Below are 72089 nucleotides of genomic sequence, written 5' to 3' on the forward strand. Positions count from 1 at the left end.
TCTCTTTTTTGTTTCAAGGACAGCTTTTTTCCATCTACGTAACATTGCAAAAATCAGAACATTTCTGTCCAAAAAATGATGCAGAAAAATGTATCCATGCTTTTGTTACTTCTAGGTTAGACTACTGCAATGCTCTACTTTCCGGCTACCCGGATAAAGCATTAAATAAACTTCAGTTAGTGCTAAATACGGCTGGACTACCTGGCATGGTGACTCCTTGCTGTCCTCAGTCCACCTGGCCATGCTGCTGCTCCTTTTTCAACGGTTCTGCCTGTCATTGTTATTGTTTGACCATGCTTTTCATTTATGAACATTTGAACATCTTGGCCATGTTCTGTTATAATTTCCTCTTCTGGCTGTGCCGGGTGGACTGGCCACCCCTCATAGCCTGGTTCCTCTCTAGGTTTCTTCCTAGGTTTTGGCCTTTCTAGGGAGTTTTTCCTAGCCACCGTGCTTCTACTCCTGCATTGCTTGCTGTTTGGTGTTTTAGGCTGGGTTTCTGTACAGCACTTTGAGACATCAGCTGATGTACGAAGGGCTATATAAATAAATTTGATTTGAAAGGGGGTGAGCGTAACCGGTTTGAAATTGCTAGCTAGTTAGCAGTGTGTACTAGTAGTGTAAAAATTGGTGACAAGCCTTGCTCTGAGTACTTGAAGCAAGTGCCATGTCTAACGATGCTTTGTGGGAGGCAGTTGTTGGTGTGTTCAGCGGGTCCCTGACTTCAAGTCAAGGTTGGGGTGGGGAGAGGGATGGAAGCTATATACTGTTACACAAATACACACAAAGATAGAAACAGTAAAGCCCAAGTTTTAAAAGATTACCTTGCTAATAGGTGTTTTTGCACTCTGTGAAGGCCTTGGACAATGTTTTCACATGCTGAGCTTAAATTTCACATGTGAAATCATATATTGAAATCATAATATAAGTATTTCTTATTTCTTAGCCATCCACTCCATTATGTAGTCATCCATGGTGTTGCATTGATATGCATGTATACTTAGTGCTACCACTCGGGAGATTGTTACTACTGCAGACGCTCAACCTTCTCTTTTTCATATGTTGGTCAGCGAACCGTTGGAAAAAGCTCAGTGAAAAGAGCAGAGAAGTTATATCTCTGTGTCTCCATATATTATATCCTGTTTTTTCTCTCTCCCGTTAACCCTTGTTTGGTCTTAACATTCTGCATACACCCTTGTCCCAAGGGTATAAAAATTACCCGCCTTCACTAAATATCTGTGTTTTTCCACTTTACAATGCAGAAAGACTGCATTTAATCAGTGGACACCACTCATTTTTATTACAACACACCTGTCATCATTGTTTTATTTACTAAAGTAGAGGTTTATAATTATTATTATTATTGCTAAAGGTACTGTATAAGTGTAAACATATATTTTTGCAAGAGATAGCACTTGTATAGCCTAAGAAAGTAGCAGAAATGTGCAGAAAGTAGTTTTGAACTTTTTTATTGAAGAGAAACAATAACAGTCTTGATTTTTTTTGGCAACATAGTGATATGTTCCTATATACTGTACAATGAGGAATTCAACTACAAAATATTTGTTTTTACACATTTTTTAAACCATTTGTCACGTTCTGACCTTAGTTCTTAGTTCTGTCATTGTTTTAGTATGGTCAGGGCGTGAGTTGGCTGGGTTGTCTATGTTCCCTTTTCTATGTTGTGTTTTGCTTTTGGCCTGGTATGGTTCTCAGAGAGCAGGTTTCGTTAGTTGTCTCTGATTGAGAATCATACTTAGGTAGCCTTTTCCCACTTGTGTTTCGTGGGTGATTCTTTTCTGTTATGTGTATGTCACCTTTCAGAACTGTTTCGTTTCGTTTCTCCTTTGTTATTTTGTTTAGTGGTCTCTGTTTAATAAATATATGATGAACACTTACCACACTGCGCTTTGGTCCTCACCTCATTCCAACGACGACCGTCACGCCTATCAACCAAGGACCAAGCAGCTTGGTAATGGGCAGCGACGAAATTGCAAGACTCCTGGACATGGGAGGAGATTTTGGATGGCAAGGGACCCTGGGCACAGGCTGGGGAATATCGCCGCCCCAAGGCAGAGCTGGAGGCAGCTAAAGCTGAGCGGCGGTGGTATGAGGAGGCAGCGCGGCTGGGACGAGAGGCAGACCCAAAAACTTATTGGGGGTGAGGCACATGGGGAGTGTGGCTAAGTCAGGAAGGAGACCTGCGCCAACTCCCCGTGCTTACAGTGGAGAGAGGTGGACCAGGCAGGCACAGTGTTATGCCGTGAGGTGCACGGTCGCCCCGGTGCGCAGGCATAGCCCGGTGCGCTTCATAGCAGCGTCTCGCATTGGTCGGGCTAGAGCCGCCATCGAGCCAGGTGCCATGAAACCGGCTCAGTGCATCTGGTCTCCAGTGCGTCTCCTCGGGCCAGGGTATATGGCACCAGCCCTGCGCATGGTGTCCCCGGTTCACCAGCACAGCCCAGTGCGGTCTATTCCACCTCGCCGCACTGGACTGGCTACGGTGAGCATCCAGCCAGGTAGGGTTGTACAGGCTCGGTGCTCGAGACCTCCTGTGCGCCTCCATGGTCCGGTCTATCCGGTGCCTTCTCCACGCACCAGGCCTCCGGTGGCAGCCCCCCGCACCAGGCTGTCTCTCCATCTCCTCCCTACAGGTGCTCCCGCCTGCTCAGCGCTGCCAGAGTCTCCCGTCTGTCCTGAGCTGCCAGTCTCCCTCCTGTGCAGCGCTGCCAGAGTCTCCCTCCTGTGCAGCGCTGCCAGAGTCTCCCTCCTGTGCAGCGCTGCCAGAGTCTCCCTCCTGTGCAGCGCTGCCAGAGTCTCCCTCCTGTGCAGCGCTGCCAGAGTCTCCCTAATGTGCAGCGCTGCCAGAGTCTCCCGTCTGTCCAGAGCTGCCAGAGCCACCCATCTGTCCAGATCTGCCAGATCCGCCCGTCTGTCCTGAGCTGCCAGAGTCTCCCACCTGTCCAGCACTGCCAGAATCTCCCTCCTGTCCAGCGCTGCCAGAACCGCCCGTCTGTCCTGAGCTGCGGAGCTGCCGGAGTCTCCCGCCTGTCCGTTGCTGCTGGAATCTCCCGTACTTTCAGGACCCGTGGCTAGGTTCCCTAGTCCGAAGTCGGCGGCGAGGGTCGCCGCTCAAAAGAGGCCACGGAGGCAGGTAAGGAGGCGGACAAAGACTATGGTGGTGTGGGGTCCACGTCCCGCGCCAGAGCCTCCACCGCGAACAGAAACCTACCCAGACCCTCCCCCATAGGTTCAGGTTTTGCGGCCGGAGTCCGCACCTTTGGGGGAGAGGGGGTACTGTCACGTTCTGACCTTAGTTCTTTTTGTTATGTCTTTGTTTTAGTATGGTCAGGGCGTGAGTTGGGTGGGTTGTCTATGTTCCTTTTCCAATGTTGTGTTTTGCGTTTGGCCTGGTATGGTATGGTTCTCAATCAGAGGCAGGTGTCGTGAGTTGTCTCTGATTGAGAATCATACTTAGGTAGCCTTTTCCCACTTGTGTTTCGTGGGTGATTCTTTTCTGTTATGTGTATGTCACCTTTCAGAACTGTTTCATTTCGTTTCTCCTTTGTTATTTTGTTTAGTGTTCTCGGTTCAATAAATATATGATGAACCCTTACCACACTGTGCTTTGGTACGCACCTCATTCCAATGACGACCGTCACACCATTACCTCCACTCACAAGGTGTATAAACAATAAATAACAATAAAAGAAAATAATAGATTTGTTTTAAACGTGAAGTACTTAAATCAACTCTAATTAGCACATGTAGGACAGAATGCGTGTTTGTTACGGATACCAGTATGCTGTGTGTGTGGGGGGGGAGTACATCCTATGCTGCCAGTGAAAGGTGTGACCTTTATAATGGGTAACGATATTGCCGGAGGAAAGGTAGTACCCGTATTGGAAGTATTGGATAAAAGTGACCACTCTCTCTCAAATGAGCTGGCACAGAGTTATCCACATGTGTTCCCCGCTTGTGCTGTCACTCGTGCTCAGGCACGACAAGAGGGTGACGTGATAGATTTGTCGAACACTGTTCTGTTCAAAGAGGTTGATCAAGAGGATGGATTGTGTGATACCTCTGAGAAGCTGATCACCTCTGACAAACAGCCCAGGAAAGAATCAAAGAACGTTGAACTTATTGCTGATGCAATACAGTTACCAGTCACTCGTGAGCAGCTGATTGCTAACCAAAAGGTTGACAACAAGCTTGCTAAATGTTTTTCTAGTGTTGTCTCATTGGAAGATGTAAAGAAGAAGAACGTGGCTTACTTCATTGATGGTAAATGGAAATCTCATGTTGATGTGTGTGGAGATTGGAATGCTGCAAAAAGTGATTCCAAAAGCCTTTCGACAAAATGTATTATCCCTTGCTCATGATCACCAGTGGTCTGGTCATTTAGGAATCACAAACACTTATGATCGGATCCTTCGACATTTCTTTTGGCCGGGTTCAAAACAAGATGTGGCTCAGTTCTGTCGGACATGCCACACATGTCAGATAACAGGAAAACCAAATCAGGTTATTCCTCCCGCTCCTCTTTGTCCCATACCTGTCATAGGTGAACCATTCGAGCATGTGGTGGTAGATTGTGTCGGACCGTTACCGAAGAAAAAAAAAATTCAAGTAACCAGTTTTTGTTAACGATAATGTGTATGGCTACAAGATACCCCGAGGCCATTCCTCTGCGAAGGATTATAGCCCCGGTAGTGAGTAAAAGCCTTAATAAAATTCTTCATGACATTCGGGTTACCTAAGGTGGTACAAAGCGATCAAGGTACCAATTTCCTATTCAAGCAGGTGTTAAAATCCTTGTCAATTACGCACCGTGTGTCAAGCGCCCATCACACAGAGTCTCAGGGTGCGATTGAAAGATAGCATTAGACACTAAAGTCTATGCTACGTAAATATTGTTTGGAATCTGAGAAAGACTGGGATGAGGGAGTTCCTCTAGTTTTGTTTGCTGCTCGTGAAACTGTGCAGGAGTCCCTAGGTTTCAGCCCGGCTGAACTAGTGTTTGGTCACACAGTGAGAGGACCAATGAAAGTCCTTAATTAATAGAGTTTACCGTCATTTTTTAATGGGTGAATGCTTGTTAGTAACTGGAATAAGCAATTTCATAAACGTGTCAAGTGCAGCATCATTACACACCACAGACCAACAAATATTCTTTACATCAACAACATAGGAATCGCTACAAAATGTATTGTATGACCTATTATACACTGTATTAGGCCCAGCCTTTGGAACTTTGGTTTTTCTAGATATGGCTACTTTATTGTGATCACTACATCCGATGGATATATATATAGTGCTTTCAATCAAATTTCTGTAAAGGTTAGGGTGCATTATTTCTACTTTTTGATAAAAAGCGTGCAAAATTTCAACTTCCTGCTACTCATGCCAGGAATATAGTATATGCATATGATTAGTATGTGTGGATAGAAAATAGCTTCCAAAACTGTTTCAATCATGTCTGTGACTATAGCAGAACTTGTGTAGCAGGCAAAACCCCAAGGAAAAACTGTTCAGGAAAAAAAATATTGTCTTTGTCAAGGGAAATTTACAGTTTACAGTTCCTACAACTTCCACAGGATGTCACCAGTATTTAGAATTGGGTTGAAGATAATCTTTGGTGAAATGAAGAAGAGGCACATCCTGGAACAATGTTACACTGTTGAGAGTTACGCAAGAGGGAAAATGGTGCATGTTTTGTTTACTTGCTCTATCGAATACAGATTCCCCCGTCTACAATTTGATCGATTATTAGCATTTAAAAATACCTAAAGTTGTATTACAAAAGTAGTTTGACATATTTTGGCAACGTTTATAGGCAACTTTTGAAATGTTTTGTAGTGACATTGTGTTTTGGAAAGCTGTTTTTTTCCGGATCAAACCTTCTTTATAAATGGACATTTTGGGTATACATGGACGGAATTAATTGAAAAAAAGGACCAATTGTGATGTTTATGGGACATATTGGAGTGCCAACAAAGAAGCTCGTCAAAGGTAATGCATGTTTCACATTTTATTTCAGCGTTTTGTGTAGCGCCTAATGCTACACTAACGCTAGTTCTTTGGTTTACAACTGGTTCAGCTGGTTCAGGGGGGTGCATGCTATCAGATAATAACTTCTCATGCTTTCGCCGAAAAGCATTTTTAAAATCTGACATGCTGACTAGATTCACAACGAGTGTAGCTTTAATTGAGTACCCTGCATGTGTGATTTAATGAAAGTTTGAGTTTTATCTCGTTTTATTTCAATTTGGCGCTATTGGCCACTTGAGACGCAAGCGTCTCACTATCCCCAAGAGGTTTTAACCTCTCTGGGATATGTGGGACGCTAGCGTCCCACCTGGCCAAAAGCCTTGGAAAATGCAGAGCGCCAAATTCAAATAAATTACTATACAATTCAAAAGGCACTCACACATCTGAGCAATCTAATTTGCAGGTGCATGGCAACAATTGAACAAGGTGAAGGAAAAAGGAAACCGCACACTGCTCTTGATAGTATCACTGATATTTAATAAGCTCACGTATCGGCCTCACGGCCTCGTCAGAGCTTTTTGGAATTTTGGAAATTTGCACCCTTATGTAGACCTAGCCCCTCCCACATCCATTCTACACATCGAATGGGGTTGAAGGCAAGTTCGTACAGTTCGTACTGTCAAGGCTCAGGAGAAGACCCAGATGCAGACAGTTTTGAAGTAACAAAATGTTACTGCAAAAACTGGGGGGAAGGCAAATGACAATTCAAGGGCAGGCAGAGGTCAGTAATCCAGAGCAGATTCCGAAAGGCACAGAATGGCAGGTAGGCAGGAGGGGTAGTGGTCAGTAATCTAGGGTGGAGTGACAAGGCACAGAACGGCAGGCAGGCAGAATGGTCAAAACAAGGAAAACTAGAAAAGAGGAACTTGAGAAAGACGGGGGCACGGGAAAAACTCAAGTAGGCTTGACAAAACAAAAGGCACTGGCAACAGACAAATAGAGAAAACAGGTATACATACACTGGGGATAATGGGGAAGATGGGAGACACCTGGAGGGAGGCACAGAGACCGGTGAAAGAGATCAGAGTGTGACACAGAATGTGAATGCCATCTGTTACTAGTAAATTATACATGCATACAACAGCTGAGGGATCAGCAAAGGCATTAAGGTCAGTAAGAGGGACATACACTAAGTTACTTATATTGTGTCTTCCAATGCCCCTGGGATAATGTACATTTGCTGAAGCATTATGAGAACTCAGTGAAACAATGGTAGGGATTAAATGAGCTGGGCGTGGGTCATTGATAAGTAATTGTCTCAACGCAGCCTTATACTTCTGTCAAAGAATCCAGGAACCCAAATGAATTGGGTGGATCCCATCCTCCTTATAATACCAGGTTTGTTTTTGAGCTTTGTATCAAAATTGTCAATAAATGTTACACCCACAGTGCTGCACTAGTCTCGTAGCCAGTTATGGAAGGCTAAAAGTTTGCTGAATGTTCAATGCCACGATTTAGGATGGGCAGAGGCCAGATATTATGGGGCGTTGGTTGGTTGGTGTCAAGTGTCCATGTCAAGACACTGGTGAGCATGCAGATGAGCTTCCTGAGATTTCCCTGAGAAATTCTTTGGTTGTGCATACCCAGTTTCATCAACTGTCAGGGTGGCTGTTCTCAGATGCTCCTGCAGGTGAAGAAGCTTGATGTGAAGGTGCTGGGCTGGCGTGGTTACACGAGGTCTGCTGTATTGAGACCGGTTAGACGTTCTGTCAAATTATCTAAAACGACATTGGAGGCAGCTTATGGTAGAGAAATCAACATTTAATTCTCTGGCAACAGCTCTGGTGGAGTAATCACTGTTCTGATGTCCAGAAGCTTTTTTCGGCCATAAGAGACGGTAGCGAAAATGCGAAAAAACAAACAAATAGTTGGTTAAGAGCCCATTAAAACAGCAGCCATCCCCTCCGGCGCCATTATCAAGCAAACAAATCATGCGATTAACTCGATTACATATTTTTACTCTTGACAGCCCTATTTTGAATTGAACAGTCAATTGTTTGACATTAAGATTAATTGATAATAAATACACATTGGAGTATAAACACCATGGCCGTTATACCACTCAGGAATGAGACGCGTTCTGTCTCCTAGAGATGAATGTACTTTGTTGCGAAAAGTGCAAATCAATCCCAGAACAACAGCAAAGGACCTTGTGAAGATGCTGCATGAAACAGGTACAAAAGTATCTCCAGTATTTCCACAGTAAAAGGAGTCCTATATGGACATAACCTGAAAGGTCGCTCAACAAGGAAGAACAACAGTCTCAAATAGGCTATTTCATGTGGGGTGGGGTGGAGCGGCAGGCACACGCATCTCAGCCATGCGCCCTCTAATCCACAATATGTATATATATATATACACACACAAACATAGGCTATGGGTCATACACATACAGTACATACAAACATACCCCCACCCACAATGTATAGCCAACGTGTACTTTACACATTTCATTACATTTTTATATATTGCTACTAAAATTGTTATATTATTGATTTCAAACAACGGCATTAGCATGAGAAGAACTTACCAGTCCAAAACGATGTCTTCTCCGTTCAAAAAATATTCCTCCATTTGGGAATCGCTAAATGAATCGTCCTCCATCAATCTCTGTCTCACTTTCCAAATCAATTTCTTTGAAAATTGTTTGTACATCTGTATATCTAGACTTAGATTTTGCTTTCCCTGACTTAGTCGCCATACTGATTGATATATAAACAGCTGAATATGCGCTTTACCAAAATAATGCTGTGCGTAACATGCGTGGCTCCTTCCAGTATGAATCTTCGATGGCGAATGAACCTCTTTATGCCGGAGTTTACTACATGGGTTGGTCTTCCAATACATAAACATTACATATTGCCGTTTACCTCAGCTCATTGGCTATCTACCCAGCTAGATTTCAAGACGATCAGTGGTCATTGGGTTAAAATACAGTCAATCAACGAAACAGTGGTCATATCATTGGTGCACAATGATGTCTTTACTTGTTGTCAACAAATCGAGTTCTTTCAGTCAATATGTCCCGTGAAATGACCCATCACATTTGGTTGTGTTACAAACAAACCAGTTGATTGTAATGAAACCAAACATGACTGGATAAAGTCACGTTTAGTGTGTGTATTTACATCGAACGTGTCGTCAAAAATGGAATGAGACGGAATTCACGACACGAGGTTCACAAAATGTTTCGTGTTAGGCTATAAAAATAGATTTTATCAAACAAAAGACCATTCATTGTGTAACAATGAGCATTGGGATTGCAAACAGAGGAAGATCGTCAAATAAACTATATAATTTAATGCAATTTGTGATGTTGTTACGCCTGTGCTGGTTGAAATAGTTTTTTTAATGGGGCTTTGTTCTCAGATAATCGCAATTGTATTCTTTCGCAGTAGATCCTTTTTTAAATCTGACAACGCAGTTAGATCAGCAAGATTCTAGACACTTGTATTTTCATGAATGTTTAATATGACTATGTAGCGATCAATGTATGTTGTCGAATTTAATCCCGCTAACGGGTTCGGTGTGCAGAGAGGTTAAATACATGTCAAAACGTGAATATCTGTGTGAATCGTCACACTTGTCCGAAAATCACAACAACAAAAAATGTGTTTGTGACATTATTTAGATGTAATTTCTTCAAACGTCTGTTCATAAATGTGTCTGAAAACCACATTTATTGTTTCCACATGATTTTTTAAACGCATGTTTTTTGTGTTTGCGTTTAAGATTGTGTTTATAAGTGATTTTGAGGTGTCAATCATTATGTGCTGGAAAAGTCCCACGGGTCCAAAGCATCTGAGCAGTTACAGGGAATGAAGATGCAATTCTCGCTCTCTTTCTGTCTCTCCTCTCTCTTCCTTTCTCTCTCTTTCTGCCTCTCTCTCCCTCCCTCCCTCTCGCTCTCTCCCTCCATCTCTCGCTCTCTTTCTCTCTGCTTTCCCTTTACTCTGTCGCCTGAAGGCACAGTACACGCCACTGCAAACGATCAATAAGCCAGCACACTAAAACTTTCATTCCGAGGTAAATACCATCCCCCTCCCACCCCTCCTGTGTGATTTTGGCGCAGGCTGCGTATATTATGAGTGGAGCTGTATTGAGATCGTTCCACAGCCATCAGAGGGGGCAATGAGTGAGGCGGTGACATGGTATGGAAGTGTATAGAGAGGGTATGGATTTTTCCTCCATGGTGGTAGGAAGGGGCTGGCTCAAAGCCCTGGGTCCTCTCCTAGTCTGTTGCTGATCATGTGTGACATGATTTAAGCCCTACGCCCACGGCAGCAGGCAGACTCCACAAGTAAAACCAAAAATTGAACCTTTTTTGTGCCTCTGCTGAGCTGTCTGTCTTAACTCAAAACCACTCAACCAAAACGTTCTCTTTTTCTCTCTTTTCCTTTCACCTTCATTCTCTGTCACTCATCTGCACTTCTGTCCATGGAAAAAACATATTTATTTCTCTTTGGCAAGGATACCTGGAAGGGTGTTTTTTTTAAACGATGGTGGTGATTCTCTCAAGCTGTGGCTATGATCACCAAATCACAGCTAGAATCTGTGGTCAGAAAACATGAACATTGCACAAATGTAGTTCACAACAACATGAAGAAATGGTCTACCAAATGTATGCAGGGTAGGGGAGAAATATCATTGAATATCCTGGTGGTCATTGTCCCAGCCAGACAAGCAGGCAGACAGGCAGCACAGAGAGAGCAGTGGCATTATTGTAACAGTTATTGTCACAGGCAGTCAGTTAGTGGTTGTGGATGTGGTTGAGTCATCATTCAGGGACTTTAGCTGTACAGGAAGCAACGCAGCGACCAACCCCAGGAATCACATGATGGATGGCTTACTCACTCTGTCCATGAAGAGTGTATGTGTGTGGAGGGGGGGGGGCTCCTCTTCCTTTAGCTCCAATCACTACCGGGGAAAACCCCTCGTTAGGGCTCACCTGACCCTCCTACATACCACTCCGCCCTTACACCCCAATCCCTCCCTTCTTCAACCTACACACAGATAGAGTGAGGAGGGAGACCGTTTTGAAGGTCACCCACGATCTTGCTATTCACCCTGTCTCCTCTGACTGTTCTGCTGCTCTTTTCATGATTCCTTTACTTTCTTCTCTCTCTTCATTATTTATTACTCTCTTTTCTCAGCCCTCATTTGCCGCCCTCTGCCTCTTGACTCCCTACACTCGATCTTTAGATGTATCTTTCTTCACCTTCTCTATTATTGTCTCGTCTCCTTTGTCACTCCTCACCATTTTCCCTCTCATCCCACTTTCCCTATTCTCTCTTTAACTTCTTCCACTATAAAAAAAACAATAATAATTTAGGCCTGTGGCCTCATTATTTACCTCTCCACATTCCACTTTAAGCCTGCTGATATAAAAAAATAGAAGGATGAAAAAACACAAAAACAGAATAAAAAAATTCCAAGGGACCACAAATGCTGTCTACTGAACTCCTAGGGAACATCCCCCCCACTGAGCGATGCCCCAGAACAAGCAGATCAAACGCCTCTCTCCCTAACTTTCTTTTCTCCCTTTCTCTCTTTTTTCTCCACCCATCCCTCTATTTTGGTGTTCCTCTTTCATGTTAGGGAATAGTGGCTTAAGTGGCTATATTGGTTTCTGACGGGCCTCTCAAATGAAGCCTGTGTGAGTTGGCTGAGAGGGGAAGTAAATTGGTTGGTTCTGGGGGCTGTGGCCCTGGTGAAGACCAATGCTGTGAACTCTTTGATCTGCACCGTTGCAGGATGAGACAGCTAGACAGCCACACACACGCATGCAGGTACACATGCACGCACACACACACACACCCATACCAACACACACACACATAAAGTGGAGGGGTCATGGGTGGGGAGGGAGATTGAATTGGATGGATGAGTCACACTATTTTCATTCTTGGAACAAGCCTGTTTCGTTACAGTATATTCTGGTTATTGCCTATCATGACATGGGGATTGAGCGAGTGCCCTGAATTATTGATTTTCACATTGAAGGCAAGATTATGAAGGAGAAGATATGTGAAGCTACACCCCCATCTTGTGGCGGCCATGCAATATGGCACCACAGGTTTGACAGGCTTTTATTGAGAGGTGTGTCCTTAAACTGAAGCAGAAGTCAGTTGACTGTCTACTACCAACAACAGCTCAACCATGTCACAATCATGGAGCTGTTTATCCTTTTATTTATCATCTTCTCAGATCTTCGTGGACTATAATCAGCCTTGTCTCAGGGTAGTAAGTTGGTGGTCTGTTGATATTCTCTCAGTGGTGTGGGGGCTGTGTTTTGGCAAAGTGGGTGGGGTTATATCCTGCCTGGTTGGCCCTGTCCGGGGGTACCCACAGTGTCTGAGGCCTACCTGGCCTGATGATTCCTGGCTGTCCCCGGTCGACCTGGTTGTGCTGCTGCTCCAGTTTCAACTGTTCTGCCTGCGGCTATGGAACCCTGACCTGTTCACTGGACCTGCTGTTTGTGTCTCTCTCTCTCTTTCTCTCTCTCTCTCCTGCACCTGCTACCCCGACCTCTGAATGCTCGGCTATGAAAAGCCAACTGACATTTACTCCTGAGGTTCTGACCTGTTGCACACTCTACAACCACTGTGATTAAAATTTTACCCTGCTGGTCATCTATGAACATTTGAACATCTTGAAGAGCAATCGAGCCTTAACGGCCATGTACTCTTATCTCCACCCGGAACAGCCAGAAGAGGACTGGCCACCCCTCAGAGCCTGGTTCCTCTTCCTAGGTTTCTGCCTTTCTACTCACTGTGCTTCTACATCTGCATTGTATTTTTTTTGTACCATCATCTTTGAAATGCAAGAGAAAGGCCATAATGTATTATTCCAGCACAGGTGCAATATAGATTTTGGCCACTAGATGGCATCAGTGTATGTGCAAAGTTTTAGACTGATCCATTTCTGTTCAAAATGTTGTATCAAGACTACCCAAATGCCTAATTTAAAAACCTAATACCTACCTTAAATACCTAATACCTACCTAATTTGTTTATTAACTTTTCATGTTCAAAATTGTGCACTCTCCTCAAACAATAGCATGGTATTCTTTCACTGTAACAGTTACTGTAAATTGGACAGTGCAGTTAGATGAACAACAATTTAAGCTCTCTGCCAATATCAGATATGTCTATGTCTTGGGAAATTTTCTTGTTCTTTACAACCTCGTGCTAATCGCATTAGCCTACGTTAGGTCAACTGTCCCGCGAAAGGGACTCCGATCCCGAATACGCTTTTAAGACTGGGTTTCTGTTTAGCACTTTGTGACATCTACTGATGTAAAAAGTGCTTCATAAATACATTTGATTTGATTTTGTCAAAGTCCACCACTATGTCCTCTGTGGGTATGCCCTTATAGGAGGAAGTATGTGGCTATATTCCAATTATCTACCCTTGTCCCAAACTGGGTGAAGCCAGGGTAGAGAATCTGGAAGAAGCCAGTGTCTTGATTAATGTAGGAAGATGTCTGATGCCTATGATAAAAAACAAGTTCCTCAAATGATCTATATATTCACAGTGTGGGATTAAGTTGTGGCAATATTTTTAGGACATGTCATTATGTCTTTGTTTATCATAACATATTTATATATTTTATAATTATGAATTGCGTGTTCAATAAACTCAACCATTATTGTGTTGTTGATGCCATGACCCTGATGTTGGTTTGCAGGTAAATGGAGCTGTTTCCTTGAGCATATATTTGGCAGATTTACTCAATTGTACCTGTCAAACAAGCCGGCCTACAGTATAGGCTCGCCCACAAAAATTCAAACATTTATATTCCTAATCTGCGCACAACATACTTCCCACTCTCTATTCACTATCTCGCATCCAGTGAAAAGCGCTTGTTTATGACAGTGCAAAAACTGTTTATGCCAGGGTTTCGGGTAGCGACCAAGGGCGAAACCGGTGTTTGGTTGGACGCTGTTGTATCAGGAAGTGTCAAACATCCAATGACAAGCGGATTCTTGTTTCCACTGCGCTGATCCACTTTCACTTTTGCAGATTTTAAACATTCAAAATAGACTATTATTCACCAGAAATGACTCACAGACTATGAAGTGAGAACTTTATTGGTAGGTGAGGGTAAGCACATAGCTGCATAGAAGTTAGTAGCCTACTCTCCCCTTCTCCAGGACAAATTGAGCGCACAAGGTGCCTCTGTTCTCGAACTCACTCTCTCCCGGACCTGACAGTTTGAAGAACTCGGTCAAAGTAAAATGGACTGGCTGTACCCACGATTTCACAAGGAGTCCCTAGCTCAAATTCTCTGTCGTTTGGGATTGTTCGTGATCTGTATGGTAAGTTAATTATTTTGTTGAATAAAATGATTTGTATCCAGCAGGTGGCAAATTATTTTCGCGCTGGATGCAGTTTTGTAGTAATAAGTAACACATTCGCTATATAAAATCAGTTAAATTATATGGGGCAACCCTCACCAAATAGGCCTAGTCACATATTTATTTAATTAGCCTACGTGAAATGCGTATGTTTAATTAGAAAACATTTTGGCGGATGTTTTGGACGGGGAGGGTGAGCACTTTCATATTGATTTAAATGCCAATCATTCCATCTCATACCATGCCGCTTGCAATGAAGCAGGGACAGGAGCTGCAGAGAGAGAGAGAGAGGATTATAAATTGGCCGCTGTCTGTTCCAACTAACCATTCGGTTGTGACAGTGCAATGATAAGAGGAGGACAGAGAGAGTCACCAATCTGTATCCCGGATACAGCATTCCAGCATTCTGAGAGGACAGTTATATGGATAATACCTGGCTTTGTTCGCTACCAATGAATGACCGTCAGGGTCAGGACCGTGTCCTAACTCCTTTCACCGCTTGTCCTGATGTGACCTCAACTCAGAGATGTGATATGTGACATATGTCCCTATAAACACTGATGCAGGGTTAGGTTTTGTTCAGCTCACTAATGGTTAGGATTAGGAGTTGCGGCGGTAGGGTACTGTATCTAATACGAGATCTGTGACTAAGGGCAACATGGTTCTCCCTTTGGGAAAAAGGTATTCTGAGTAAATAAATGTTAAATAAAAAATATGGAAAAGTATTATGTTTGTTATGTCATCATCATTACTACCACCTCAAGGTGCACTGTAAAACATTTCCTGTAATTTTTCAAGGAAATTACGGGCAGTACAGTAGCCAGAAGGTTGCTGTAAATGTACAGTAAATAACTGTACAGTAAATTACCATAGATTTACAGGACTTTTACTGTAACACAAATTTACAGCATAGTACTGGAACACCTGACTACAGTAACATGCTGTATTTCAAGAATTTACAGTACATTAATGGAAGCAGAGTGGTTAGTAAACTGTTGCAGATTTACAGTGCAGGTAGCTCATGCCAACGACAGGCAGTATTTCTGTTACATGTATTTGAAATAGGTATTTCAATACTTCCAATACTTATTTTGTCATTTTGTATGTCACTGGCCTAAAATCCATTTTGGTCATTTAGCAGACACTCTTGTCCAGGGCAACTTCCAGTCAGTGCATTCATCTAAGGGTGCTAAAGAAAACGCATGTCACAGTCATAGCAAGTAAAACAAATCTGTATCCGTTACTGGGAATGTTGTTTTAGTTAAGGATACATTGGTCTTCAAAATATCCTGCATTTGTAATAACATACCTTTTGGATGTATCTTTGCCCATCTCTGGCTAGTGCAAAGTACGTTACTGTAATATTCACATGAACTTGCCACCAGCTTCCTGTAGGTAACTGTAAAATGCAGAGCAATGACTGACATAGTACAAAACTGTGAAATGAGCCTACTATAATGTAAGGAAATAAATGCTACTGTAATCATGTTGGTATTTTACGGTAATCACATGGGATGAGTGCAAGCAGATTGGCTGCTAGGTATTTGTATATTACAGCATATTTACGAATATTTGGTGTTTAATAACTTTAAGTTAATAACTAAACAAAGGCTTCCAAACTGGCAGTGATTACAAGGCAAAACAAATCAAAAGGACACTGCTTAACCTTCCCTCTGTGTTCCGGTCGAATTGGACCAATTTACAAGTTTTCTCTCTGAAAAATGTAGTTAATTTAATCTGATTGTCATAAGGTTCCATGTCTTTGTCCACACAGGTCATCTGAACACACAAAATACATTCCGATGCTTTTCATAAGATTTTGGGTGTTTTATTTAACTTTTGTACACCTGTAACTTTTGTACACACACACACACACACACACACCTCACTCCCCTTCTTGGCTTCCATGGCAACCCCAACAGGAACCTTTCCCCAATATAATCTTTCCCCTACGGGAACCACACCTGTTGACATTCTCACAAACAATTGCAACATTGTTTCAATAATATATATAACTTTTCTCGCAACTCTGATATGTACAGTTTTTTTGAGGCCTTGCTCACAATTCATTCTGTGGCAGCACATGACCAAACGATATACTGAATGTGAGGTTCTTGATCATATCTTTGATCGTGACACTGGTAAGGAAGAGAGAGCCCTTGTTAAACTTTGACACAAAGTAGTCTGTGATAAATAGCACAATATGTTTCATTTGTTCAAGTCAAAATAATCCATACATTATGCTTTTTTTAAACTCAAAAACTAGTTGTATGAGCTCAGGTCAATGAGGCCTACAGGCCATAAACTGCAAATAGAAATTCAGAACTTGTAATGTTCACAAGAACATAAGTTGATAAAAAGATCTAACACAACATTAGGTGATAATATATGTATTATTATGGATTTATAATCCGCTATAAGGGGGCGGTCATTTTGGACCGGGAACACAGAATTAATGAACATGAAACGGAACACAACAGGAGGGTTAATATTCAACCATTATAGGTTTAAGACCCACTGTCACTGTGATCTTTACCCAATATACTGTACTTTAAATCAGTTCAATTGGTACAGAATTCTCACTAACGGGTGCAACAAACATAGCCACTTAAAATATGTTAATGAGCCAGCTATTCTTTCCTCTCCCACAACATTTTTCCACAATGCTCCATCCTTTACGAAACACTGCAGTAAATATATAGCAAAACATTATTACAGTACTTTATTGTTAAATTGTATTGTAATACAATTACAGCAATTGCTAACAGTGAATATGTAATTGTATATTACAGTATACCAATTAATATTTACTGTTATATATCGCTTGTACTTGTAGAGGCCTTAACAAAAGTTTCTAAACTGGCACTGACTACAGGGCAAAATAGATAATTCTCGCTAATGGGTGCAACAAATATAGCCCCTTTCAAGGCAATCCTCAAAATATGATAATGAGCCTGAGATTATTTCGCCCCACAACATTTTCCCACAATGCACCATAATTCACAGTATGCTGCTGTAATTCTAAATCAGTGTAGCGGAACAGCACGGGTACTGTAATTTTAGAATTACAGTGCCTCACAGTGAAATTTTGCTGTAAATTGACAGGAATTTGTTAGTGTGGGTGACATCTTGCGATTGTATTAAAGTGAATTGTATTGCTGTTCTCCTTTCCATCCTCTTCTCCAGGGAATGGTGTTGACCATGTCCATGTATCCCATGCTGAAGGCCCTGTGTGTCCAGCTCCATTCTGCCTTCACGGGGAGCTACATACCTGGACACCACTCGGTCCTCCTCATCAACTGCCCCAATGAACAGGCAGCCAAGGACATAGGCAGGTAGGCTACCGAACAGCCAGCCTGGTCTCATAGACGAGACATAATATAGTAAATGTAAAAGCAAGGTACTCAAATTAGTATGATATGTTACATTTGGTATGGTTACATAAGACAGATGGTTACTTAAACTCTTTAACCTATCTCTGAAACTTAACCCTAACCCCTAGCCTAGCTAACGTTAGCAAGCTAGCTAACATTAGCACCCACATAGCAATCGTAACATATCCTACGTTTTGCATATTCTTTACATATTGTAAATTTTCACATTCGTAACATATAATACAAATTGTAATTTGTAGCACATCTTACGAAATGGGTGATGGACATCCACATATTAATACATACCATACCAATCGTAACACATCATACTAAACTAAGTTTCTCGGATTTAGATACAGAATTATACAAAATGCTCTGAGACCAGGTTGGGACAGCATACCATTACCACAACAGAATACTACTCTCCAGTGTTGTTGTACTCAAGACCAGTCTCGGTATAGAGCCCAGAGTTTTTCCTGGTGAGGACACTTGGCCAGGAAAAACTCCTGGCCCTATTGTGATATATCTAACCACTAACTAGAATATATGCTCGGTAATTAGTATTTCCACAATGCGTCAGTTCTCTCCTATTTGTAGATGACTCATAATTTTTTTTTTTTTTTTTAAATAATAATAAATAAATACTTATTTGGAGCATTCCGGAATACTGAGTGATGTTACGTTCACTTCAGACCTAAGCTCTTATTATTGCTTTCTCTTTCTGCATTTATAGGAAATAAGTGAGTAAGCTGTGAAAGCCATAAGCCAGTGGAGTACTACTGTGAGTGCAGCTTCCTCTCTCCCTGCGTCTGTGGTGCATGTAGATGAGCTATTCTCTGTTTACCGTGTGCCTGCCTGGAGAGAACACTGAGTAGCTTTCAAACAAGCCACAATCTTCTGCCAAAATGTAAATGGCCATCCTCCCTCCTGTCTTCACAGGTTAGAGCAGTCAAATCAAGTAAAAAAAAATAAAAAAAAATTGTCATATGCTTCGGCAAACAACTGGTGTAGACTAACAGCGAAAAGCATATTTATACAAGCCCTTCTAACAATGCAGAGAGAAAAAAATTATAACACAAGGAATAAATATACAATAAGTAAAAATAACTTGGCTATATACATGGGGTAACAGCCGAGTCGATTTACAGGGGTATGAGGTAATTGAGGTAGATATGTACATATACAGTGCCTTGTAAAAGTATTCATCCCCCTTGGCATTTTTCCTATTTTGTTGCATTACAACCTGTAATTTAAACTGATTTTTATTTGGATTTCATGTAATGGACATACACTAAATAGTCCAAATTGGTGAAGTGAAAAAAATGACTTGCTTCAGAAAATCTTTAAAAAAAAATGAAAAATGGGAAAGTGGTGCATGCATATGTCTTCATCCCCTTTGCTATGAAGCCCCTAAATACGATCTGGTGCAGCCAATTACCTTCAGAAGTCACATAATTAGTTTAAAAAAGTCCACCTGTGTGCAATCTAAGTGGCACATGATCTGTCACATGATCTCAGTATATATACACCTGTCCTGAAAGGCCCCAGTGCCTGCAACACCTCTAAACAAGGGGCAACACCAAGCAAGCGGCACCATGAAGACCAAGGAGCTCTCCAAACAGGTCAGGGACAAAGTTGTGGAGAAGTACAGATCAGGGTTGGGTTATAAAAAAATATCAGAAACTTTGAACATCCCACGGAGCACCATTAAATCCATTATTAAAAACCTGAAAGAATATGGCACCACAACAAACCTGCTAAGAAAGGGCCGCCCACCAAAACTCACAGACCAGGCGAGGAATGCATCAATCAGAGAGGCAACAAAGAGCAAAGATAACCCTGAAGGAGCTGCAAACCTCCACAGCGGAGATTGGAGTATCTGTCCATAGGACCACTGTAAGCCGTACATTCTACAGAGCTGGGCTTTACGGAAGTGTGGCCAGACAAAAATAAGCAAACATGTTTGGTGTTCACCAAAAGACTGCCCAAGCATATGGAAGAAAGTACTCTGGTCAGATGAGACTCAAATTGATTTTTTTGGCCATCAAGGAAAACAGTATGTCTGGCGCAAACCCAACACCCTTCATCACCCTGAGAACACCATCCCAGGGACTGGGAAACTGGACAGCATTTAAGGAATGATGGATGGCACTAAATACAGGGATATCCTTGAGGGAAACCTGTTTCAGTCTTCCAGAGATTTGAGACTGGGACGGAGGTTCACCTTCCAGACAATGACCCTAAGCATACTGCTAAAGCAACACTCGAGTGGTTTACGCCTTGGAATGGCCTTGTCTTGAATGGCCTCGTCAAAGCCTGGACCTCAATCCAATTCTGAATCTGTGGTATGACTTAAATATTGCTTTACACCAGTGGAACCCATCCAACTTGAGCTGGAGAAGTTTTGCCTTGAAGAATGGGCAAAAATCCCAGTGGCTAGATGTGCCAAGCTTATAGAGACATACCCCAAGAGACTTGCAGCTGTAATTGCTGCAAAAGGTGGCTCTACAAAGTATTGACTTTGGGGGGGGGGGGGGTCAAGATTCCCTCAATTTGCATTTTCAGCCAGTGAAGGTGCCCTCAATGGTGCAGCTGTAGAACTTTTTGAGAATCTGAGAGCCCATGCCGAATCATTTTAGGATCCTGAGGGGGAAGAGGCGTTGTCGTTCCTTCTTCACGACTGTGTTGGTGTGTGTGGTCCATGATAATTCCTTAGTAGACACCGAGGAACTTGAATCTCTCGATCTGCTCCACTGCTGCCATGTCGAAGTGGATGGAGGCATGCTCTGCCCTCCATTTCCTGGAGTCCACGATCAGCTACTTTGTCATACTGACATTGAGGGAGAGGTTGTTCTCCTGGCACCACACTGCCAGGTGACTGACCTCCACCCTATAGGCTATCTCAATGTCGTCGGTGATCAGGCCAACCACTGTTGTGTCATTTGCAAACTTAATGATGCTGTTGGAGTTGTGCGTGGCCATGCAGTCATGGGTGAACAGGGAGTACAGGATGGGACTAAACACGCACCCCTGAGGGACCACCGTGTTGATGGTCAGTGTGACGGATGTGTTGTTGCTTACCCTTACCATCTGGGGGTGGCCAATCAGGAAGTTCAGGATTCAGCTGCAGATGGCAGTGTTCAGTCCCAGGGTCCTGAGCTTAATGATGAGCTTGGAGGGCACTATGGAGTTGTCCAGGTGGGAGAGGGCAGTGTGGAGCAGACCTGGGATAACTATAGTTTTAAATATGCTTTGTGGAAAGTAACTATTTTTTTTGGCAGAACAAATAGTTACATTGGAGGTGACAACTATTTAAATACAGATCTGAAAAAATGTATATGTTTAACTATTTAAATACAGATCTCAGAAAGTGACTACTTTTCAGATTTGCTGCCTTCAACTAATGTCAGGGCTGCAACTGGGGCTGCATGTTCCAGATAGAAATATAATGACTAGAGCACACACAATGTCCTATAATATTTCAATCTATCGGACAGCAGATCATATTTTATCTAAATCAAATCAAGCTTTATTTATAAATCACATTTCAGACATGGAATGCAATGCAATGTGCTTTACAGGGGGAAAAAAACAACAAATAAAAAACAATGAAAATAATGCTGAAATATTTACTACACAACATACAATATATATATACCACAGTAAGTGGACACCCCTTCAAATGAGTGGATTCAGCTATGTCAGCCACACCCGTTGCTGTTAGTTGTTTAAAATTGAGCACACAGCCATGCAATATCCATAGAGAAACATTGGCTGTAGAATGGCCTTACTGAAGAGCTAAGTGACTTTAAACGTGGCACCGTCATAGGATGCCACCTTTCCAACAATTTGTCAAATTTCTGCCCTTGTAGAGCTTCTCCGGTCAACTGTAAGTGCTGTTATTGTGAAGTGGAAACGTCTAGGAGCAACAACAACTCAGCCGCAAAGTGGTAGGCCACACAAGCTGACAGAATGGGACCGCAGGGTGCTGAAGTGTGTATAGCGCATAAAAATGGTGTGGCAGTCAGATGGACTAATCTGGGTTTGGCGGATGCAAAGAAAATGTTACCTGCACCAATGCATTGTGCCAAATGTATAGTTTGGTGGAGGAGGAATGATGGTCTGGGGCTGTTTTTCATGTTTCTGGCTAACCCCTTAATTCCAGTGAAGAGACACCTTAATGCTACAGCATACAATGACATTCTATATGCTTCTGTGCTTCCAACATTGGATCTACAGTTTGGGGAAGGCCCTTTCTTGTTTGATTGTGACAATGCCCCTGTGCACAAAGCGAGTTCCATACAGAAATGGTTTGTTGAGATCGGTGTTTAATAACTTGACCTGCCTGCACAGATCCCTAACCTCAACCCAATCGACACCTTTGGGATGAATTGGAACGCCGACTGCGAGCCAGGCCTCATCGCCCAACATCAGTGCCCGACTTCACTAATGCTCTTGTGCCTGAATGGAAGCAAGTCCCTGCAGCAATGTTCCAACATCTAGTGGAAAGCCTTCTCAGAAGAGTGGAGGCTGTTATATCAGCAAAGGGAGGACCAACTCCATTTTAATGCCAATGATTTTGGAATTACATGTTCGAAGAGCAGGTGTCCACGTACTTTTGGTCATGAGTGTACGTAATGTGCATTCAGAAAGTATTCAGAACCCTTCACTTTTTCCACATTGTGTTACGTTGCAGCCTTATTCTAAAATATAATAAATTGTTATATTTCCTCATCAATCTACAGACAATAACCCATAATGCCAAAGCAAACTTTTTTTTTTTAAATGTTTGCAAAAATATCACATTTCCATAAGTATTCAGACCCTTTGCTCAGTACTTTGTTGAAGCACATTTGGCAACAATTACAGACTTGAGTCTTCTTGGGTATGACGCTAGAAGCTTGGCACACCTGTATTCTTCTCTGCAGATCCTCTCAAGCTCTGTCAGGTTGGATGGGGAGCATTGCTGCACAGCTATTTTCACGTCTCTCCAGAGATGTTCCATCCGTTTCAGGTCCGTGCTTTGGCTGGGCCACTCGACGACATTCAGAGACCTGTCCCGGAACCACTCCTGCATTGTCTTGGCTGTGTGCTTAGGGTCGTTGTCCTGTTGGAAGGTGAACCTTTGCCACAGTCTAAGGTCCTGAGCGCTCTGGAGCAGGTTCATCTTTCCTGACTTGTCTCCCAGTCACTGCTGCTGAAAAACATTCCAAAAGCATGATGCTGCCACCACCATGCTTCACCGTAGGCACTCAAGCCAAGGAGTACAATCTTGCTTTCACAGACCAGAAAATCTTGCTTGTCATGGTCTTAGAGTTCTTTAGGTGCCTTTTGGCAAACGCCAAGTTGGCTGTCATGTGCTTTTTACTGAGGATTGGCTTCCATCTGGCTACTCTACCATAAAGGTCTTATTGGTGGAGTACTGCAGAGATGGTTGTCCTTCTGAAAGGTTCTCCCATCTCCACAGACGAACTCTGGAGCTCTGTCAGATTGACCATCGGGTTCTTCGTCACCTCCCTGACCAAGGCCCTTCTCCCCCGATTGCTCTGTTTGCCAGGCGGCCAGCTCTAGGAAGAGTCTTAGTGCTTCCAAACTTCTTCCATTTAAGAATGACCTTCAATGCTGCAGACATTTTTTTGTACCCTTCCCCAGATCTGTTCCTCGACACAATCCTTTCTCGAAGATCTACAGACAATTCCTTCGACCTCATGGCTTGGTTTTTTCTCTGACATGCACTGTCAACTGTGGTACCTTATATAGACAGGTGTGTGCCTTTCTAAATCATGTCCAATATATTTAATTTACCACAAGTGGACTCCAACCAAGCTGGAGAAAGAGACGCCTCACAAGTCCTCAACTGGCAGCTTCATTAAATATTGCCCGCAAAACACCAGTCTCAAAGTCAACAGTGAAGGGGCGCCAGTTTCATTGCTTCTTTAATTAGCACAACAGTTTTCAGCTGTGCTAACATAATTGCAAAATGGTTTTCTAATGATCAATTAGTCTTTTAAAATCATACGTTTGGATTAGCTAACACATCGTGCCATTGGAACACAGGAGTGATGGTTGCTGATAATGGGCCTCTATATGCCTATGTAGATATTCCATTTAAAAATCTTCCGTTTCCATCTACAATTGTCATTTACGACATTAACAATGTCTTTACTATATTTCTGGTCAATTTGATGTTATTTTAATGGACAAAAACAAGGACAATTCTAAGTGACCCCAAAGTTTTGACGGGAAGTGTACATGTAAATGAATGAATACATTCTAGTATGGTAACATGAATAAGTATATTTCAAGCTAGAATCCAACAGCTGGAAATAATCCTGGAACCCCTGCGGTTAGGGTGAATCCTGTCTCTGTTAAAAAGTGCTGGTTTCTTCCACAGCAAATCAAAGTTGTCACACAAAGTTGCAAAATTTCATCAGGTACTTATTGATGAGTCGGCTGAAACGTTCCAAACCCCTTCGGTATCACGGGAGGGGAACAGAGATTATTATTATATTCCCTGTGCTAGCGAGCATGTTTAAACCATGTTTGTAGTCCTCCCTCAGATCACCTAAAACCAAGGTCGTTAAACCTATGTGAGTGATGATGGTCTCAATGTTAGAGTAGTTGACCAGAACCGTGGGCAGGAGGAAGTTGATGTCATGGACACAGGCTCCTTGGTGACAGTGGACCTTGGTCGGTCCACAGATCATAGGCAGGCCAAAATCTCTCACCATCAAGCTGCCCACCATGATGTTGGTCGTGATGGAATCCGATGGGGAAGCAACCTGTTGAACTGTGGTTGCCATGGCCGTGAGGGAGGGGCCACTGGGCGGCTGCCGGCTGTTGGTAAACATCCAGGATCCGTGCTGACTCCCGGGGCTGGTAGGTCCGGCACCAAGGGGGGCAAACCAGTTTGATAACTGGATTGTATCTTCTTGGATAGATGAAGGGTGCCCAGACTGCCTCCCCAATCTCTTACGCCTTGTGAGTGTCCAGTCTCCCATGGGCCACGGAGTTGAGTTTAACGTCTGTCTGTTGGATTGGGACAGATGACGTCTGTTTCTATATGAATATTATTTTCATTTCCATTCTCCTGAACATACCCCAGGTGTAGATAATCAAGTATACCCAAGCAACCAACCAATTATACTGTGTACAGGTAAGTATAAATAAGCTTTGACACTATGCTGCACAGCAAATTCTCCACTGTTGAAATAAAACAAATGAACACTGACATATAGACACCGGAACAGTGTTAATTAATACACTGCTTAGTCTAAAGCCGTATGCAAATATTTCCCACCGTGCCTTGCCTTTCGGTTAAATTGTGGAGTTACCACCCTTGACTGTATTTGTTATGGGTTCATCCAGTTTCTGTCTGATGGATTTCACGGATCTCTCAAGTGAGATCCAAAGTGAATAAAATACAAAATACATATATAATTCCTTAGGCCTTATTTTGAGGACCTAGTTTTACCGTAATACAGGGACCTGAAACTCATGCACATTTTCTGCCCAGTTCTGGTGTGGAGTGCAATAAGGATTGCATCACCTGTGGATCTGTTAGTGAGGTATGCGAATTGGAATGGGGTCACGGGTGTCTGGGATGATGGTGTTGATGTGGAGCCATGACCAGGCTTTCAAAGCATTTCATGGCTACAGACGTGAGTGCTATGAGGTAGTCATTTTAGAGTGGTTACTTTGGCATTCTTGGGATGTTGGGATGTCCATGGCTTCTGTTTGAGATATGTACCTACTGTCACTGTGGGGACGACATCGTCGATGCACTTACTAAGGAAGCCGGTGACTGATGTGGTCAACGCCTCTGTTTTTGGATGAATCCCGGAACATATTGCAGACTGTGCTATGAAACAGTCCTGTAGCTTTGCATCCACTTCATAGGGCCACGTCCGTATTGAGCGCATCACTGGTACTTTTTGTTAGAGGGCGAGGGAGTAAAGGTGATCTAGAGTTTTATCTCATCTAGTTGCGCAGCTGGCATGTTGGTAAAAAAAATAATAAATGAGGTGAGACAGATTTCAGTTTGCAGTAGCATTGAGGAAATGTTCTCAATTGTTTTCAAAATTAGGAACAACATATCCTGAAAATAACCAGATCATATCCATAAGTGTTTTTATTGATGTCTCTCTCCTCCTTCCCACTCTCGTCCACAGAGCCCTTATGGAGAGGAGGATGGCAGCATGCATCAATATTCTGCCCAGAACTTCTACGATGTAAGTTCTGTCTGGCTTGCTGGCACGCATGCACTTCTTGAGTATGGGTACCCGTTGCTAAGGAAATCACTATTGTAGTTACTTGACTGAATGTAAATGACTCACATTGCCACAAGAGAGTGAGAAAGTTTCAATCTAAAGTGTGTAAGCCTGTAAATGCATTGGCCATGAATAAGAAAGTGTGTTCTGTTCTCATAGAGGCTTGTCAATGTTTTACCAGCTACTCAACAAGGTGCTACTGGATTTACACCTTCGGGAAACAGAACAGCAGTGACCTGCTATTAAAATAGTTACTTATTTACAAGTGGAATGCACAATGTCATTGAGCCACCAAAAGAAGATCAGATAAGGACAGAGTGCAATGACTGGCATTTTATTTTACCAGGCAAGTCAGTTAAGAACAAATACATTTTTTCAATGATGGCCTAGGAACAGTCGTTTAACTTCTTGAAACTCCCCATCCCGGATCCGGGATCGTGACTAAAGCCTCAGGCTCATTAGCATAACGCAACGTTAACGATTTCTGAAAATCGCAAATAAAATGAAAATAATGCGTCTGCTCTCAAGCTTAGCCTTTTCTTAACAACACTGTCATCTCAGATTTTCAAAATATGCTTTTGAACCATAGAAATTGACTAATTTGTGTAAGAGTATGCAAAGCTAGCATAGCATTTTGAGTAGCATGTAGCACGCAACATTTTCACAAAAACCAGATAACCAAATAAATAAAATCATTTACCTTTGAAGAGCTTCTGATGTTTTCAATGAGGAGACTCTCAGTTACATACCAAATGCGCAGTGTTTCCTGAAAGCGTCTGTGTGTAGGAGAAATCGTTCCGTTTTCTACATTGCGTCTGGCTACCGAAACGAACCGAAAATGCAGTCACCTACAACGTCAAACCTTTTCCGGATTAACTACATAATATCGACCGAAACATGGCAAACGTTGTTTGGAATCAGTCCTCAAGGTGTTTTTTCACATATCTCTTCATTGACATGCAGTTCGTGGAAGCTTGCTTTACTCTCTGTATCGCATGGAAAAATACTGGCAGGTGACTTTTGCGCACCAATTTCGGCGCAGGACACCGGGCGGACACGTGGTAAATGTGGTCTCTTATGGTCAATCTTCCAATGATCTGCCCACAAATACGTCACAATGCTGCAGACACCTTGGGGAAACGACAGAAAGGGTTAACTCACTCCTCTTGCATTCACAGCCATATAAGGAGACCATGGAAAACAGAGCCTCAAAAATCCTTGTCATTTCCTGGATGCCATCTCATCTTGGTTTTGCCTGAAGCTCACGTTATAGGGCACGCACAGAGAAGATCTTTGTATTTCTGGACACGTCAGAGTGTTTTCTTTCGAACGGTAGCAATTATATGCATAGTCGAGCATCTTTTTGTGACAAAATATCTTGTTTAAAACGGGAACGTTTTTCATCCAAAAATGAAATAGCGCCCCCAGAGCATCAACAGGTTAACTGCCTTGTTCAGGGGCAGAGTGACAGATTTTTACCTTGTCAGCTCAGGGATTCGATCTTGCAACATTTCAGTTACAAGTCCAACGCTCTAACCACTAGGCTACCTGCTGGGTATTGCCATTAACTCTCCTTTAACTCAGTATTCAACTGATTGATACGTAACTATTTTAGTAGTAGGTCAGGCTGTTCTATTTCCTGAAAGTGTAACTTCAGTAACACCTCGTTGAGTAGCTGTTTAAACATTGACAAGCCTCTGAGAACAGACCATACATTCTTATCCATGGCCTAAGATAAGATGAAGCTAGATGGAGTAAGATATAGCAACAGCCACCAGGCCAGAAACAAGTGCCAAACCCTCAACTTAGCAGGCCATTGTGCGACTTGTGTCACTGTAGAGAAACTGGATATTGGCCAGCTGTCAGTCAAAGTGGCTGTGTCTGTTACCGAATGTCCTGCTTGACTTGAGATTAATTTTTTGTGCAACCATGAGTGAGAGTGTTTTATTCCAGTTTATCTAATGTGTTGTGTTATGAAATGACATTATCTATGACTATGGGCAAAGATGGTCTCTTGTGAAAGAGTCACGTGTGGCCTTGTGTCAGTCAGTGGTTCTCAATTCTCTCCTCAGGGACCCCCAGCTGTTCCAGATGTAATTCACTTCATTCAACGTGTCAATTAACACAATAATAACATGTGTGGAATTGTAATAATATAATATGGCTGACCAGATGTTTCTTCAAAAGGATCTAAAAATAACCTTTCAGATTATCCATAAAGGTTCTATAAAGAACTATCGTGTCTTTACTATCATTTCCCAGTACAACCTTTCAGATATTTTCATATCTGATCAATAATCTTCTGATTAATGATTTATTTATTTTCCCTCACCTTAGTCTCATTCCAAACGTTGTAAATTGTTGGTTATCTGCACGAATCCAGTCTTCACTATGAGTCATCCATACATCAATTGTCTTAAATCATTTATTTATTACTAACTAAGTAATTTACATAAATGCATAAACAAAACAGTAAATATGGTTACATGAGATGATAGAATGTGACCTAGTGGGCTGAACCGGCATGGAGGCGTGTTAGACAAAGGGTCAATGGGGGTGTCGAGTAAGAAGTTCCTACAGAGTTAATTATAACAATTAAAATGCTAATCCCTTACGCATGAACACTCACTCATTCGAAAACAATTGCAATCAATGTATATATTTACGCTCAGTGTGTCATCTTGATCACTGGTGAAAAGTCCTTCTTTTGTAGAATTGTCCGTCTCTCTCTCTCTGTCTTGTTTAGAGGGGATAGTTCAAAGTGACATTCGTTATAGAATGGATGTTTCGGCGGTTGTCGTTCTTCGCGTTCAATGATACCGAATTCCTAGCTGCAGATTAGTAATCAATATCAAAGACTTGTTCTTATTCTGTCGGTATCGATAGTATAAGAGTAACCACGTGGTATGGTTAAAAGATTCAGCAATGGTCTACAACCTTTGTCCTCCCCTAATGGAGAAAAACATGGTCTGCTGATAATTTCTCAAAGTTGGGTTTTATTCGGAATGGCAGAAAAGGGCTGTCCCAGGATGTCTGACCCTAACTGGGCTCAGGGCGGTCCTCTAATTTAGTTCAAATCCAATTGTGAATTGTAATTTTCTTCATTAAACAGTCCACAATCATATTACACCATTATACAAACAGTATCATACTCACTCATTCATCTTATACAACAATTAGATGTAAACCTTATATCTGAGGCTATTATATAAACAGTGTTATGGTAATGTGGCCACACCGTCTCTCTTGAGCTTCCCAAGTTGTGACAAACGCACCAGTTCGTAGCTGGATTCTTCACCGGTCTTTTACACTTTCTCTGGAACATGAAATTTGTTCGTACCTCAAGTTCTGTGAGGTGGAAGGATTTCCTTTGTCCTCTGTGAAAGTATACCCTCTAATACTGTGTGGCCATGAGGCAGGGTCTTCTGAGGAATTTACGACCTCTGACCACAGCAGCCTAGTTGAAGGAGGAAAGGGGGCGGCAGGGAGCGGGGGATGGGGTTGCTATACTCAGAGACCAACGTCATGACAGAACCATAAAAAAAGGGTTCTATATAGCCCCACAAAAGGTAACCATAGTGGAACCCATTTTTGGTCCTTTTTAGAAAAAAATGTATAGTTCTTGATAGCACCAAAAAGGGTTACTCTGTGGTTACAAGCAGGGCATAATATTTACTTTTTAGTCCAGGAAGATGGCAGCCACTCAGATTTTTTTACAACCCAAAATATTTTTCTCCCGCTAATATTACACCAACAAAACACCCCAAAATTTATGAGCACGCTTTGTAATGTTTCTAAAACAATAAATGTATTACTAGTAAGAAGTAATGTGCAATATTGTTTAATTTATTTACATTTTTGTGACCTAATTATTTTAACCAAAATATCACAGATGAGACAAAAATGTTAATCTGCCAGTGTAAGGGCGGAAGGATACCATGGTTGCATGCCTAGACATATTTGTGCCTGTGAGATTGAGATTGACAAGTAGAAACATTGAGTTTCAACTGCTAGGGAACAAAAGACAAACTTAGGAAAAAAAACTTAGCTTGTAATGAAAAATGTTTAAATTGCCAAGAAACACAAGGACAAAGTCTCACTTCAGTGGACTTTCACTTCAAGTAAATTAGACCAACTTTTATGCCTGTGCTCAGCGCTTCTAAAATGTATCTTTTACTCAGCTCTTCATGTGTGCACAGCCAGCCCCCAGCAAGGCAGTGTTGCAGTGCGAGGTGGAATAGGCTAAATCGGATTCGTAGTTTTGATTTTGTGCGGTTATTTAACCAGCTATGAAACAAAACGTCAGAAATAGTTTGAAAACAGCTCCTGCAGCATTTATTTTACTATTTATGATAATACTTGACTATTGTTATTAACTTCTTGCGTCGAGCAATCCCGGATCCGGGATTCTATTTATAGCCTCAAGCTCATTAGCATAACGCAACGTTAACTATTCATGAAAATCGCAAATGAAATGAAATAAACATATTTGTGCTCTCAAGCTTGGACTTTTGTTAACAACACTGTCATCTCAGATTTTCAAAATATGCTTTTCAACCATAGCGAAACAAGCATTTGTGTAAGAGTATTGATAGCTAGCATAGCTATAAGCCTAGAATTCAGCCAGCAACATTTTCACAAAAACAAGAAAATCATTCAAATAAAATCATTTACCTTTGAAGAACTTCAGATGTTTTCAATGAGGAGACTCTGTTAGATAGCAAATGTTCAGTTTTTCAAAAAAAAATTATGTGGAGGACAAATCGCTCCGTTTTGTTCACGTTTGGCTACGAAAAAAACCTGTATCCAGTTATAGCCTCAAGCTCATTAGCATAACGTAACGTTAACTATTTATGAAAATCGCAAATGAAATGAATGTGCTAGCTCTCAAGCTTAGCCTTTTCTTAACAACACTGTCATCTCAGATTTTCAAAATATGCTTTTGAACCATAGCAAAACAAGCATTTGTGTAAGAGTATTGATAGCTAGCGTAGCATTTAGCGGGCAACATTTGCACAAAAACCAGAAAAGGATTCAAATAAAATCATTTACCTTTGAAGAACTTCGGATTTTTTGATGAGGAGACTCTCAGTTACATAGCAAATGTTCAGTTTTTCCTGAAAGATTCTTTGTGTAGGAGAAATCGCTCCGTTTTGTAAAAAAAATGAAAATTCAGTCATCAAAACGGCAAACTGTTTTCCAAATTAACTCCATAATATCGACTGAAACACGGCAAACGCTGTTTAGAATCAATCCTCAATGTGTTTTTCACATATCTCTGTCAGGACCCGGTTACGAACCTGGGTCTCCGGAGTGAGAAACAGTCACTTAACCAACTGAGCCACGAATAGTCAGCAGAACCCAGAAGATGAGGCAGACACAGCAGTACTTAAGACGGTGTATTTAATAAAGTAAAAAGGAGAAGTCCTTAAATACAAAAAATGGCAAATCCAAAAGGTGGTAGGAATAGCACAAAAAAGCCTCAAGAGATACTCAAAAACAAAAACAGAATTCCACAAGAGCATCCACCGGAATCGACAAGAATACACAGAACACTAGGGCTGGGTGCTAACATACAAACACAGAGCACAGAACTGAGGGAAACTAAGGGTTTAAATACAATCAGGGGAAAACGAGGCACAGGTGCAAATAATAATGGGGAACAAGGGAAAAAACATAAGGTCAAAAAGCACAATGGGGGCATCTAGTGACCAAAACCCGGAACAACCCTGGCCAAATCCTGACAATCTCTTCATTGATATATCGTTCGTGGTAGTCTCCTTTCTCCGGTGAATCGCTTGGAAAAAATCAAATCAAATTTTATTTGTCACATACACATGGTTAGCAGATGTTAATGCGAGTGTAGCGAAATGCTTGTGCTTCTAGTTCCGACAATGCAGTAATAACCAACAAGTAATCTAACTAACAATTCCTAAACTACTGTCTTATACACACAAGTGTAAGGGGATAAAGAATATAGTGGCTAGTGATATATCATTTCCCATCAATTCCCATTATTAAAGTGGCTGGAGTTGAGTCAGTGTCAGTGTGTTGGCAGCAGCCACTCAATGTTAGTGGTGGCTGTTTAACAGTCTGATGGCCTTGAGATAGAAGCTGTTTTTCAGTCTCTCAGTTCCAGCTTTGATGCACCTGTACTGACCTCGCCTTCTGGATGATAGCGGGGTGAACAGGCAGTGGCTCGGGTGGTTGATGTCCTTGATGATCTTTATGGCCTTCCTGTAACATCGGGTGGTGTAGGTGTCCTGGAGGGCAGGAAGTTTGCCCCCGGTGATGCGTTGTGCAGACCTCACTACCCTCTGGAGAGCCTTACGGTTGAGCGTGGAGCAGTTGCCGTACCAGGCGGTGATACAGCCCGCCAGGATGCTCTCGATTGTGCATCTGTAGAAGTTTGTGAGTGCTTTTGGTGACAAGCCAAATTTCTTCAGCCTCCTGAGGTTGAAGAGGCGCTGCTGCGCCTTCTTCACGATGCTGTCTGTGTGAGTGGACCAATTCAGTTTGTCTGTGATGTATATGCCGAGGAACTTAAAACTTGCTACCCTCTCCACTACTGTTCCATCGATGTGGATAGGGGGGGTGTTCCCTCTGCTGTTTCCTGAAGTCCACAATCATCTTCTTAGTTTTGTTGACGTTGAGTGTGAGGTTATTTTCCTGACACCACACTCCGAGGGCCCTCACCTCCTCCCTGTAGGCCGTCTCGTCGTTGTTGGTAATCAAGCCTACCACTGTTGTGTCGTCCGCAAACTTGATGATTGAGTTGGAGGCGTGCGTGGCCACGCAGTCGTGGGTGAACAGGGAGTACAGGAGAGGGCTCAGAACGCACTCTTGTGTGGCCCCAGTGTTGAGGATCAGCGGGGAGGAGATGTTGTTACCTACCCTCACCACCTGGGGGCGGCCCGTCATGTACCCAGTTGCACAGGGCGGGGTCGAGACCCAGGGTCTCGAGCTTGATGACGAGCTTGGAGGGTACTATGGTGTTGAATGCCGAGCTGTAGTCGATGAACAGCATTCTCACGTAGGTATTCCTCTTGTCCAGTTGGGTTAGGGCAGTGTGCAGTGTGGTTGAGATTGCATCGTCTGTGGACCTATTTGGGCGGTAAGCAAATTGGAGTGGGTCTAGGGTGTCAGGTAGGGTGGAGGTGATATGGTCCTTGACTAGTCTCTCAAAGCACTTCATGATGACGGAAGTGAGTGCTACGGGGCGGTAGTCATTTAGCTCAGTTACCTTAGCCTTCTTGGGAACAGGAACAATGGTGGCCCTCTTGAAGCATGTGGGAACAGCAGACTGGTATAGGGATTGATTGAATATGTCCGTAAACACACCAGCCAGCTGGTCTGCGCATGCTCTGAGGGCGCGGCTGGGGATGCCGTCTGGGCCTGCAGCCTTGCGAGGGTTAACACGTTTAAATGTTTTACTCACCTCGGCTGCAGTGAAGGAGAGTCCGCATGTTTCCGTTGCAGGCCGTGTCAGTGGCACTGTATTGTCCTCAAAGCGGGCAAAAAAGTTATTTAGTCTGCCTGGGAGCAAGACATCCTGGTCCGTGACTGGGCTGGATTTCTTCCTGTAGTCCGTGATTGACTGTAGACCCTGCCACATGCCTCTTTTATCTGAGCCGTTGAATTGAGATTCTACTTTGTCTCTGTACTGACGCTTAGCTTGTTTGATAGACTTGCGGAGGGAATAGCTGCACTGTTTGTATTCGGTCATGTTACCAGACACCTTGCCCTGATTAAAAGCAGTGGTTCACGCTTTCAGTTTCACGCGAATGCTGCCATCAATCCACGGTTTCTGGTTAGGGAATGTTTTAATCGTTGCTATGGGAACGACATCTTCAACTTATGTTCTAATGAACTCGCACACCGAATCAGCGTATTCGTCAATGTTGTTATCTGACGCAATACGAAACATGTCCCAGTCCACGTGATGGAAGCAGTCTTGGAGTGTGGAGTCAGCTTGGTCGGACCAGCGTTGGACAGACCTCAGCGTGGGAGCTTCTTGTTTAAGTTTCTGTCTGTAGGCAGGGATCAGCAAAATGGAGTCGTGGTCAGCTTTTCCGAAAGGGGGGCGGGGCAGGGCTTTATATGCGTCGCGGAAGTTAGAGTAACAGTGATCCAAGGTTTTTCCACCCCTGGTTGCGCAATCGATATGCTGATAAAATTTAGGGAGTCTTGTTTTCAGATTAGCCTTGTTAAAATCCCCAGCTACAATGAATGCAGCCTCCGGATAAATGGTTTCCAGTTTGCAAAGAGTTAAATAAAGTTTGTTCAGAGCCATCGATGTGTCTGCTTGGGGGGGGGGGGGGGGGTATATACGGCTGTGATTATAATCGAAGAGAATTCTCTTGGTAGATAATGCGGTCTACATTTGATTGTGAGGAATTCTAAATCAAGTGAACAGAAAGATTTGAGTTCCTGTATGTTTCTTTCATCGCACCATGTCTCGTTAGCCATAAGGCATGCGCCCCCACCCCTCTTCTTACCAGAAAGGTGTTTGTTTCTGTCGGCGCGATGCGTGGAGAAACCCGTTGGCTGCACCGCTTCGGATAGCGTCTCTCCAGTGAGCCATGTTTCCGTGAAGCACAGAACGTTACAGTCTCTGATGTCCCTCTGGAATTGCTAACGGATTGCTCGGATTTCATCAACCTTGTTGTCAAGAGACTGGACATTGGCAAGAAGAATGCTAGGGAGTGGTGCATGGTGTGCCCGTCTCTGGAGTCTGACCAGAAGACCGCCTCGTTTCCCTCTTTTTCGGAGTAGTTTTTTTGGGTCGCTGCATGCGATCCATTCCGTTGTCCTGTTTGTAAGGCAGAACACAGGACCCGCGTTGTGAAAAACATATTCTTGGTCGTACTGATGGTGAGTTGACGCTGATCTTATATTCAGTAGTTCTTCTCGACTGTATATAATGAAACCTAAGATGACCTGGGGTAGTAATGTAAGAAATACCATGTAAAAAAAAACTGCATAGTTTCCTCGGAACGCGAAGCGAGGCGGCCATCTCTGTCGGCGCCGATAGTCGAAAAAAAAAGACGTGCAGTTGAAGATGACGCACCAATTTCGACGGAGGACACCGGGCGGACACCTGGCAAATGTAGTCTCTTATGGTCAATCTTCAATGATATGCCTACAAATACGTCACAATGCTGCAGACAGCTTGGGGAAACGATAGATCGGGCAGGCTCATTCCTTGCGCATTCACAGCCATATAAGGAGACAATGAAGAACAGAGCCTCAAAAATCCTGCTCATTTCCTGGTTGAAGTTTCATCTTGGTTTTGCCTGTAGCATCTGTTCTGGGGCACTCACAGACATTATCTTTGCAGTTCTGGAAACGTCTGAGTGTTTTCTTTCCAAAGCTATCAATTATATGCATAGTCGAGCATCTTTTTGTGACAAAATATTGCGCTTAAAACGGGCACGTCTTTTTATCCAAAAATGAAATAGCGCCCCCATAGCATGAGTGAAATGCTCGCGCTGGGGGGCCCTGACCACCAGCTAATGTGGCTGGTGAAATTAACAGCTGAAAGGCACTGCATGGTCATTCCGATCGCTGGATTTGCCGTGCAGCATTTACAGTGATATGATTGACCGGCTCAAATCAGTCTTATGTAGCAAAATTTGAAAGTTGATAGGCCCTTTTCTCAAAAGTGAGTTTTTGAATGTTTTGGTACCTCCTGGAGAGCTCTCCTTTGTCTACACCCATTCAGAATTGTTCACACTCTCCTAAGCCAGCCCCACTTATCTCTTTAAGGATTCACATGTGAGGTCATGTGCTAAACAAGAATAAGACTAAAAGTGGTATTAGCCTACAGTAAGGAAAAATTCCAGGTAAACAGAAAGTGTCCAGATGAAAATATTTCAGAAATACGCTAGCCCAGACATCGTTGTCTAAATTGATGGGTCATGTGAAAGAAATGCTATAACCGCCAGCCACATCCAGTGGTGGAAAAAGTACTAAATTGTCATACTTGAGAAAATGTAATGATAGAAACCTTCAAAGTAAAATACTTGATTAAAAGTATTTGGTTTAAAAAAATAAAGTATCAAAAGTATAAATAATTTAAAATTCCTTATATTAAACCAGACAGACCATTTTTTTATTTACAGATAGCCAGGGGCACACTCCAACATAATTTACAAACGAGGCATTTGTGTTTAGTGTGTCTGCCAGATCAAATGCAGTAGGGATGACCAGGGATGTTCCCTTGATAAGTAGTGTAGTAAAAGATTCCAAAAATATAAATAGTAAAGTAATGCACAGATAACCCCCAAAAATACTTATAGTACTTTCAAGTATTTTCTGAGGCAACCTTTGTCAGCCTCAGAAAGCCTGGCATCTCTACAATTTGAAATGGCATCATGTCCTTTGCAATGTAATATGAAAAGGACTGCAGTGAGGTCTTTGAGCATTTTTTTGACGTGACCTTTGTCAATAGCGGCCGATAAATTCAGGGCAGCAAAGGTATTGAGAGCAGTAGCAACATATTTGCAGTTCTCCATGGCTAACATTATATAATTTAAAAAAACTGCAGTAGAAAGCAATTTCTACACATAATGACCAGCAAACGCTCCACACCGCGTGGCCGCGGCCACCCTAATCTGGTGGTCCCAGCGCGCACGACCCACGTGGAGTTCCAGGTCTCCGGTAGCCTCTGGAACTGCCGATCTGCGGCCAACAAGGCAGAGTTCATCTCAGCCTATGCCTCCCTCCAGTCCCTCGACTTCTTGGCACTGACGGAAACATGGATCACCACAGACAACACTGCTACTCCTACTGCTCTCTCTTCGTCCGCCCACGTGTTCTCGCACACCCCGAGAGCTTCTGGTCAGCGGGGTGGTGGCACCGGGATCCTCATCTCTCCCAAGTGGTCATTCTCTCTTTCTCCCCTTACCCATCTGTCTATCGCCTCCTTTGAATTCCATGCTGTCACAGTTACCAGCCCTTTCAAGCTTAACATCCTTATCATTTATCGCCCTCCAGGTTCCCTCGGAGAGTTCATCAATGAGCTTGATGCCTTGATAAGCTCCTTTCCTGAGGACGGCTCACCTCTCACAGTCCTGGGCGACTTTAACCTCCCCACGTCTACCTTTGACTCATTCCTCTCTGCCTCCTTCTTTCCACTCCTCTCCTCTTTTGACCTCACCCTCTCACCTTCCCCCTACTCACAAGGCAGGCAATACGCTCAACCTCATCTTTACTAGATGCTGTTCTTCCACTAACCTCATTGCAACTCCCCTCCAAGTCTCCGACCACTACCTTGTATCCTTTTCCCTCTCGCTCTCATCCAACACTTCCCACACTGCCCCTACTCGGATGGTATCGCGCCGTCCCAACCTTCGCTCTCTCTCCCCCGCTACTCTCTCCTCTTCCATCCTATCATCATATCCCTCTGCTCATACCTTCTCCAACCTATCTCCTGATTCTGCCTCCTCAACCCTCCTCTCTTCCCTTTCTGCATCCTTTGACTCTCTATGTCCCCTATCCTCCAGGCCGGCTCGGTCCTCCCCTCCCGCTCCGTGGCTCGACGACTCACTGCGAGCTCACAGAACAGTGCTCCGGGCAGCCGAGCGGAAATGGAGGAAAACTCGCCTCCCTGCGGACCTGGCATCCTTTCACTCCCTCCTCTCTACATTTTCCTCCTCTGTCTCTGCTGCTAAAGCCACTTTCTTCCACTCTAAATTCCAAGCATCTGCCTCTAACCCTAGGAAGCTCTTTGCCACCTTCTCCTCCCTCCTGAATCCTCCTCCCCCTCCCCCCTCCTCCCTCTCTGCAGATGACTTCGTCAACCATTTTGAAAAGAAGGTCGACGACATCCGATCCTCGTTTGCTAAGTCAAACGACACCGCTGGTTCTGCTCACACTGCCCTACCCTGTGCTCTGACCTCTTTCTCCCCTCTCTCTCCAGATGAAATCTCGCTTCTTGTGACGGCCGGCCGCCCAACAACCTGCCCGCTTGACCCTATCCCCTCCTCTCTTCTCCAGACCATTTCCGGAGACCTTCTCCCTTACCTCACCTCGCTCATCAACTCATCCCTGACCGCTGGCTACGTCCCTTCCATCTTCAAGAGAGCGAGAGTTGCACCCCTTCTGAAAAAACCTACACTCGATCCCTCCGATGTCAACAACTACAGACCAGTATCCCTTCTTTCTTTTCTCTCCAAAACTCTTGAACGTGCCGTCCTTGGCCAGCTCTCCCGCTATCTCTCTCAGAATGACCTTCTTGATCCAAATCAGTCAGGTTTCAAGACTAGTCATTCAACTGAGACTGCTCTTCTCTGTATCACGGAGGCGCGCTCCGCACTGCTAAAGCTAACTCTCTCTCCTCTGCTCTCATCCTTCTAGACCTATCGGCTGCCTTCGACACTGTGAACCATCAGATCCTCCTCTCCACCCTCTCCGAGTTGGGCATCTCCGGTGCGGCCCACGCTTGGATTGCGTCCTACCTGACAGGTCGCTCCTACCAGGTGGCGTGGCGAGAATCTGTCTCCTCGCCACGCGCTCTCACCACTGGTGTCCCCCAGGGCTCTGTTCTAGGCCCTCTCCTATTCTCGCTATACACCAAGTCACTTGGCCCTGTCATAACCTCACATGGTCTCTTCTATCATTGCTATGCAGACGACACACAATTAATCTTCTCCTTTCCCCCTTCTGATGACCAGGTGGCGAATCGCATCTCTGCATGTCTGGCAGACATATCAGTGTGGATGACGGATCACCACCTCAAGCTGAACCTCGGCAAGACGGAGCTGCTCTTCCTCCCGGGGAAGGACTGCCCGTTCCATGATCTCGCCATCACGGTTGACAACTCCATTGTTTCCTCCTCCCAGAGCGCTAAGAACCTTGGCGTGATCCTGGACAACACCCTGTCGTTCTCAACTAACATCAAGGCGGTGGCCCGTTCCTGTAGGTTCATGCTCTACAACATCCGCAGAGTACGCCCCTGCCTCACACAGGAAGCGGCGCAGGTCCTAATCCAGGCACTTGTCATCTCCCGTCTGGATTACTGCAACTCGCTGTTGGCTGGGCTCCCTGCCTGTGCCATTAAACCCCTACAACTCATCCAGAACGCCGCAGCCCGTCTGGTGTTCAACCTTCCCAAGTTCTCTCACGTCACCCCGCTCCACCTCCGCTCGCATCCGCTCTCTCCACTGGCTTCCAGTTGAAGCTCGCATCCGCTACAAGACCATGGTGCTTGCCTACGGAGCTGTGAGGGGAACGGCACCGCAGTACCTCCAGGCTCTGATCAGGCCCTACACCCAAACAAGGGCACTGCGTTCATCCACCTCTGGCCTGCTCGCCTCCCTACCACTGAGGAAGTACAGTTCCCGCTCAGCCCAGTCAAAACTGTTCGCTGCTCTGGCCCCCCAATGGTGGAACAAACTCCCTCACGACGCCAGGACAGCGGAGTCAATCACCACCTTCCGGAGACACCTGAAACCCCACCTCTTCAAGGAATACCTAGGATAGGATAAAGCAATCCTTCTCACCCCCCTTAAATGATTTAGATGCACTATTGTAAAGTGGCTGTTCCACTGATGTCAGAAGGTGAATTCACCAATTTGTAAGTCGCTCTAGATAAGAGCGTCTGCTAAATGACTTAAATGTAAATGTAAATGTTATAGACAAGATGCTACACCGCAGACCAATCTGAAAACTAATTTCTCTGAATGTCCAGCTGACTCATTTTCTCAGCCAATCATGGCTAGTGGGAAGTTTCCTGACTTTTTCTTTGGCTAATCCCACAGGGCTTGTAATTTAACAACTATATTCATATTTACAGATGACATAAACGTTTGTTATCGAGAAGGCAATTCTGCCAAAAAACGCATATTGATAAAAAATTATTTTTTACGTTCAAACGTCTCTCCTGTGAAGTCATGACTTGCAAAATATGGCTAGTTTCCTGAATCGGGTCACATATGTCACCCTAGCACCCCCAACCACATTTTCGGATCAAGCAATGTCAAAATCTACCTGCATTTGACAGGTGGTGGATGTTAATTTCTAGGTCCTGGTTACAAGCCAAAGAACCTCTGTCTGGTACTATTTAGAACCATTATATTTGTGTGCATTTTTTGTAATCTATTTTTTTATTTAACCTTTATTTAATTAGGCAAGTCAGTTAATAAGAACAAATTCTTCTTTACAAGACTACGCTGGGCCTATTGTGTGCTGCCCTATGGGACTCCTAATCATGGCCGGACGTGATGCACTCCACAGAAGTATACTTTTCACTGTGTGTATACAATTTCCTACTGCATGTCTCAAAGTTGTTGTTTTTTGTCCCATAGGTATTACTGGAAAGGAGAGGTTCAAGATGCGACAGAAATTCTGATGGTGAGGTTATTTGGCAGAGCTTTTAAGTCTCTGGCCAGTCATTCAGAATTACGCTGTGAGTTGAAACCAACTTTCCAGAGTGATAACCGGGACTTTTCTGCATTGTAGTTTGTGAAGACAAGGACTTCGAAGATTCAGAGGGTCACAGACTTTGTCAAGTAAGTTACATTTGGTTCCTTTAGAAATCATCCCAAGCAGTTACGTGTCAGGTAAAGCCAAAGCATTTCTGGGTCCATGGCAACAGTACTTCCGGTCTCAGAAAGGCAATAGGGATGCTAATTTGCCTAATGTCTATGTTGTTCCTTCCCTCCAACCCAGATCTGTCCATCCCTATGAGACTCCAGAGGTGCTGAGTTTTCCAGTTGAGGACGGGAGCCTGCCATATATGAAATGGATGGACGAGGCCGTTCCTGACGACTGACGAATGAGGGAGCATAATATCCCCAATGGTCTGTGATCTTATTGGATGTGAATCTCCAATCGGTTGATTAACAGGAAAGTTAGGCCACAGGGATTGGCTAGGAACCAGGAAGCTTTGGATTAGATCGAGGGGTCCAAAGTTTAACTCGTGCTTTTGAACTCTCAATCCACAGATGATAACGGATTAGCTCCCACCAGAGGGGCATACAGTGCCTTGCAAAAGTATTCATCTCCCTTGGTGTTTTTACTATTTTGTTGCATTACAACCTGTAATTTAAACTGATTTTTATTTGGATTTCATGTAATGGACATACACAAAATAGTAAAAATTGGTGAAGTGAAAAAAATTACTTGTTTCAAAAAAATATATAATAATAAAAATGGAAAAGTGGTGCATGCATATTGTCACGTCCTGACCTTTTTTTAATGTCTCCATTTTAGGTTGGTCAGGGTGTGAGTTGGGTTGGGCATTCCATGTTTTGTTCTGTTTGTATTTCTATGTGTTTGGCCTGGTATGGTTCCCAATCAGAGGCAGCTGTCAATCATTGTCTCTGATTAAGAACCATACTTAGGCAGCCTGTTTTCACCCTTGAGTTGTGGGTAGTTGTTTTCTGTCTCTGTACCAGACAGGACTGTTTTGTTTGTTCCGTTTTGTTATTTTTGTTCTAGTGTTCAGTGTAATTAAAAGATAATGAACACGTACGACGCTGCACCTTGGTCCTCTCCTTCTTCCACCAACGACAACCGTTACACATATGTGTTCACCCCCTTTGCTATGAAGCCCCTAAATAAGATCTGGTGCAGCCAAATACCTTCAGAATTAACATAATTAGTTAAATAAAGTCCACCTGTGTGCAATCTAAGTGTCACATGATCTCAGTATATGAACACATGTTCTGAAAAACCCCAGAGCCTGCAACACCACTACGCAAGGGGCACCACCAAGCAAGTGGCACCATGATGACCAAGGATCTCTCCAAACAGGTGAGGGACAAAGTTGTGGAGAAGTACAGATCAGGGTTGGGTTATAAAAAATATCCAGAACTTTGAACCTCCCACGGAGCACCATTAAATCCATTAAATCCAAAAAATTGAAAAAATATGGCACCACAACAAACCTGCCAAGAGGGCCACCCACCAAAAAGCACGGACCAGGCAAAGAGGGCATTAATCAGAGAGACAACAAAGAGACCAAAGACAACGCTGAAGGACCTGCAAAGCTCCAGAGCAGAGATTGGAGTATCTGTCCATAGGAACACTTTAAGCCATACACTCCACAAAGCTGGGCTTTATGGAAGATTGACCAGAAAAAAATAAGCAAACATGTTTGGTGTTTGCAAAAAGGCATGTGGGAGACTCCCCAAGCATATGGAAGATGGTACTCTGGTTAGATTAGACTAAAATGTAGCTTTTTGGCCACCAGGGAAAAATGTCTGGCGCAAAACCAACACCTCTCATCAACCCAAGAACACCATCCCGACAGTGAAGCATGGAGGCCATCTCATGCTGTGGGATGTTTTTCCTCGGCAGGGACTGGGAAACTGGTCAGAATTGAAGTAACGATGGATGGTGCTAAATACAGTGAAATTCTTGAGGGAAATCTGTTTGTCTTCCAGAGATTTGAGACAGGGACAGAGGTTAAACTTCCAGCAGGACAATGACCCTAAGCATACTGACAAAGCAACACTCGAGTGATTTAAGGGGAAACATTTAAATGTCTTGGATTGGCCTCGTCAAAGCCCAGACCTCAATCCAATTGAGAATCTGTGGTATGACTTAAAGATTGCGGTACACCAGCGGAACCCATCCAACTTGAAGGAGCTGTAGCAGTTTTGCCTTGAAGAATGGGCAAAAATCCCAGTGGCTAAATGTGCCAAGTTTATAGAGACATACCCCAAGAGACTTGCAGCTGTAATTGCTGCAAAAGGTGGCTCTACAAAGTATTGACTTTGGGGGGGGTGAATAGTTATGCATGCTCCAGTTTTCAGTTTGTTATTTCTTGATTCTTTCACAATAAAAAAAATATTTTGCACCTTCAAAGTGGTAGGCATGTTGTATAAATCAAATGACACAAACCCCCCAAATAATCTATTTTAATTCCAGGTTGTAAGGCAACAAAATAGGAAAAATGTCAAGTGGGGTGAATACTTTCACAAGCCACTGTACTACAAAGCATGATCAATGAGTTAGCCAGCTAACATTGATGAACAACCAGAAATATCCTTATTTTTGTGTGCTTAATTTAAGAAAGCTACATTTACACATGTTTTACGTTGTTGAGTCCATTTCAAGGTTATCTTAAAAAAAAAAAAGTTGTCAGAATATTTAGGCAAGTTAGCTTGCTAACTCATCGATCCTCCTTTGTACCCCTCTGGACATTGAGATTAAGTCAGACTCAGAGTTGTTAGACTCTTGATGTTACCGCTCTGTGTTATACAAGTCTGCGTTTTGTCATGTGTTTGATATGACCTCTAATGTTTGTTGTTCGTTTGTTAAATCTGAAAAGAATTGCCTGGAAACAGCATTAGGCTTGAAACAGTAATGTTGTGTTTATTCAATGTATTATAGTTTACTACATAACATTATAAACTCAGCAAAAAACAAAACGTCCTCTCACTGTCAACTGCCTTTATTTTCAGAAAACTTAATGTGTAAATATTTGTATGAACATGACAAGATTCAACAACTGAGACATAAACTGAACAAGTTCCACAGACATGTGACTAACATAAATGGAATAATGTGTCCCTGAACAAAGGGGGGTCAAAATTAAAAGTAACAGTCAGTATCTGGTGTGGCCACCAGCTGCATTAAGTAGTTCAGTGCATCTCCTCATGGACTTCACCAGATTTGCCAGTTCTTGCTGTGAGATGTTACCCGACTCTTCCATCAAGGAACCTGCAAGTTCCAAGACATTTCTGGGGGGAATGGCCCTAGCCCTCACCCTCCGATCCAACAGGTCCCAGACATGCTCAATGGGGTTGAGATCCAGGCTCTTCGCTGGCTATGGCAGAACACTGACATTCCTGTCTTGCAAGAAATCAAGCACAGAACGAGCAGTATGGCTGGTGGCATTGTCAGGCTGGAGGGTTATGTCAGGATGAGCCTGCAGGAAGGGTACCACATGAGGGAGGAGGATGTCTTCCCTGTAACTTACAACGTAGAGATTGCCTGCGATGACAACAAGCTCAGTCCGATGATGTTGTGTCACACCGCCCCAGACCATGATGGAACCTCCACCTCTAAATTGATCCCGCTCCAGAGTACAGACCGCGGTGTAACGCTCATTCCTTCAACGATAAATGCGAATCCGACCATCACCCCTGGTGAGACAAAACCACGACTCGTCATTGAAGAGCACTTTTTGCCAGGCCTGTCTGGTCCAGCGACGGTGGGTTTGTGCATATAGGCAAGGTTGTTGCCGGTGATGTCTGGTGAAGACCTGCCTTACAACAGGCCTACAAGCCCTCAGTCCAGCCTCTCTCAGCCTATTGCGGACAGTCTGAGCACTAATGGAGGGATTGTGCGTTCCTGGTGTAACTCGGTCAGTTGTTGTTGCCATCCTGTACCTGTCCCACAGGTGTGATTTTTGGATGTACCGATCCTGTGCAGGTGTTGTTACACGTGGTCTACCACTGCGAGGACGATCACCTGTCCGTCCTGTCTCCGTGTAGTGCCGTCTTAGGCGTCTCACAGTATGGACACTGCAATTTATCAATTTATTGCCCTGCCCACATCTGCAGTCCTCAAGCCTCCTTAAAGCATGCCTAAGGCACGATCATGCAGATGAGCAGGGACCCTGGGCGTTTTCTTTTGGTGTTTTTCAGAGTCAGTAGAAAGGCCTCTTTTAGTGTCCTACGTTTTCATAACTGTGACCTTAATACACGAACCGCTTACAGACGGTAGGCAATTAACGACCATTCCACAGGTGCGTTTTCATTAATTGTATGGTTTATGGTTCCTTGAACAAGCATGGGAAACAGTGTTTAAACCCTTTACAATGAAATTATTTGGATTTATCTTTGAAAGACAGGTCCTAAAAAAAGGCATTTTTTATTAGTTATAAGTTATTTCCATTGAATTGTATTCCTTAAAATATCAGATTAATGATTAAATCACATTTGTTTTTCTTATCTGGTTTCCGTAAAGCTGGCACAGCACCCCTGTTTATAGTTTCACTGTGAAGTGAAAGTTGATAGTACTGCATTTTGAGTAGGGATTATTGAGCTGAGTTTGAAATTATTGCTCTAAGGATAGCGTTTTGTAATATATAAATGGGTCAAAAATACTTTCCTTCTTCCTTGAGGTGATACATGATGCTTTGTACCAGTTAGGGTTCTATTCAATCTGTATCACTGAATATACATTTTAAGGTAAATTCCAATTGAGCCGACATATACAGTGTTTCTTTGAATGCAGTCTTCGCTAACACTGGAACATTGCCTTTAAATTTCAATCATGCTTTAATGCTGAACTTCCGTGGTACGGATTGAATAGAGCCCTTACATGTTTGAATTCTAGGGTGGGGTGAAGGATTTTACACATATTTCCGGGTTTTGCCTTACATGGAAAGAGGAGATTTGGTGCATGCAAAAGCACTCTGTATTCTGTAGCGTGTTGTGTTCACCAATCTTTAGCCCGTGATCCCTGACTGTTAGATCCAGAGAGGAAGCTGTGTGTCCACATTAAACCTGTTCCCATGGGTACATGGAGCACAGAGAAGAAAGGTCCACCTGTTCAGGGCCCAGATGGATCCGGGCCTGGTGAAAGCAGGGCCTGTTGTGTATACACATTAAAACAGCCACACGGTTAGGTCACTGTTTACATTGCATGCTGTAGATTACTGAGCTCTAGTTTATGTACACATACACACACAGTTACATCCACACCTCGGCACCCTGCATCCTCTGAGGGTAATCTCTCTTGCTCATACATACACAGTGAACATAGTATACCTGAGGGACTAACTGAACAATGTTCTGTAATAAATGATAGACAAGATGTCAAACAGCTACAGTTTGAGTGGAGTGATTTATCATGGTACCGTTTTCAGAGCCAGTTTAGTTTGCTTCCGCATAGTCTTGAATAGACGAATGCTGGTTAAACCATTGATGCAGCATAGTTTCGCTTAACTCGCTGAAGTTAGAATGGGGGTTAGTCCCCCATCGGAAAACTGTTTCCAGCATCAGAACCTCACAAAGGAAATGCAGACATGGTTAAGCAAGGTTTTGTTCCCGTGGATTTACCCATAATCCACTTTACCCCCAAAGACAGAGGAAAGGGCAGTAGCGAGTAGCCTATTCCCTATATAGTGCACTACTTTTGACCTGGGCCCATAGGTCTCTGGTCAAAAGTAGTGCACTAATACTATATAGGAAATAGGTTGCCATTTGGGACTCACATTTTCCTTTTCACCATTGGATTAATGAACAACCTGAAAAATGTACAGCTATGATGTATGTCATCACTATTTATTTGATGTTACTATCAGGGTCATGAATAGTGGATTGAGTTCCTATGAGACTAAATCACATAATGTTATGTCAGCGTAATATGTTGCTGACTGATCATGCCCACTGGAGGTTATCACTGAGTGGACTGCATACTGATGACCATTTACATTGAGGGGGATCAAAGATTGTGTTCACCACTATTGTATTGTGATGGATAGGCCTACTTTCTATTTTGGCAAACTACATTCAATAAAGGATCTCAACATTCAGTTACTAGCAAACCGGGCTGGGGAGTAATGGATCACAAAAAAAATGTAACGAATCCGTTACCATCAAAAAAATTTACATTTACATTTAAGTCATTTAGCAGACGCTCTTATCCAGAGCGACTTACAAATTGGAATCAGATTACAGATACTTTTGAAAAACGAGATGAAAAATATCTTTCACACTACTCTATTTACTCAATAACAATCAAAAGAGCATTGAAAAAGTTTGTTCCACCTGAGCGAGTCTGACCACAATTTAGAGACCACTATGACACACCAAATGTATTTGATGGATCACGGGAAAAGAGTAGGAATGGAATTTTTTAGGCTACAGTCCAAGCCATTTCTTCACATGGTGCGACTGCTGTCGGCATCCAAAGATTATCCAACTTGAATAAACGCTTGGAGGTAAGGATGACAGCAGTGATGTAGTCATTCGGCCATACGGATATCACGTATTATTGATTGTTACATAGCGCATTGATGAGAATCACACTGCTGCTCTCTCATTTAGCTATTTGCGTCTTACGGATTGAGGTTGTTGTGGACGGCTGTTCACAAATCTAAATCTGTATTTGAACTCAATGGTGGAATTGAAAAAGTTGAAGCTGCCTTTCAATCATTGTTTTTTAAACCAGTGGGCAGCCATTGAAAAATCCACTCTCGCAATAGATGGATAATGCAGATCCAAACCTATGGAATAAATGCATCTAATTCATGCTGATAAAAAAAATCCATAGGCCTGGAGGACACATGCTCTCACTTTTAATAGATTTAAAGGGGCAGGGGATTTAAATCTGTAGTTGCTACATCAATTTTTATATATATATATATATATATATATATATATATATAAAAATTATATATACACTACCGGTCAAAAGTTTTAGAACACCTACCCATTCAAGGTTTTTCTTTATTTTTACTATTTTCTACATTGTAGAATAATAGTGAAGACATGAAAACTATGAAAACAACACATATGGAATCATGTAGGTACCCCCCCCAAAAAAGTCTAAAACAAATCAAAATATATTTGAGATTATTCGAAATAGCCACCCGTTGCCTTGACAGCTTTGTGCACTCTTGGCATTCTCTCAACCACCGTCACCTGGAATGCCTTTCCAACAGTCTTGAAGGAGTTCCCACATATGCTGAGCACTTGTCGGCAGCTTTTCCTTCACTCTGCTGTCCAACTCATCCCAAACCAACTAAATTGGGTTGAGGTCGGGTGATTGCGGAGGTCAGGTCATCTGAAGCAGCACTCTATCAATCTCCTTCTTGGTCAAATAGCCCTTACACAGCGTGAAGGTGTGTTGGGTCGGGTCATTGTCCTGTTGAAAAACGAATTATAGTCCCACTAAGCACAAACCAGATGGGATGGTGTATCGCTGCAGAATGCTGTGATAGCCATGCTGGTTAGGTGTGCCTTGAATTCTAAATAAATCTCAGACAGTGTCACCAGCAAACAACCCCACACAATCACACCTCCTCCTCCATGCTTCACGGTGGGAACCACACATGCAGAGATCATCCTTTTACCTACTCTGCGTCTCACAAAGACACGGCGTTTGGAACCAAAGAGCTCACATTTGAACTCATCAGACCAAAGAACAGATTTCCACGGTCTAATGTCCATTGCTCATGTTTCTTGGCCCAAGCAAGTCTCTTCTTATTGGCGCCCTTTAGTAGTGGTTTCTTTTCAGAAAGTCAACCATGAAGGCCTGATTCACACAGTCTCCTCTGAACAGCTGATGTTGAGATGTGTCTGTTACTTGAACGCTGTGAGGCATTTATTTAGAATGCAATTTCTGAGGCTGGTAACTCTAATGAACTTGTCCTCTGCAGCAGAGGTAACTCTGGGTCTTCCTTTCCTGTGGCGATCCTCATGAGCCAGTTTCATCATAGCGCTTGATGGGTTTTGCGACTGCACTTGAAGAAACTATCAAAGTTCTTGAAATTGTCCAGATTGACTGACCTTCATTTCATAAAGTAATGATTGACTTTTGGGGGGGGGGGGGGTGAATAGTTCTGTATGCCCATGTTTTCATGTTTCACAATAAAAAATATTTTGCATCTTCAAAGTGGTAGGCATGTTTTGTAAATCAAATAATACAACCCCCCAAAAAAATCTATTTTAATTCCAGGTTGTAAGGCAACAAAATAGGAAAAATGGCAAGGGGAGTGAATAGTTCACAAGCCACTGTAAAAACCATTGAAATAGTATTTTTGTCCAAACTTTTGACTGGTACCATATATATCTCCATTGATTCTTGAAGAATATACCTTATAAATGCCCCATGAGCTTAGTTCAACTATCACAGTCCATGAGAACCCAAAATATGTGCTTGTTTTACTCCAATGTTTGTAAACACTAAATGTAAACAACCACTGTATAGTCTCATAACATGGTTAAAAACATAAACAACAGAGTAGAGCTGGCTAATAAATCCTTAGTTTGGGGGACATGCTCCGGTAAAATCATGGGTTAGAAGTGATGGGTTAGAAGAAGCCTACATAACCAACCATTAAGGTAACACTTGACATCCATATATGGCCAGCTACGTAAACCTTAACATTGATTTATCCTCCAATAGATGTTGTCCAATTGGTAACATACATTTTTGTCTTCTAATGCCTCTTAAGGGAAAAGTAATCTGAAAGTCACGGAAGGTAATCAGATTACATTTCTGAGATGGGTAATCCAAAATTGACTGATTACAATTTGACAGGTAACTAGTAACTGCAACGGATTACATTTTGAAATTAACCTACCCAACTCTACGAGCAACTATACTTTCTTATAATTTACTTGAAATTAATAAAATACTTGCACTTGCCCTGTCAATTTCAAATCCTGGAATTATCTTTAACACCCATTTGTCAATAATAAAACCATATGACATATGGCTCAATGTTATTTGTCTTTGCGTGTGATAAAAGTACATTCTGTGAGCAGAACTAGAACACAGTAATTAAGAATAGGCTATAAACCGTTGCCTTTAGCATTCCCGCTGAGTTCGTTAAAAATAGGATAAAATGAACCGACAGAGCAATTACAATCCACATGGAGACAGAGAAAACTCCGCAGGGGAATCGCAGGAGGCCCGACAACCTTTAGTATTTATCTGAAGCTGTCTCCAACTCTCTGTTGTTATCAAAATGACAGTCAGAAACAGTGCAGTGTTATTCGTAGAATAAGCCATTTCTCAACTACTGGAGACCAGTGAATGTCAATCACATGACAACAATGATTCTGTGTGACACATACTCATCCAAGGTTGTGGTGGACATTGTCACTAGACCAGGCTGCTCCAAGCCTTGAGGCCCCGGTCAGCCAATAGAAGACCAATATTGAAAGGCCCCCTTAGTAGGCTACTGGCATGGGTGAAGTTCTAAAGGCCCCTGGAGTCTCGCAATTAAATTTCAGATTCATCATTGACTTTATTGCCAAATATTCTGTGCACCCCAGATGCTTCTCTTGGGTTTTTTCACACCTAATAGGCTACCTGTTTTTCTCTCTGGCCAACAGATAGGCCAGTAGCCTAGGCCATATGAGCTGGACAAGCATGGGGAATACAGCAGCGTGGTCAATAACTTTCTACGGTCTGTCACGGTCTGTCACGCACCACCAAGTGTATACAGTTGAAGTGGTAAGTTTACATACACTTAGGTTGGAGTATTTAAAACTCGTTTTCAACCACTCTACACATTTCTTGTTAACAAACTATAGTTTTGGCACAATTGTTGGAAAATCATTTCTTCAACAATTGTTTACAGAGAGATTGTTTCACTTATAATTCACTGTATCACAATTACAGTGGGTCAGAAGTTTACATACACTAAGTTGACTGTGTCTTTAAACAGCTTGAAAATTCCAGATAATGATGTCATGGCCTTAGAAGTTTCTGATAGGCTAATTGACATAATGTCAATTGGAGGTGTATTTCAAGGCCTACCTTCAAACTCAGTGCCTCTTTGCTTGACATCATGGGAAAATCAAAAGAAATCAGCCAAGACCTCAGAAAAAAATCTGTCTGGTTCATCCTCGGTAGCAATTTCAAAACGGCTGAAGGTACCACGTGCATCTGTACAAACAATAGTACGTGAGTATCAACACCATGGGATCACGAAGCCGTCATACCGCTCAGGAAGGAGACCCATTCTGTCTACTAGAGATGACTGTATTATGGTGCAAAAAAGTGCAAATCAACCCCAGAACAACAGCAAAGGACCTTGAAGATGCTGGAGGAAACAGGTACAAAAGTATCTATATCCACAGTAAAACGAGTCCTATATCATCATAACCGAAAGGCCGCTCAGCAAGCCACTGCTCCAAAACCACCATAAAAAAGCCAGACTACAGTTTGCAACTGCACATGGGGACAAAAAAGATTTTTTGGAGAAATGTCCTCCAGTCTGATGAAACAAAAATAGAACTGTTTGGCCATAATGACCATCGTTATGTTTGGAAGAAAAAGGGGGAGGCTTGCAAGCAAAAGAACAACATCCCAACCTTGAAGCACGGGGGTGGCAGCATCATGTTGTGGGGGTGGTTTGCTGCAGGAGGGGCTGGTGTACTTCTCAAAATAGTTGGCATCATGAGGTAGGAAAATGTGGATATATTGAAGAAACATCTCAAGACATCAGTCAGGAAGTTAAAACTTGGTCGCAAATGTGTCTTCCAATTGGACAGTGACCCCAAGCATACTTCCAAAGTTGTGGCAAAATGGCTTCAGGACAACAAACTCAAGGTATTGGAGTGACCATCACAAAGCTCTGACCTCAATCCTATAGCATATTTGTGGGCAGAACTGAAAAAGCGTGTGCGAGCAAGGAGACTTACAAACCTGACTCAGTTATACCAGCTCTGTCAGGAGGAATGGTCCAAAATTCACCCAACTTATTGTGGGAAGCTTGTGGAAGGCTACCTGAAACGTTTGACCAAAGTTAAACAATTTAAAGGCAATGCTTCCAAATACTAATTGAGTGTATGTAAACTTCTGACCCACTGGGAATGTGATGAAAGAAATAAAAGCTGTAAAAAAATGCTTCTCTACTATTTGTCTGACATTTCACGTTCTGAAATAAAGTTCTGATCCTAACTGACCTAAGCCAAGGAATTTTTACTTGGGTTAAATGTCAGGAATTGTGAAAAACTGAGTTTAAATGTATTTGGCTTACAGTATGTAAGGTTTACAGTATGTAACCGTCCGACGTCAATTGTAGATTTAAACTCAGTTTCACAGTCCCTGACATTTAATCCTAGTAAAAAATTCCCTCACCTTTGTTTTTCCACTAACTTTACCCCTACCGACATGTACAAATTACTTCAAATAACCTGTACCCCCGTTCATTGAGTCGGTACCTATACCCCCTGTATATAGCCTGAATATTGTTATTTTGTTGTGTTACTTTTTAAAATGTATTTGTATGTAAACATTTTTACTGTAGGTTACTAAGTAAATATTAAATATTAGTAAATATTAACTTTATTTTCTTAACTGGATTGTTGGTTAATTAAGGGCTTGTAGGTAAGCATTTCACGGTAAGATCTGCACTTGTTGTATTTGGCGCATGTGACAGATAAAATGTTGTTATTTGATTTGCACTGTTTGGATTATTTTGGAGTGGGCGAACATGCACAGGAAGCCTATGATTCATTGTTCAGCAGTCTTATGGCTTGGGGTTTAGAAGCTATTAAGGACCATTTGGACCTAGTCTTGGTGCTCCAGTACCGCTTGCCACGTGGTAGCAGAGAGAATAGTCTATGACTTGGGTGACTGGAGTCTGACAATTTTTTGGGTCTCCTCTGAAACCACCAAGTATATAGGTCCTGGATGGAAGGAAGCTTGGCCCCAGTGATGTACACTACCCTCTGTAGTGCCTTACTGTCGGATGCCGAGCAGTTACCATACCAGGTGGTGACGCAACCGGTCAGGATGCTCTCAATGGTGTAGCTGTCGAACTTTGAGGATCTGGGGACCCATGCCAAATTTCAGTCTTCTGAGGTGGAAAAGACGTTGTAATGCCCTTTAACGACTTTCTTGGTGTGATTGGACCATGATAGTATGTTGGTGATGTGGACACCAAGGAACTTGAAACACTCGAACCGCTCCACTACTGCCCCGTCGATGTGAATGGGGGTGTATTCGGCCCTCCTTTGTCTTGCTCTGGTTGAGGGAGAGGTTGTTGTCCTGGCACCACACTGCATCATCTGTGGATCTGTGGGTCTAGGGTTTCCGGGATGATGGTGTTAATTTGAGCCATGACCAGCCTTTCAAAGCACTTCATGTCTACCGACATGAGTGCTACAGGGTGGTAGTCATTTAGGCAGGGACTATGGTGGTTTACTTGAAACATGTAGGTATTACAGACTTGGTCAGAGAGAGGTTGAAAATGTCAGTGAAGACACTTGCCAGTTTGTCCGCTCATGCTCTGAGTACCCGTCCTGGTAATCCGTCTTGCCCCGCGACCTTGTAAATATTGACCTGTTTAAAGGTCTTGCTCACATCGGCTACGGAGGGCGTGATCACACAGTTCTCTCATGCATGCTTCAGTGTTGCTTGCCTCGAAGCTATCACAAAAGGCATTTAGACCATCTCGCGTCACCAGGTAACTTGCGGCAGGGTTTCCCTTTGTAGTCTAATAGTTTGCAAACCCTGCCACATTTAACGAGTGTCAGAGCCGGTGTAGTAGGATTCAATCTTAGTCCTGTATTGACACTTTGCCTGTGTGATAGTTCGTCTGAGGGCAAAGCGGGTTTTCTTATGAGCTGCTGCTCCTTGAAAGCGGCAGCTCTAGCCTTTAGCTCTGTGCAGATGTTGCCTGTAATCTATGGCTTCTGGTTGGGATATGTACGTATGGTCACTGTTGGGACGACGTCGTCGATGCACTTATTGATGAAGCAGGTGACTGAGGTGGTAAACTCCTCAATGCCATTGGATGAATCCCGGAACATGTTCCAGTCTGTACTAGCAAAACAGTCCTATAGCATAGCATCCATGGCATCTGACCACTTCCGTATTGAGCAAATCACTGCTACTTCCTGCTTTAGTTAATGGTTGTCAGCAGGATTCAGGAGTATAGAATTATGGTCAGATTTGCCAAATAGAGGGCGAGAGAGAGCGCTTATTACCCCTCTGTGTGTGAAGAGGTGGCCTAAGGTGGAGTTTTTTTTCCCTCTGGTTGCACATGTGACATGCTGGTAGAAATTAGGAAAAACGGATTTAAGTTTGCCTGCATAAATGTCACAGCCCACTAAGAGTGCCGCATCTGGATGTGCATTTTCTTGTTTGCTTGTGGCCTTATATGGCTCATTGAGTGCAGTATTAGTGCCAGCGGCGGTTTCTGGTGATAAATTGACAACTATGAAAAATATAGATGAAACTATCTACCAAGAGATCTACCTACCTCAGGTGAGCAATACCTTGAGACTACCTTAATATTAGACATCTAACATAACAGCTGTTATTGACAAATAGACACACACCCCCACCCCTTGTCTTACTGGACGTAGCTGTTCTGTCTTACCAATGCACGGAAAACATAGCCAACTGTATATTATCAGTGTCGTCATTCATCCCGGACTCAGTGAAACATAAGATTTGACCGTTTTTAATGTCCCATTGGTAGGATAGTCTTGAAATGAGCTCCTCCAATTTATTCTCCAGTGATTGCACATTGACCAATAGAACAGATGGGCGGGTTACCCACTCGCCAGCGAAGTCTCACAAGCCCCCTCCCTGTATTTCCTTATTTTTTTTATATATATTTTTTACATTTTACCTCTTTTTCTCCCCAATTTTGTGGTATCCAATTGTTTTAGTAGCTACTATCTTGTCTCATCGCTACAACTCCCGTACGGGCTCGGGAGAGACGAAGGTTGAAAATCATGCATCCTCCGATATACAACCCAACCAAGCCACACTGTTTCTTAACACAGCGTGCATCCAACCCGGAAGCCAGCCGCACCAATGTGTCGGAGGAAACACCGTGCACCTGGCAACCTTGGTTAGCGCGCACTGCGCTCGGCCCGCCACAGGAGTCGCTAGTGCGCGTTGAGACAAGGATTTCCCTACCGGCCAAACCCTCCCTAACCCGGACGACGCTAGGCCAATTGTGCGTCGCCCCACGGGCTCCCGGTCATAAGAGATCTACCATCAACATTATGTACAAAATAAGTTACAAATGATGCGAGAAAACGCACAGAATAGCACCATTGGTTAGGAGCCCGTAAAACGTCAGCCATCTCCACCGGCGCCATTCTTCAAATAGACATTTTTACAAAACACCAAAAAGTTTGCCTAATGAAAGTCATCGATTGCCTTTGATTTGGCTTATATTATTTGATGTTTCTCGCTGACAAATTGACTTTTTTTGTAGCCTGAAAAGTTGGGACACCTGAAATGGGGCTGAAACTGTCCCGGGAAAAACAGGATTGTCACCCTAACACAAGTTCAATTTACTAGACTAGGCTACAATGTGTAGGCCTATTACCATGAACTTTAAATAGGCCTACCTGTAGCCAGTGATGTAGTGGTAAATAAAAAGCAGGTTTGCCACCAAGGCGATAAAAGTAACACTCCCTATTTCAATGCATTTATCTGAGTTTAGGTGAGTTTACCCTCCACTGCCTACACTGCTGCTGGTAGCCTACCCTCACAGCCAAGGCAATATTACACACATGAAAACACATTGAATGCAGACTACCTGTTCTGCATAATACATGAGTAGAATCAAAAACATGTTTACACCCTAGTTCATGAGTTGTCCATAATTCAATGAATGCTTGGAGTCTTCACAGATCGTGTGACATAAAACACCACTTTTCTGTCCTTACATTAATGACATTTATGACTGTGTTATTAGTAATTATTATGCATTTAACAATTGAATTAGCACATTGAACTTAACCCTGTACGATTCCTGGATCTTGGAGATCTTGGAAAATGTGTAACAAAGTGCAACTATGCCTACGTAACAATTCGCTATGTTTCATCATGAAAACAGTTCTCAGGGGCACAGAAATCCAAAATAATGTAGGCTTCTGCCATTGCAAAACTGAATGCTTCTAGCAAAAAAAGAGTCAACTATAGGCCTACTGTCATTGTTGGACGTATTGGATGCGCATTGGTGTCTAGCTGTAGGCTAGTTGTCTGGTGATATTGGCGACCATCATCAGCTGATCCAGGAAAGAAAATAAATAGTGATAGAAAATAATAATGCTAAATAAAATAGTATACTTCTTCTGGCCACGGATGGCACGGAGAACACTAATACCCACGTGCACATGAAAATCAAAGCAATGAGTGCTCTACAAAAAAAAACATTGATAAATCCAACATTTTAACTAGCAAGTACAAAGCAAAATGTATGAGTTTAAAGAAGCTCAGCTGAGGCCAAATTCAGCACTACTGACCAGTGGAGGCAGGTAGGAGGAGCTATTGGACTCGGTTCCTTTATCACATTCCAGCCATTACAATGAGCCCATCCTCATATAGCTCCTCCCACCAGCCTCCACTAACACTGAGTGGACAGTGCCGTGGATAGGGAAACGGGGAAACGTACAAATAAATGGTTTAAACCATGACAGAGAGGTAGGGGTGTTTTTTTCATTTGGAAATTTTGATTTTCATTTTTACCACCGTAAGACCACTGCATTTGAAACAAATAGGAGAACGGTTAAATTAGCATTATTTAGAGAACCCACTTAAAGATGAATTTTTGTTGCATTTAGGGGAGCTAATGTCTCATCCAGGGGAACTGAGGCCCCACTGGCTTCCCTGTCATTCACACCCTGCCTGTACATCATGTTATGGGTATCCTTGTCATTGTTATGGACTGGGGAGTTTCAGGGGAAAAAAACGAATGCAATGGTGCCAAGCACAGTAAAAATCCAGGAGGAAAACCTGGTTCAGCCTGCTTTCCACCAGAAACTGGGAGAATAATTAAACTTTTAGCAGGAGAATAACCTAAAACACAAGGCCAAACCTAGTTGCAAGACCTGAAAATGGTTGTCTATCAATGGTCAACAACAATTTGACAGAGTCAGAAGAATTTTGAAAATAATTAATGGGCGAATGTTGCACAATCCAGGTGTGGAATAATTTTAGCTATAATCACTGCCAAAGATGATTGACTCAGAGGGTTGAATACTTACTGTATCAAATGAAGATATTTTAGTGTTTTATTTTTCATTATTATTTTACAAGTTTTAGAATTTGTATTCAACTTTGACAGAGTATTTTGTGTAGATTGTTTACAAGAAAATGAAAATGAAATCATTTGTAATCCTACTTTGTAACATTACATAATGTGGAAAAGGTCATGTGCACTCTCACCCAGTGCACATGGGTGAGAGTGGGGGGGATTTTTGAGAGGCAGAGTACCTCTAGTGGTGTAGTCCTGGTCTAAGCAGTTTTGGTGTTGATATGGTGTTATGTTAGTATAAACAGACTGAACACCAGCTGGTGTTACTTTTTAAGCTGTTTTAAAAAACCACTGTTGTTAATACAGGGTGTCAAATTGGCCAGTGTTACCTAGTGTACATTTTAAAGTGTAAACTTTGAGTGATGATTCAATTGTTAAATTAACACTTATTGTTGTAAAGGAACCCCCATTGAGTGTTGGTGTTAATAACCAGTGTTAAACAAAAAACACAACCATGATTATCATATTTCCCTGCATGCTCTTTTGCAGTTCCATTATTTTCATTATCTATGTTTTTGCATGTACATTAATTAATTAATCAATCTTATGCTTCTCAAATATAAATAACATTCACTTTTCTAAACGAATCCAATCTGTTATATGGACTTATTGCACCTGTTACTGAAATGGTTGTTCCAGTTAAGATGCTTAAGGTAGAGCTCAGGTTTTTGAGAAAGGGAACCAGTGTGGCCATGAGGTCGGGAAAAGATGGTGGACAGGGAAAAAAAGGAGAAAAGTGGAATATATTAAAACTAAATAAGGAATGGGGGAATGCAGAAGCCTTCTGGAAGATCTGATGAAGAAGATGGTGGACAGGTATAAAAGAAAATAGACATTTTGCTTGTGAATATGGAGTGGTGGATAACAGAGCACTTTTGGAAGAGCTAGAGAAGGAAATTGAATGTGACGAGGGTGACGATAAATTAACTGCGGTGGCAGGTGTAGTGGAGACTGGCGAATTTGGGCCTCGGCCTGATGATGACAAATGACAAATATGCTCCCTCTCCAGGTCTCTTTATCCCTCTGGCCCCACACCATCCGCTCCCAGATCATAAGCTGGGGGAGTCCCAGCACGGAGTGGCAATTGCACTCTTCTTTGAGCCATCACCACCTCATCGTCGGGATTACCTCTGTATGCTTGGTCTATTAGAGAAGGATATCGTTTTTGACCCTCACCCCCGCCCGATTGGCTAACTTATTCGGCTGCGGGAGCGGAGGGTAGCTTTTCTTGGTTCTCTGCATCTTTCTTTTTCCTATCCCCTTCTACTCTTTTCCTGGCTTCCGACAGCCAGACTCTAGCTGTGTTCAGCCCTTGTTTATTCTGCTTCTTCACATCCTTACCACACTCCTTATGTATCTGTTTTATAAGAAATTCTAGCTTTTCCACATCCAGACGTGAATCAAATTCATGCTTCTTTCTCCATTTTGGACAGAATTCAATGTTCCTTTTATCTTTAAGTTCCATATAGCGCTGATCTCCCGTTGATTCCGGGACCTCCTTTCAGGATTTACTACCCATGTTTGATAAATCCTTGCCGTTTACTATAGTTGCTCTCCTGTCTGACTGTGTGTCTCTTTAATGTTTACCATCTATGTGTATGGATCTCTATATGTGTCCTTTCTGGAACCTTTTGTCTATAGATTTGGCTTTTATCCCACTCCTCTAGATTATGTTTCCCTCTCCTGTTTGGATATTAATTTCTTTCAGCGTTAAATAGGTTTAAGTTATCCTGTTCGCATACCAGCTTTTAAATTTGGACTATGGCTAATTTACCACTTTAATGTTTAACCATGACTATGCTATTTGTACAAAACAACCATCCTATACTACCAACATACAATATCTTCGTTATATTTATTTGTGGCAGCGCCTTACCTCAGGTCTTTTCGGACCTGCCTCACTATCGATCTTTAAACAACAGTGTGTAACCCCTGAGTGAATCTGTTAGGAATACTCAAGCTCAGATTGATAAATTCTAAGCATTTTTACAACAACAAATCAAAAATATCTTAAATCATTCCCCCCAAATTCTAAAATAAAGCTTACTGACCTTGCTTGTAGACTGGGAAAAGCAATGTTGGTTGGATCTAGTCACCGTTCCTGTTACCCTGGGGTGTGTACCGGCCTGTTATAGAGCCCCAATGTCAGGGGACAGGACTTTGTTCTACTGGACCACGGCCCGCCCATGCACGGTTCTCGGCTTGTTACCTTCATATAGTATGTATAGTATAGTATGTTGCTGAATATTTCTGGTCTCAGGGCCCCGCTAATGTAGGCTTAAAGGAGTAACTCCGGTGCAAGTACATTTACATTACATTTAAGTCATTTAGCAGACGCTCTTATCCAGAGCGACTTACAAATTGGTGAATTCAAGTAGTTCCAAAATCAAATTATGGACCTTACCAAAAACAGTACCCATTAAAGCTGGAAGCAGTTAAAGGGATAACACCCACTTTTGAACAGCTGAGAAAGGGAGGGGTTATCATACCAGGGGACAGAGCGTTCTGTAACTCTCCTCTTTTTCCAGTGAAGAAGGCGTTTCCTAGCACTGACTGTAGAATGGTAATGGACCTACAGGGGGTCAATAACAGTGTGATACCAAGAACACATTGTGTACCGGATCCGCACACTCTGTTAAACCAGTTGAAGCCTGAGAATGCTTACTTTACTGTGATAGACCTTGTTAATGCTTTCTTTAGTATTCCAATACACCTTTTTTAGGACAAAAAAAATGGACGTATAGCCATTTAGCTCAAGGCTATTTGGAAAGTCCAACAATCTACAGTCAGGCTATTACCAGGAATCTTGGAAAATTCGACCGTCCCCAGGGGAGTCAAATTTTGATATACGTTGATGATATTCTGTTGTCAAATTTCTCACGGAAGTCCTGTAAAGTGGATACTCTTGCTCTGTTCCTCTTCTTAGCAGACCAAGGTCACAAAGTTAATAAGAGGAAATTACAGCTCTGGCAGGAACAGGTCATCAATTTAGGACACATCATAACTCAGGAAGGGAGATCGCTTAACGTCTTGATGAGGTGGCGCAAGCAATGCCCCTGTGTTTGCAGTCAGTGGTGGCTGCAGCACGGGCTGTGGAGGACTCAGCCTCTGTAGTACCTTACCATGATTTGACTTTGAGGGTACCACGTGCAGTCTCAATCTCATTATTGGAACATAAAATGGCATACATGTTGCCAGCTAGACACTTGTCTTGTATGATCATTCTGTTAACTTCTTAAGATATAGGGGGCAGCATTTTCACTTTTTGGATATATAGCGTGCCCAATTTCAACTTCCTGCTACTCATGCCAAGAATATAAGATATGCATATTATTAGTAGTGAAGATTCTAAAACTGTTTGAATCATGTCTGTGAGTATAACAGAACTTATGTAACAGGTAAAACCCAGAGGACTAACAGTTCAGATTTGTTTCTTTTGAGGTCTCTGTCTGTTCAGTGTATTCTCACTGGGAAACGATATTTCTTAGTCACTTGTTTTCAGTTCCTACTGCTTCCACTGGATGTCGTGTTGTAGTGACGTTGCACAAATTGGTAGCTGTTTTTTCCTGAATCAAACGCGCCAAATAAATGAACATTTTGGATATATATGGATGGAATTAATAATAAAAAAAGGACCAATTGTGATGTTTATGGGACATATTGGAGTGCCAACAAAAGAAGCTTGTCAAGGGTAAGGCATGTTTTATATTTTATTTCTGCGTTTTGTGTAGTGCCTGCAGGGTTGAAATATGCTACTCTTCGTTTACTGTTGTGCTATCATCAGATAATTGCTTCTTATGCTTTCGCCGAAAAGCCTTTTGAAAATCTGACATGTGGCTGGATTCAGCTTTAATTTAGTATCTTTCATGTGTGATTTAATGAAAGTTAGATTTTTATATCGCAATAGACACGCCGCATTTTGTTCCGACTCTTTTTCACCTACAGAAAACCGTGACACCATCACTCTCCTTCTTGGTCAAATAATCCTTACACAGCCTGGAGGTGTGTTGGGTCAGCCTGGAGGTGTGTTGGGTCTGCCTGGAGGTGTGTTGGGTTTTATTTTATTTGAATTTGCTGTGCTGCATTTTCCTTGGCTTTTGGCCAAATGGGACGCAAGCGTACCGTATACCTTATATATGCCAAATATAACAATTGAGCGATGTACTACCTTGAACCCCTCCACTCTAATTCCTATAGCTACCGATGGGTGTCCTTATGATTGTGTAGCAGAGACAGAGAAAGTAGTTCTCCCCAGACCAGATCTAACTGATCTGCCTTTTCCAGATGCTGAAATAACTGTGTTTGTTGATGGGTCTTCCAGAAAGAACCCAGATGGCTCAAATGCTGCGGGTTATGTAGTAGTGAGTCTCACTGAGGTGCTTGAAGCTGAAGCTTTACCAAATAATTACTCTGCTCAACCATTTCTACAAATGTACCACAGGAATGGAACATAAATCAGACCATTCTCCTCAGTGAATTTCATACAATTTGAAATTGTAATATAAATTATCCATTTTAGATTAACCTGTTAAGACTACCCCCCTACTTTGTGCAATTTCCGCCTGAAGACATACCCAAATATACTAAATATAATCACGTCACCCTAATAACTGATTAAAACACACTATTTTGCAAAGAAGGTCTACTGTAGACTCAACAGCACTCTGTAGGTTAGCACCATGGTGTAGCCAGAGGACAGCTAGCTTCCATCCTCCTCTAGGTACATTGACTTCAATACAAAACACAAGAGGCTCATGGTTCTCATTCCCTTCCATAGACTTACACAGTAATTATAACAACTTCCACAGAACATCCTCCAGCCTATCAAAGCTCTTGTTGCCCACCCAATCAAAGGATCAGAGAATGAATATCATACTGAAAGCATAAGCTACTGCTAGCTAGCTCTGCAGTGTATAAAATGCGGTATGTAGTTGACTCAAAGAGAGAGAAAGACAATAGTTGAACAGTTAACAAATTAATTTATTCCAAAATGAAGGAGAAGCAAGAGAGAAATAGAGATTGTTTCACTTACTAAGCTAGCAAATGGCAGCTAGCTAGTTTAGCCTACGGAAACACCCTGCTCAAACAGAGGGATGCTTTGTTAGCTAGCTGGCTATGACATTCCAACACAACACTGAAACTCTTCCAATGTAAGCTTTTGGTATTATTAATTTATTGCCACCGGTGCCCGCCAGTGTAACTGCTTATTGACTGTACATTAACGTGTTAGTGGCCAGATGGAAGCCACTCCTCAGTAAAAGGCACATGACAGCCCGCTTGGAGTTTTCCAAAAGGCACGTAAAGGACACTCAGACCATAAGTATCTCTCTGATCTGATGAAACCAAGATTGATATCTTTGGCCTGAATGCCAATCGTCACATTTGGAGAAAACCTGGCACCATCCTTAAGATCAATGGAAACAGGAAAAAGAGGACAGTGCACTCCCCATTCTCAGTGAAGCAGGTTGAGAGCTTCAAGTTCCTTGGTGTCCACATCACCAAACTGACATGGTCCAAGAACACCAAGACAGTCGTGAAGAAGGTAAGACAAAACCTATTCCCCTCAGGAGACTGAAAATATTTGGCATGGGTCCTCAGATCCTCAAAAGGTTTTTCAGCTGCACCATCGAGAGCATACTGACTGGTTTCATCACTGCTTGGTATGGTAGCGGCTCAGCCTCCGACTGGAAGGCACTGCAGAGGGTAGTGCAAACGGCCCAGTACATCACAAGGGCCAAGCTTCCTGCCATCCAGGACCTCTATACCAGGCGGCGTCGAAGGACCTAAAAATTGTCAAAGACTCCAGCCACCCTAGTCATAGACTGTGCTCTCTGCTACCACACGCAGGCATTACCGGAGCACCAAGTCTAGCTTCAAGAAGCTTCTAAACAGCTTCTACCCACAAGCCATAAGACTCTTGAACATCAAATCATATAGCTTCCCAGACTATTTGCATTGCCATCTCTCTGTCAGGAGATAGATGATAACAGAGTAGCAGCGGTGTAAAAGAGGGGCTTTTACACCGCTGCTACTCTGTTATCATCTATCTCCTGACAGAGCTGGTGTATCTGAGTCAGAATTGTAGGCTGTCATGTCTTGTTATGTCTGTTCCTGTCCTTTCTCTTCATTCTCTCTCTGCTGGTCTTTTTAGGTTACCTTCTCTGTCTCTCATCCCTCAGCTGTTCTACATTTCTCCTAACTAGCTCATTCTCTCTTTCCCCACCTGTTCTCTCTTCCCCCTCTGATTAGGTCTCTATTTCTTTCTCTGTTCCTGCTACTTTCAGTGTCTGATTCTTGTTTGTGTTTTTTGATGCCAGAAGCAAGCTGTCGTCTCGTTTGCTTCCACCTTGTCCTGTCCTGTCGGAGTCTGCATGGCAGGTGCAACCTGCATTATACTACGTTCTTTTGTTCCATTGATTACGTTGGAAGAGGATTTATGCCATTCCTGTTTTTATTAAAGAACTCTGTTTTCTATTAAAACCGCGTTTGGGTCTTCACTCAAGTTCATAACAGAAGAATCAGACCAAGAATGGACCCAGCGGCTCCGGACCCTTTTCACTCCGCCGTCGAGATCCAGGGAGCGATGCTAGGCAGACACGAGGAGGAATTGTCTGCTGCTCAACATGCCGTTGAGACCCTGGCCGTCCAAGTCTCCGACCTCACAAGACGGGTTCACCAACTCCACCTCGATCCACCGCCCACTTCCAGGGTTTCCGAGTCTCCGGAGCCCAGGATCAACAACCCGCCGTGTTACTCTGGGGAGCCCACTGAGTGCCGCTCATTCCTCACTCAGTGTGATGTGGTGTTCTCTCTCCAGCCCAACACTTACTCCAGGAGCGCAGCCCGCATCGCCTACGTCATTTCTCTCCTTACGGACGGGCGCGTGAGTGGGGCACGGCAGTCTGGGAGGCGAGGGCTGAGTGTATTAACCATTATCAGGACTTTAAGGAGGAGATGATACGGGTTTTTGACCGTTCTGTTTTTGGCGAGGAGGCTTCCAGGGCCCTGTCTTCCCTATGTCAGGGGAATAGATCCATAACGGATTATTCTATTGAGTTTCGCACTCTCGCTGCCTCTAGTGACTGGAACGAGCCGGCTTTGCTCGCTCGTTTTCTGGAGGGTCTCCACGTCGAGGTTAAGGATGAGATCCTCTCCCGGGAGGTTCCTTCCAGTCTGGACTCCTTAATAGCTCTCGCTATTCGCATAGAGCGACGGTTTGATCTTCGTCGCCGAGCTCGTGGAAAGGAGCTCACGTTCTCCGTTGCTCCCCTCTCCACATCACTGCCACCTGCCGCATCACTGCCACCCTCCCCGCCGGCTCGGATGCTGAGCCTATGCAGCTGGGGGTATTCGCATCTCGGCCAAGGAGAGGGAACGGAGAATCACCAATCGCCTCTGTCTCTACTGCGGCTCCGCTGGTCATTTTGTCACCTCATGTCCAGTAAAGGGCCAGAGCTCATCAGTAAGAGGAGGGCTACTGGTGAGCGCAACTACTCAGGCCTCTCCTTCTGGATCACGCACTACCTTTCCGGTCCATCTCCGCTGGCCCGGTTCATCTGCTTCCTGCAGTGCCTTGATAGACTCTGGGGCGGAGGGCTGTTTTATGGACGAGACCTGGGCTCGGGAACATGACATTCCTCTCAGACAGTTAGGGGAGCCCAGGGCCTTGTTCGCTTTAGATGGTAGTTCTCTCCCCAAGATTCAGCGTGAGACGCTGCCTTTAACCCTCACTGTCTCTGGTAATCATAGCGAAACCATTTCTTTTTTAATTTTTCGTTCACCTTTTACACCTGTTGTTTTGGGTCATCCCTGGCTAGTGCGCCATAACCCTTCTATTAATTGGTCTAGTAATACTATCCTATCCTGGAATGTTTCTTGTCATGTAACCTGTTTAATGTCTGCTATCCCTCCTGTTTCCTCTGTCTCTTCTTCACAGGAGGAGCCTGGCGATTTGACAGGGGTGCCGGAGGAGTATCACGATCTGCGCACGGTGTTCAGTCGTTCCAAGGCCACTTCTCTCCCTCCACACCGGTCGTATGACTGTAGTATTGATCTCCTTCCGGGAACTACTCCCCCGGGGTAGATTATACTCTCTGTCGGCTCCCGAACGTAAGGCTCTCGAGGATTATTTGTCGGTTTCGCTCGACGCCGGTACCATAGTCTCCCCTCCTCCCCCGCCGGCGCGGGGTTTTTTTGTTCAGAAGAAGGACGGGTCCCTGCGCCCATGCGTGGATTATCGAGGGCTGAATGACATAACAGTTAAGAATCGTTATCCGCTTCCTCTTATGTCTTCAGCCTTCGAGATCCTGCAGGGAGCCAGGTTTTTCACCAAATTGGACCTTCGTAACGCCTACCATCTCGTGCGCATCAGGGAGGGGACGAGTGGAAGATCGGCGTTAACACTCCGTTAGGGCACTTTGAATACCGGGTTCTTCCTTTCGGCCTCGTTAACGCTCCAGCTGTCTTTCAGGCACTAGTTAACGACGTCCTGAGAGACATGCTGAACATTTTTGTTTTCGTTTACATGGATGATATCCTGATTTTTTCACCGTCTCTCTCGATTCATGTTCAGCACGTGCGACGCGTCCTCCAGCGCCTTTTGGAGAACTGTCTTTATGTGAAGGCTGAGAAGTGCACTTTTCATGCCGCCTCTGTCCCTTTTCTCGGTTCCGTTATTTCCGCTGAGGGCATTAAGATGGATCCCGCTAAGGTCCAGGCTGTCATTGATTGGCCCGTTCCTAAGTCACGCGTCGAGCTGCAGCGCTTTCTGGGCTTCGCTAATTTCTACCGTCGTTTCATCCGTAATTTCGGTCAGGTGGCAGCTCCTCTCACAGCCCTTACTTCTGTTAAGACGTGCTTTAAGTGGTCCGTTTCCGCCCAGGGAGCTTTTGATCTTCTTAAGAATCGTTTTACATCCGCACCTATTCTTGTTACACCTGACATCTCTAGACAGTTTGTTGTTGAGGTTGACGCGTCAGAGGTGGGCGTGGGAGCCATTCTTTCTCAGCGCTCTCTCTCTGACGGCAAGGTCCATCCTTGCGCGTTTTTCTCTCATCGCTTATCGCCGTCAGAACGTAACTATGATGTTGGTAATCGCGAACTGCTCGCCATCCGCTTAGCCCTAGGCGAATGGCGACAGTGGTTGGAGGGGGCGACCGTTCCTTTTGTCGTTTGGACTGACCATAGGAACCTTGAGTACATCCGTTCAGCCAAACGACTTAATGCGCGTCAGGCTCGTTGGGCTCTGTTTTTCGCTCGTTTCGAGTTTGTTATTTCTTATCGTCCGGGCTCAAAAAACACCAAACCTGATGCTTTATCTCGTCTCTTCAGTTCTTCTGAGGTCTCCACCGACCCCGATGGGATTCTCCCTGAGGGGCGTGTTGTCGGGTTGACTGTCTGGGGAATTGAGAGGCAGGTAAAGCAAGCACTCGCTCACACTCCGTCGCCGCGAGCTTGCCCTAGGAACCTTCTGTTCGTTCCCGTTCCTACTGCGTCCGGCCGTTCTTCAGTGGGCCCACTCTGCCAAGTTAGCCGGCCACCCCGGCCTTCGGGGTACGCTCGCTTCCATTCGCCAGCGTTTCTGGTGGCCCACTCGGAACGTGACGCGCGTCGATTTGTCGCCGCTTGTTCGGGTCTGCGCGCAGACTAAATCTGGGAACTCTCCTCCTGCCGGCCGTCTCAGACCGCTTCCCATTCCCTCTCGACCGTGGTCTCACATCGCTTTAGATTTTATCACCGGACTGCCTTCATCAGCGGGGAAGACAGTTATTCTTACGGTTGTCGATAGATTCTCTAAGGCGGCTCATTTCATTCCTCTCGATAAGCTCCCTTCTGCTAAGGAGACGGCTCAGATCATTATCGAGAATGTTTTCCGAATTCATGGCCTTCCGTCTGACGTCGTTTCCGACAGAGGCCGCAGTTCACGTCTCAATTTTGGAGGGAGTTTTGCCGTTTTGATTGGGGCTTCCGTCAGTCTCTCGTCCGGCTTTCATCCCCAGTCTAACGGTCAAGCCGAACGGGCCAATCAGACTGTTGGTCGCATTTTACGCAGTCTTTCTTTTCGTAACCCTGCGTCTTGGTCAGAACAGCTCCCCTGGGCAGAGTACGCCCACAACTCGCTTCCCTCGTCTGCTACCGGTCTATCCCCTTTTCAGTGTAGCCTCGGGTACCAGCCTCCGCTGTTCTCATCTCAGCTCGCCGAGTCCTGCGTCCCCTCCGCTCAGGCTTTTGTCCAGCGTTGCGAGCGCACCTGGAAGGGGGTCAGGTCGGCACTTTGCCGTAATAGGGCGCAGACTGTGAGGGCCGCTAATAAGCGTAGGACCAAGAGTCCTAGATATTGTTGCGGTCAGAGAGTATGGCTCTCCACTCAGAACCTTCCCCTTAAGACAGCTTCTCGCAAGTTGGCCCCGCGGTTCATTGGTCCGTTCCGTATTTCCCAGGTCATTAATCCTGTCGCAGTGCGACTTCTTCTCCCGCTATCTTCGTCGCGTTCACCCGGTCTTCCATGTCTCCTGTGTTAAGCCCGTTCTTCGCGCCCCCGCTCGTCCCTCCCCCCATCCTTGTCGAGGCGCACCCATCTACAGGGTTCGTAAGATTTTGGACATGCGCCCTCGGGGCCGTGGTCATCAGTACCTAGTGGATTGGGAGGGGGGTACGGTCCTGAGGAGAGGAGTTGGGTTCCCTCTCGGGACGTGCTGGACCGTTCGCTGATCGATGATTTCCTCCGTTGCCGCCAGGTTTCCCTCGAGTGCGCCAGGAGGCGCTCGGTGAGTGGGGGGGGGTACTGTCATGTCTTGTTATGTCTGTTCCTGTCCTTTCTCTTCATTCTCTCTCTCTGCTGGTCTTTTTAGGTTACCTTCTCTGTCTCTCATCCCTCAGCTGTTCTACATTTCTCCTAACTAGCTCATTCTCTCTTTCCCCACCTGTTCTCTCTTCCCCCTCTGATTAGGTCTCTATTTCTTTCTCTGTTCCTGCTACTTTCAGTGTCTGATTCTTGTTTGTGTTTTTTGATGCCAGAAGCAAGCTGTCGTCTCGTTTGCTTCCACCTTGTCCTGTCCTGTCGGAGTCTGCATGGCAGGTGCAACCTGCATTATACTACGTTCTTTTGTTCCATTGATTACGTTGGAAGAGGATTTATGCCATTCCTGTTTTTTATTAAAGAACTCTGTTTTCTGTTAAAACCGCGTTTGGGTCTTCACTCAAGTTCATAACATAGGCCTCATAGATTTTCTATAGGATGGAGGTCAGGGCTTTGTGATGGCCATTCCAATACCTTGACTTTGTTGTCCTTAAGCCATTTTCCCACAACTTTGGAAGTATGCTTGGGGCCATTGTCCATTTGGAAGACCCATTTGCAACCAAGCTTTAACTTCCTGATTTATGTCTTGTGATGTTCCTTCAATATATCCACATCATGTTTCTACCTCATCTATTTTGTGAAGTGCATCAGCCCCTCCTGCAGCAAAGCACACCCACAGCATGATTCCACCCTGTAATTCACGGTTGGGATGGTGTTCTTCAACTTGCAAGCCATCCCCTTTTCCTCCAAACATAACGATGGTCATTATGGCCAAACAGTTCTACTTTTGTTTCATTGACAAGAGGACATTTCTCCAAAAAGTACAATGTTTGTCCTCATGTGCGGTTGCAAACCGTAGTCTGGCTTATTAATGGCGGTTTTGGAGCAGTTTTGGCTTCTTCCTTGCTTAGTGGCCTTTCAGGTTATGTCGATATAGGACTTATTTTACTGTGGATATTAATACTTTTGTACCCATTTCCTCCAGCATCTTCACAAGGTCCTTTGCTGTTGTTCTGGGATAGATTTGCAGTTTTCGCACCAAAGTACGTTCAACTCTAGGAGACAGAACGCGTCTCCTTCCTGAGCGGTATGGCGACTGCGTGGTCCCATGGTGTTTAAACTTGCGTACTATTGTTTGTACAGATGAACGTGGTATTTTCAGGCATTTAGAAATTGCTCCCAAGGATGAACCAGACTTGTGGAGGTCTACATTTTTTTCTGAGGTCTTGGCTGATTTCTTTTGATTTTCCAATTATGTCAAGCAAAGATGCACTGAGTTTGAAGGTAGGCCTTGAAATACATCCACAGGTACACCTCCAATTGACTCAAATTATGTTAATTAGCCTATCAGAAGCTTCTAAAGCCATGACATAATTTTCGGGAATTTTCCAAGCTGTTTAAGGCACAGTCAACTTAGTGTATGTAAACGTCTGACCAACTGGAATTGTGATACAGTGAATTATAAGTGAAATAATCTATCTGTAAACAATTGACAGAAAAATTACTTGTGTCATGCACCAAGTAGATGTCCTAACTGAGTTGCCAAACTATAGTTTGTTAACAAGTTATTTGTGGAATGGTTGAAAAACAAGTTTTAATGACTCCAACCTAACTATGTAAACTTCCGACTTCAACTGTAAATGAAAAAATTATGTCTGAGTGTTGGAATGTGTCCCTGGCTGTCAAATAACAATAAGGAAATTGTGTCACCTGGTTTGCTTAATATAAGGAATTTGATTCATAGCATTTATTTGATGACAATTAAGTCCTTTTGCACCACTGTACATTTAGGGTACGTGGGACGCTAACCCCCCACCTGACCAACATCCAGTGAAAGTGCAGGGCACCAAATTCAAACAGAAATCTCGTAATTAAAATTCCTCAACCATACATGTATTGTACACCATTTTAAAGATAAACTTGTTGTTAATCCCACCACAGTGTCCAATTTCAAAAAGGCTTTACGACAAATGCATACCATGCGATTATGTTAGGTCAGTACCTAGTCACAAAAAACAGCCATTTTTCAAACCAAAGAGAGGAGTCACAAAATCAGAAATAGAGATAAAATTAATCACTAAACTTTGATGATCTTCATCAGATGGCACTCATAGGACTTCATGTTACACAATACATGTTTTGTTTGATAAAGTTTACATTTGCGTGTTGTTATGTTTTGCCTCCAAAACATCCGGTGAAGGTGCAGAGAGCTACGTCAATTTACAGAAAGATTTCAAAAAAGCTTTACGGAAAAAGCACACCATGGAATAATCTGAGTACAGCGCTCAGAGACCAAAACAAGCAACCAGATACCTTGAGTGGAGTCAACAACAGTCAGAAATAGTATTATAAATATTCACTTACCTTTGATGATCTTCATCAGAATGCACTCCCTAGGAATCCCAGTTCCACAATAAATTATAAACTTTATCGAACAAAACTATGTCCAAATACCTCCTTTATTTTCACGCATTTAGTGCAGTAATCCAAATGCGCAAGCACTATGTAACGGCTCTCGTGGGTTGAAGAAGGAGACCAAGGTGCAGCGTGGTAGGCGTTCAAGATTTTTAATAAAACTGAAGTAGAAAAACGAAAGCGCACAGTTCTGTCAGGCAGCAAAACAGCTAAACAGAAAATAACTCCCACAAAACCCAAATGGAAAATCACAACTAATATATGATCCCCAATCCGAGCCAACGATAGACAGCTGCCTCTGATTGGGAACCACACTAGGCAAAAACAACAAAGAAATAGAAAACATAGATTCTCCCACCGAGTCACACCCTAACCTAACCAAACATAGAGAATAAATAAGGATCTCTAAGGTCAGGACGTGACACACTAGGTCCAGTCAAAGTCATAAATTATATTACAGTTCGTAGAAACATGTCAAACGATGTATATAATCAATCTTTAGGATGTTTTTATCATAAATCTTCAATAATGTTTCAACCAGAGAATTCCTTTGTCTTTAGAAATTAACCTCTTGGAACTCCCCATCCCGGATCTGGGATCGTGACTAAAGCCTCAGGCTCATTAGCATAACGCAACGTTAACGATTTCTGAAAATCGCAAATAAAATGAAAATAATGCGTCTGCTCTCAAGCTTAGCCTTTTCTTAACAACACTGTCATCTCAGATTTTCAAAATATGCTTTTGAACCATAGAAATTGACTAATTTGTTTAAGAGTATGCAAAGCTAGCATAGCATTTTGAGTAGCATTTACGCAACATTTTCACAAAAACCAGATAACCAAATAAATAAAATAATTTACCTTTGAAGAGCTTCTGATGTTTTCAATGAGGAGACTCTCAGTTACATACCAAATGCGCAGTTTTTTCCTGAAAGCGTCTGTGTGTAGGAGAAATCGTTCCGTTTTCTACATTGCGTCTGGCTACCGAAACGAACCGAAAATTCAGTCACCTACAACGTAAAACTTTTCCGGATTAACTACATAATATCGACCGAAACATGGCAAACGTTGTTTGGAATCAAGGTGTTTTTTCACATATCTCTTCATTGATATGCAGTTCGTGGAAGCTTGCTTTCCTCTCTGTATCCCATGGAAAAATACTGGCAGCTGTCTTTTGCGCACCAATTTCGGCGCAGGACACCGGGCGGACACCTGGTAAATGTGGTCTCTTATGGTCAATCTTCCAATGATCTGCCTACAAATATGTCACAATGCTGCAGACACCTTGGGGAAAACGACAGAAAGGGCAGGCTCATTCCTCTCGCATTCACAGCCATATAAGGAGACAATGGAAAACAGAGCCTCAAAAATCCTGCTCATTTCCTGGATGCCGTCTCATCTTGGTTTTGCCTGAAGCTCACGTTCTAGGCACGCACAGAAAATATCTTGGTAGTTCTGGACACGTCAGAGTGTTTTCTTTCGAAAGCTATCAATTATATGCATAGTCAAGCATCTTTTTTGTGACAAAATATCTTGTTTAAAACGGGAACGTTTTTCATCCAAAAATGAAATAGCGCCCCCAGAGCATCAACAGGTGGTGACCAGGTGGCGAATCGCATCTCTGCATGTCTGGCAGACATATCAGTGTGGATGACGGATCACCACCTCAAGCTGAACCTCGGCAAGACGGAGCTGCTCTTCCTCCCGGGGAAGGACTGCCCGTTCCATGATCTCGCCATCACGGTTGACAACTCCATTGTGTCCTCCTCCCAGAGCGCTAAGAACCTTGGCGTGATCCTGGACAACACCCTGTCGTTCTCAACCAACATCATGGCGGTGGCCCGTTCCTGTAGGTTCATGCTCTACAACATCCGCAGAGTACGACCCTGCCTCACACAGGAAGCGGCGCAGGTCTAATCCAGGCACTTGTCATCTCCCGTCTGGATTACTGCAACTCGCTGTTGGCTGGGCTCCCTGCCTGTGCCATTAAACCCCTACAACTCATCCAGAACGCCGCAGCCCGTCTGGTGTTCAACCTTCCCAAGTTCTCTCACGTCACCCCGCTCCTCCGCTCTCTCCACTGGCTTCCAGTTGAAGCTCGCATCCGCTACAA

General features: G+C 43.4%; 1 protein-coding gene across 1 annotated transcript; it reads left to right on the forward strand.

The window, feature by feature from the left end:
* Window positions 1-13932: 13932 nt before the first annotated feature.
* Window positions 13933-41540, forward strand: LOC135544569 (protein CutA homolog). Its single transcript, XM_064972285.1, has 6 exons — window positions 13933-14372; window positions 17598-17746; window positions 25957-26016; window positions 40365-40410; window positions 40519-40568; window positions 40729-41540. Exons 1-6 carry the CDS (start codon window positions 14292-14294, stop codon window positions 40829-40831), a joined length of 489 nt encoding a protein of 162 aa, XP_064828357.1. The 5' UTR covers window positions 13933-14291; the 3' UTR covers window positions 40832-41540.
* Window positions 41541-72089: the final 30549 nt, after the last annotated feature.

The sequence above is a fragment of the Oncorhynchus masou genome, chromosome 8 (assembly GCF_036934945.1).
Source record: "Oncorhynchus masou masou isolate Uvic2021 chromosome 8, UVic_Omas_1.1, whole genome shotgun sequence".
In the NCBI taxonomy this organism is placed as follows: Eukaryota; Metazoa; Chordata; class Actinopteri; order Salmoniformes; family Salmonidae; genus Oncorhynchus; species Oncorhynchus masou.

What these genes read in the sequence shown, in the direction of transcription:
- LOC135544569 (XM_064972285.1), top strand. Translation starts at nt 14,292, where the DNA reads ATGGACTGGCTGTACCCACGATTTCACAAGGAGTCCCTAGCTCAAATT. An exon ending in GCAGCCAAGGACATAGGCAG is followed by an intron (nt 17,747 to 25,956) that starts GTAGGCTACCGA and finishes TCTCGTCCACAG; the next exon opens with AGCCCTTATGGAGAGGAGGA. An exon ending in ATGCGACAGAAATTCTGATG is followed by an intron (nt 40,411 to 40,518) that starts GTGAGGTTATTT and finishes TCTGCATTGTAG; the next exon opens with TTTGTGAAGACAAGGACTTC.